General features: G+C 43.2%; 2 long non-coding RNA genes across 3 annotated transcripts; both read right to left on the bottom strand.

Annotated features, from left to right (window-relative positions):
* Positions 1-29822: 29822 nt before the first annotated feature.
* LOC311438740 lies at positions 29823-40309 on the bottom strand. 2 transcript variants are annotated; one of them, XR_014694278.1, is made up of 4 exons: positions 39973-40309; positions 33391-33681; positions 32595-32656; positions 29823-32471 (listed from the first exon to the last, which is right to left on the bottom strand). It is a non-coding gene; the product is annotated as an uncharacterized lncRNA (long non-coding RNA). The 2 variants fall into 2 exon arrangements; XR_014694279.1 differs by lacking the exons at positions 33391-33681; positions 39973-40309 and adding an exon at positions 33100-33205.
* A 1045-nt stretch (positions 40310-41354) lies between these two features.
* On the bottom strand, positions 41355-44137 carry LOC311438745. Its single transcript, XR_014694282.1, has 2 exons — positions 42261-44137; positions 41355-41403 (listed from the first exon to the last, which is right to left on the bottom strand). It is a non-coding gene; the product is annotated as an uncharacterized lncRNA (long non-coding RNA).
* Between the last annotated feature and the right edge of the window lie 27952 nt (positions 44138-72089).

A 72089-nucleotide genomic window follows, 5' to 3' on the forward strand; every position in this document is an offset into this window, starting at 1 on the left:
CTGCTCTCACCGCATTACAGCCCCCAAAAGGCACAGCCTGCAATAATCAACCCAAAATAACCTGGGGACTGGCTTCCTGACCTCGCACCCTTCCTGCGAGCATCCCTTGCCCGCTCCTGCGTGGGCAGCAGCTGGTGCCCACTGGCCCTGCCTGCACCAGCATCCCGCATCGCTGCCACACCAGCAGGGGGGAAGAGAGGCCATGGCATGCAGGGGGCTGCCGGCCAAGCCTGGGTATCCTCAAAGGCTGGGACACTGTCTCGCTGCCCGTGGGCACAGCCCCAGCCCACAGACTTCCCTGCATCAGCTGTACGTCCGCGTGGGCAGGGAAGGGTTTCTATTCCTGCCTGGTGGAGCCACTGGCGCTTGCCCATACTGTAAACAAAGGCAGCGCTCTGAAAGCCAGCAGACACGAAAGATGTAATTTAGTTTCTTAATAGCCTCACTGAGGCTATTTTGGCATACGTGCTGGGATGGCAGCATGGCCATGCTCACCAGCCCAGCTGGCAACCAGCTCACTCCCAGGACACACTCGTGTCTGGAGACCTTCGCAGCCTTCATCTACCTCGGTCACAGTTACCTCGCCCAGACAATCCGCAGCAGCATGTCGTGGCCCTCAGACAGCCTCACAAGAGGCAATTGGAGGGACTGTGGAGGTGATGAAAAATATTTTGCAGCTTCCAGTACAAGAGATCTTGTGCTTCTTGGATATGCATGCAAGGTCTTGGCCTCTCCTAGCTGCTCCAAGCACTGTGTACGGGCCAGTGATGCTCTGAATAGGAAAACGTACATCTGGGAAGTTTGGAGGACTTTGGTCCTCACATGGCTAACCATTTTTTTTTAACCATTCACCTTGTGGCTCCAAAACTAAGCCTGGAAAGCTGAAGCTGAGCTGTAGCATAGCCTGCAGAAAGCTATCCTACCTGGGGTATGGCCCAGTCAGCAGGACAGCAAGGAGACAGCAGTGATACCATTGGTGCTCTCTAGGCCTGTTGTGTCATTTCCTAGAGGGTTTGGTTTTGGGTTCCCAGGTGCTGCAAGGTCACAGCACCAAGCACAGCCAGTATGTGCTGGTGTTTAATTTCCTCCCAAAGTGCCGCAGCAGCACCGGTGGGTGAATGGGCTGCACAGCTTGCAGTCTGCAGAGGAGGATGGGGCAACTGGGACTCAAAAAGCAGACCAGATATTAATTGCTGCCTCTAATCTTTTATGGAAAGAAAAGATTCTCTTTATGACCACCTGGCTGTTCTTAAAAGGTAGCCAAAAGGGAAATATTTCTGACTGCGCCTTCTGCCCCAACATGCTAGAACGAGTGCATTGCACTGTAGACCAAAGCCAAGCTAACACAAACATCTCCAGAAATGCGGCACTTTGCTTTGCCCCTGTAAATGCTGATGTCTGTGCCCTGTCCTGGGGTGCAGCAGAGTATGGGGCATGTCCCCATCACCACTGCGCCTAGGCATGTGCCCCATGCCCCTTGGCAGGCTGAGGAGCCAAGAAGTGTCCCCAGAGGAGCCCAACCCACACCTGCAAGCACTTAGGTCCTTGCATAGGAAGCCTATGGAGATTCAAACCTAAGGTGAAAACCTGCTGTCATTGCACCTTTTAAGCTTCAGGTCTCCGAAGCACTTTTTTAGATGACACAAAGCCATTTCCCTGGCACATACAGCTGCCTGTGCACGCGCAGACTCATTCAAAACCCAAAGCCCTACTCTGAATTAAATTGTCATCCTCCCACTTGCAGAGATGCGTTAGCACTGACTGTATAACATCAGCTTGGATCCCTGTATAGCATATGAATATGCCTTTCAAATTGTGTATTCTGCCCTGCAGCATTTATCTCATATTTTGATCATGATTTTTTTCAGCTAAGATGCTCACTATTCTATTCAACTGGCTTGATGCTTTCTGCACTTCTAATTTAGGGTTCATTTGTGACTTTCCAGCTCTGCGTTCATTTGGTAACAGTTTGTTCACTTGCTAATATGTTCTCAAACCATACGTTATAATGGATTTTTGCAATGGTTAAAGATAGTGACAAAAGGGATTTTTTTCCTGTTCCATAACATGTAGATTTAGCAGTTTATATTTCTGAAGGAGATCTTAATCACCCTTTTAATTCTCCTTTTGAACAAAAAACCTGCTATTTATCTTCAGAAGTGAAGACAAGGTTCTGGGGCAATTCTGAGAGTAGGGTATAATAAGGCACTTTGATTAATTAAAATAAAATATCATGTTGGCCAGAAAAATTTGCCTCAATAAAACACTCCAAAATTAGCAGAGAATTGATGCCTGCCACGGAGCAGTAGGCTGAGGCACGGTGGTTAAAAATACTGCCTCATTTTCTGTAATTCACCCAATGTTGCCTTCAAGTTTCTCATGGGCTGAGTTCACAGCAAACCTTAGCAATGAAGAAATAACCTCTCTGAGGCCAGGAGGGGATAGGGGCGAGAGGAAGAGGCCAGGAGGACGCAGTGGATCGCACTGCTGCTCTGGAGTTTGACACTGGGAAGGCGAGTGCTCAGCCCTTTCTGGCAGCAGGCAGATCTCTCCCTAGATTCAAACAAATGGCAAGCCTCCCATTGAGTTCGAGTGAGAAAAATATTGCATCCTTTCATGTGCAGTAGGAGTAATCATTAAAAGAAGCATATGGTTTTTAGGTGGTGTACAGTCACATAGAACTACCCATGGTGTCTTTCTCCTTGGCTGGGGCAAACCCCACAGGTTGAGTCGCCAATCGAAGGGCACCAAATCTCAGGAAAAAATAAAGCTCCCCTTCCATTGTGTGCTTACAATGGCAGCGCTACCTTTTTATTTTCTCATAAAGAAAACTCAGACCGCCCTGCAATTAGCAGCGAAACCATGAATACTTTCTTCGTTAACCACAAATGGTTCTTTTCGCAAGGAGCGGGCTCACATATGTTCTAAATATGTTCAGTTTCATTAGGCGGAGACGCGCTGCGGATCTGCTGTTTTATTCAGGAAGGAAAACAAGCGCTGCATATGTGCAGCAGAAGTTTTCGGGGACGAGAAGGACTCGAGGCGCTCGTGGAGCCCTGGTAATTCTGGGGTTTGCCCAGACCAGGTGCGAGAGTCCCAGCTCGTGGCTCCCTGGTCACTGGGGTTGGACACACACGGCACGGTGGCAGTGCCACCAGAAAGGTGCCCACGGAAAGATGCCCTCAGAAAGGTGCCCGTGGAAAGGTGCCCACCGCAGCACTGCTGCAAGTGGATGGGGCAGAGAAGCACCAGCAAAGAGCGCCCTGCTCCCCGAGCCCCCCACAGTGCTGTAGGAAAGCAGTCTGCTATTCCTTGTGGATGGTATCAAGCCAGCATGGAGAGGTTTGGTTTTAATGCCCGATATTTAGCTGAGGAGCCCTTGTAAAGCACCAAATCAAATCAACCAGCATGAGCTGCCTGGGCTGGAACAACCAGCAATCAATACCTATCACACTGTCTGCAGCGATGCCATTCATTTTTCCTCCAAAAAAAATGGTTGTGATATTAATAACGTCTTTAGATGTGCATGGCTTGCTCCGTAATCCCTGCGCCATGCTGCGGTGCAATCTTCACCTTGCTCCGTGGAGCCCGGGACACCCAGAGACCACAGCGGGGGCTCAGGAAGCATGGAGTTAAATAAGTTTGTGTTTCTCTCCATCTGAACAATTGGAATCAGCAGTTTGCATTATTTTAAAAATGAATGCCTGGAATCAGCAATTTTCTGTTTCCTCTTTTTTTTTTTTTTCTTTTTTTTTTAAGATCTTGAGGGGTTTTTTTATTTAAAGTGGAAAACTACATTAAGTGCAAGGCACTCAACAAAGAAGCAGTCATAAAGCCTAAGTATTCTTAGAGTTATAAAATATGTCCGTTGTGGCAATTCTACTGCCAACAATGAAGTTTTAAGCATTAATATGCCTTCATTGCAGTTTTAATGCCTTAATATTGACTCTATAGCTCTTTTGGGTAATTTTGCTTTCTCTGGTACTTGAAAGGTGATGATGTCAGCGTTCTTTGCACTGATTCATATGCAGGTTGATGAAGCTGAGTTATTTATTGAGTTCCATTATATTTTCTATAAACATTAGTTCTCAATAAACAGAGACATTTAGCCGAGGGTTTATTTATTAAATAGGTACTGTACAGATGGTTTTGCCACACATGATGTGCTGCAGAGGATATTACTCAGGAATAATCAGCTGTGTTATAGCTTGGCTAAATTAATAAGATGATAATGATGAAATTGATGCTTTTGAGCTAGGCTTGGTAAATGGTTTTTGCATAAACAAACTGATAAATTTGAGAAGCAATTACTTGCTTGTCAAAGATAAAAACACAACAGGGCCCATTTATAGTTAGGTCCTATTTATTTTTAAAGATTGTACCAGATTTTATGTTTAATACGCTGCAATTAAAAAAATAATACTTAAATGAAGAATAATAAAAAACTAACTTTCTGAGCTCTCCTTCAAATTTGAAGATGCAGCATTGCTTGGTTAGACATCAAGTAAACTTTTTTCAAGGCTTTCACTACATCCAGAAAAAAATATAATTGTTTTATGAAAGATGCTGCCCAGAGTGGTGCGAGGCAGACTCTGGCAGCCTTTTCTGCGGCAGTACTTGCTCTAAAATTAAGCTGTGTTTCACACAGAGGAACACAGCCTCCAGTTCGCTGCTTGATGTGGGTTTCACCACAGCGATTGCACGCAAGAGCAGGGATGCACGCGGCTGCTCCCCACGCACACCAGCTCCATGCAGCTCCCCACTCAGATAAGCTGCATGTCTGAGCGTGTGTGTTCGTATACATACACACAATCGTTTGACTTGTCTCCTAACAAGCACAAGTGTGTTGTGTAGTTTTATATACTGGCCCGAGCAGTCTGTTGGTGTTTATTTAGAGTAGGTTTATTTAGAAAAGCCAGCGGCCAACTCACACATGCCCTCACGAGCTGCTGACACCAGCCATGTTCTCAGGCTGATTGCAGCACTTCTTGGGGATGATGGCCAGGGCTTTCACCCCAGGGCCTGCGAGCAGGGGTCTGGGAGCACAAGGTCATTTGAACATGCATTTGGACTTGTGACGTACCTGCAAGGTGGGTGCTGTCACCCTTGGTTTCCAGAGGAGGGGGCAACATGAGCCCAAAAAGGATGCTGGCTAGCCCGAGGCTCTGCACCAGAGCCCTGCCCCAAGTGCTGCCACTACTGATTTATTTTGCGTTACTGGGTAATAATCCCTGCAGTCATCAGCTCTGGTGACTTTAGTTCCTTCTGCCCCTGGAAATCACTGTGCCACCGTAATGGGCTCAACGGCCTGTCCTTTTCACCAGCTCCATCTTCTGCAAGTGCATATCCTTGCAGGGCTGCTCAAAGTGGACTATACCTCAACAGAGGCGTGGTATGACCAAATGTGGCTGTCCATGTCCTAACTTACAAGCTCGTGATTTCCACCCTGATACTAAGGCTTTTACTTGTAGCCTTATAGGGACCTTTTGCTTAAGTATTCTTCTCCATGAGACATGGGAGGAGCACAGCCCCTGCTGAGACGACGTCAGGAGGTCCTGCACCCTGGGAGGATGTCCTGGATGTCCTGCCACAAGCAAGAGCAAATTTCTGACTGTCTTTCTTGGCCATAACTTTTTTTTTTTTTTTTTTTTTTTAAGAATATTTGGTACTGGTGTATTAGTGTAATGTATTCCCTGAGTTTATGCTAGGGAAGCATTTTTCTTGGAGCTATTCAGAAAGAATTTAATGTATTACATTGACCTCCAGCTCTGAGCAGAGGAAATAGCAGAGCTGTTCTCTCAGAGACGGAGATGTGACAACAGCAATGACCACACAAAGGAAAAGCCCTAACATGTTGTGATGTCAGGAATGCGCATGATGTACTCTGTCACCAGACACAGTTTTAGCTATTTTAATTTTATTTTATTTTAGCTAGTTTTAGCCTTAAGAACCTGCGATGTAGCTGTCTGCAGTGCCTGTGTTAAAGGAATGAAACAGAAGTTTGGCAGCAAATTCAATGCTGTGGGGAGGTGCAAGGACAGAGGCTGCAGTTTCCCATTGGCTTCAGGGGGACATCAGAGCTGCTGGGATATAACAGGCAGAGCTTTTGGACAGGGGAGAGCCAGCCCCTGCCGGCCTCCTTTGTGAGAGGAGCTGCCTTGAGATGCTGCCAGGATGAGAGACATTCAAAACGTGCTTTCAAGATACAATGATTTTTTAAATATTACTGGGAACTTCAGGGGGAAAAAAAAATAATAAATAAAAGTGAATGTTTTTGAAAAAGTGCACCGTTCAAACAAAACAGTCAATTTTAAATAGAGAAGGATTTCTGCCAGTCATGATTTTCTTCTCATGAACAGCTTTACAATACCCAATGATATTGTTAACTATCAAAACCTGAGAATTATCCAAAAAAGGTTGCTGAAGGTTTTACTTGCTTTAGACAGTAGCAGTGCTGAACTTTGTTTTTGATGGAGGAGTCAGCTCCAAGCTGCTGTCATGAAAAGAGAATTAATCAGAATGGATCCAAATCTGGAGCAGTCACTGTGCAACCCCACCCAGCTATCGGGGTGCTCTGCTACAGCCTGGCCAGCCCTCTAAAAGCTTCCTTAAAATCCGGGGCACAGCACTGCTTCAAGGCAGAGCCATTCATTATTAATGAGGTCATGCTAAAAATCCTATGGACGGGCCTGTGACGCTCAATGAGCCGACCCCAGATAATGCCACAGTAATGAATTCCAGAGGAATAAATAATGATTGGGCCATTAGCATAATGTGCCAGCCACCGCCAGCCTGGCACGGCCACCGCCACCTTGCTGGCGGGCACCATCCCCACGTCCCCAGGCTCCGGAGGTGCCCGCCCTGCTGCACAGCCCCTCTGTGCAGGCAAGCAGCAGGGTGGGTGTTTGTGCACCTTTCGCTCTAATATGTAATCAGAGCTTTTGTTCCATGGGTTGCACAAGCAAATTAATTAGAAATTTATATGACCAGAAGTTCAGTTCAGCATGCGTTTGAGGCACAGGCTATTACTGTGCACGTATTTACTCTCTTCGTCATGGAACAATTATCTGCCCACTTAGAAAATGCAAAATTTGTTTCTATTTTGATAGACGATTCTGGCCATAAAAATACCAGATTGCTGTCAATTGTAGCATGCTGAAAAACCTCCTAGAGGAAACCCCAGTTTGTGCCCCCCCAACACCAAGCTTCACCCTGCAGGTCCCTGGGAGGCTGCGTGGCTATGCCAGCACACACCAGTCCAACACCATGGGAGATTTGTGTAAAAAAAAATAAAAAAAGCTGTTTCCCTGCACTGACACCGGTTCACCAGCCTCTCCTGAGCACCCTGGGAAATCAAACCAATGGTAGGATGGCTGAGGGATGGCAGTGGGGACGGCTCTGCCAGCGTCCCCATCCCTGCCGGCAGCCGAGCAGACCGGCATGTCAGGTGCTCCTGCCCCTCTCATGTCTGCTGCTAGCAAACCCAGCCAGGGAATGTCATTAGAAGCAGCCACGCCATCTGCGTTCTCCTCCCCTCCCCTTTAAATAAGGAAACACCTTGTCAAACACATCCCTCTGAATATCCCTCCTGCGCTTCGTGGGATCGTGCACCATCTGGGCCCCGCGCAGCGCCGTGGTGCCTTGGACACACTGCAGATGCCCCCGATGCCTGTGGGGCACTGGGGCTGCTGCTGTGGGGTGGCTGGGCATCCCAGATAGGGCGGGCATGGATGGGGCCTCTGGTCCCACTGGGAACACCCACAACAAGCAGCAGACCCATGTAGAAGGAAGGGCAAGGTGGCCAACGCCAACAGCGGCCACCTTGGTGCTGCAGAATGACAGGGCTAAGCAAGGGCTGTGAGATGTAGGAGGAAAAAAGCCCAGCAACTCTGTGTTGTAAAACCTAGAGAATTACCCAAGAAAGACCTCAAATACAGGCATTTATTAACATGCAAATGGACTGAGTCAGCAATTAGTCAACACTCCGCATATTTGAATAGAATGTAGTAATTAAGTTGCCATTTAATTATTCCCATTTTGATAAAGGTAAATATTTACCACAACCATGTTTTTTTCCATTGTCTCCTGCATGAAAATAAGGTATCTGCGCAGAGGGCCTGCCTCAAAGTTTCCCAAAAACTTGAACACTGCAGGTTGTCCCCTGTGCAGCCGGGCCCCTCCGAATCATCTCCCTGTGCTGGGGACGGGGTCTCTGTGAATGCTGGTGGCCACAACCTTCAGGGCCCAGGCCACATAAGGTGGCATCTAGCTGGGGTTTGAGGCTTGCCGTGGCTCTGCAGACCCGTTCCCCTAGGCACACACATGCACAAGTGTGCACACAAGCAGGTCCACGCATGCCCCTGTGCTTGGTGGCCATATAGATGAGTCTTTGTTCTTGGTGATTACTGTGCAGACAACACACTCACCCGGCTGTGCCGAGACACTGCGTACAAGTGATGTGCTGAAACGTGAGATATCGTTGAGCAGAGCCTTAGGAGACAGAAGAACATTATTTTAAATTATCTTGAACATAAAAACAAAGTGAGGATTTGGCAACCTTGCAGCAAAAACCTCAAAACCGGTTATTCCTTTTAAATAAAAACAAAAATGAGAAACAGTAACTATTAGAAATCCCACCTGGTGCTTTCACTGTGTTAATGATGCTTCTTAAATTGCATGTGGGTAAATGGTAATTTTGTCTCACACCATTAAAAACTAATGGAACCCTTGATGATAAGAAATGCCATAGCTAGCTTGTTGGAAAACGTTTAATTAATAAAGTAATAAAATTATTGTAAACTAGTGCAGTTTCACAGAGGATTCAATGAGATATAAAACAGATAAAACATCCTTGAGAGTTGGTACAAGAAATGAATGCTACTCTATAAAAAGAAGTGCTATAAAGTTAAGCTGGCCACTGTTATACAAAGTTAAGAGGAGATATTGAAATAATATGGATATTCTGTCCAGGAGAAGCACTGGGAAAACCTCGTGAAGGGCGTAGTATATACTTTTTTACGGGACTAGAAGAAAAGAGTGGCAAGGACAGCAGGGATGGGCATTGCATCTCTTATTTTTCCCATATGTCGCGAGCGTGTCATGAGACGATGACAAAATAATAACAAGTTGGTGGCTGTTTGAAACTTTTTTTTTTTTAGCAGCTGTTTTTAGAATATTCTAATTAACTATCCACCTCCCTTAATCACTTTAAGCTTGCTGAAATAACTGGGAGCTTGCTGCACCTTCTCGCAACACCAAGTTTCCACATTTGGGGACCATGACTATTTTTAGGAAGGGAGGGCAGAAGCAGCAGGGCCAAACTGGAAATACACAGTTGGGTTTATCATTGGCAGAAATTATGACAGGAACTACTGGCACCATCATGCAGTGATTTTAACTCGCAGCCATTGTCATACAAGCAGGAATAGAGGTGACATTGTCTTTCATCTGCACAATGACTGAATCATTTCGCCTGGGCTCAGTTTTGCAAAATTTAAATGAAGTAAGTGTGGTATTTGTCAGAAGAATGAAAGGGTGAACAGTGAGTAAAGGGAAAAATATTCGTCATCTTGCCAGGGAGAAGCAAGATGAAAAGCTGACTGTTAATAAAGCATGTGGATGACACGGCTGTCTTGCCACTCAGTGCCATCGCCCGAATCAGGTAGAAGCAGAGGGCTTTTCTCCAGAACACACTCCTGTCTGTCAACGTTAGTGTTGTTTGTTTTGTTTTGTTTTTTGGTTTCTGTTTTTTTCTTAAATGACATGTTCTCTTCTGGCAGATGGGAACAAGCCTTGAAGAATAATTTTTTTTTGGAGGCAGACAAATTGGCTGCCTGGAAATGTATGTGTTTGGGAGCCCGGTGGCGATCTGCACTGGCTGGGAGTGCCCCAGCCCACCTCGCCCTGCTGGCCTCCAGCCTCCCCACCAGCCTCCATGGGCCGAGCCTATCCCCAGCCCGCCCTGTGCTCTGGATACTGCTGGTGTTGCTTTGCGCCTGCTGTGTAAAACTTCCCCACCAGGTGATTTTTACCAAGATGAATGTGCTCACCTCTCCACTGCCAGCTGCTAAAATCCAACTTATCTGTAAGCAGCAATAAGGCCATGGGCCCTGGTTAATCAGAGCTGCAGCACTCGGTATGAGAGGAGGCCAAGAAAATCCGTTCCCCTCATTAACAGCTGCAAGAACTGGTATGCAGGGTTAAGTGACCTGACATGGAGGATGTGGAGGATGTGTCCGGCCTCTTTCCCAGAGCATCACCTCCAACCTCCAGGCCAACCACGTCAGCTGTCCCCAGACCAGGTGTGAGCAAAGTTTCTCCAGAAAAAAAAAAAAAAATGTATTCCTCAAAAAATCCTCCCCTAAATGAGGTACCAACAATGGGTGTTGTGTTTTGTGAGCCAGCATCAGGAGCAGGCAGCAGCTGGACAGGCTTTTGAAGATCACAGCGGTGCCTGAATGCTGGAGATTGATAGAGCCAAACTCCAGGCTCCCTGAAGCCCACAGCAGTGCATGTGGCATGGCAGAAGGCAGGCTCAGGCACAGGCAGCATCGCTGCCCAGCTCCACAAGGGCAGTGACACTTGTGGCAGCTCCTCGCCGTGCCGTCCCCTCCCCGCTGACAGCATGCGTTAGCACCTTCCCTTGCGCGGAGCTGGAGCACTGAGCCCAGCACACACAAACAAATCTGTCATCCTCCTTCCGTGGGTGCCTTCAGCTTCCTCGGAAATCCCTCATGAGGAAAGAGCCTCCCTTGGCCTGGGCAAGGGGGGTTAAAACTTTACGCACAAACAGGCACATGCCTCCACGGAAACATACATGTGCAATCAGATGCATGAAGCTCCCTCTTTCTCCCTCTCTATAAAAATACACACACATATGTACATCCACAGATATACAGGCATGAGTGCGTATGTGTGTGTGCAAAGAGAGGAGAAAAAAAAAACTCTCAGAAAATGAAAGACAAATGTTCGAAAATAATATTCCCAAGCCCTCAAATCCCTAATCATGAGCTTGATGCAATATTTGCCCTAATGGGAAATGATAACTGGCAATAGTCCAAAGCAAACCTCTAAGAAAGGAGCAATAAAAAAGGAAAATGCTAGCTTGGCAGTTAAAGAAAGAGGAGCCGAAGCGAGAACTGCTGTCGGAGATAATAAAGAATCAACCACAAACCCCTTTTCTATTAAGCACAAAAAAGGATATTAAAATAACGTGCCCCCTCCCTAAATGTCTAAGGGGTTGTGTCACGCTTTGCTCTGCAGCCTCCCTGGGACTGGTGGAGATGTGGGCCTGCATCCTGCGCCCCTCCTCAAGCCCGCTCCTGCCGGGGAGGCTGCCGCATGCCTGTGCTGTGCTGAGCATGCTTCTCGCCTGCAGGTTCACACCCGGTGGCCACAAAGCTGCCCTTTCCATCGAGAGGGGGTGTGAACACAGCCAGGGGGGTGGCGAGGGACCTGACCTCAGACCAGCAGATGTGAGGTCCCCGCTGCCCTTGTGACACCCTTGCAATATCCATGCAATGCTCTTGCAGTGCTCTTGCAGCACCCTTGGTGTACCAGCGCTGGTGGCAGCCAGGTCCTGGGTACAACTGCAGGGGCAAAACAACATCTCTCACACATGGTGTCTCTGTGGGGAACCACTGATAAACTTAGCTATGAAATTTGGTGTTATGAATTATATATAAAGGGTGTCATCCGTTTAACAGAACTCTTCCTATGTGTGTGCAAAGCACGCTAGCTCAGCAATAACAGCTGGGTCCTCTCTTGCTCCAAGGGAGTTGCCCATAGCTTACTTGTGAGGCTCTGATTTCATTTACGAGTTGACCTGTTTGGTCTTGCCACCTCCCACCGCACCCGTTGCTTACTAGGGCAACTGCATGGTGGCCTCCTGCCAGCACCCTCAAAGCACTTTCTCATGGATTTCATCAGTGCCAAAGGTGATGACAGGGAAAATTCTGCATCACCTGGTGAAACACTATCCTTTACATTTTTACCTGGTTTTCCTTTGTGGTCTCTGTGGAGACCTTGAACATATGGCTGTGATGGACCAGGTCTCATGGGCTCCCATGCCCCTTCACTCCCCTCGTAACCCTACGCATCACAGAGCACTCTGTACAATGTGGTATTGTTATGTTATCTGTACAGTCCACAGACACAATGACATCTGTTTTTGAGTCCCAATGCTCTGTTTTCTGGTTATAGTCCCAAACATCAGTGCTTTTACTTTCATATTTATTCTTGTGGGGCATTTTCTCACTTTAAAGACAGCATGTGATGAATTAGGAAGTGCCATGGATGTGGTACTTTTGCAGGGCAGCAGAGCTCCCTCACCTGCAGCAGGCTCTAGCACAGAGGTGGCTGGTTTCCAGCCACAGAGACATCCCACAATGCTACCAAAAAGCAGTGGTACAGCCTGCTGAAGGAGGTTTGGCCAAGGCCAGGAGGAGTCACAGGAGTCACAGGGCTGGCTCCTGGTGCAGGCGCATTTCCAGGCCATGGTTCCAAGCCATGGATGCACCATGGGGCCATGGGCCAGCATGGTTTCCGTCTGGCCTCACAATGGGCAGGGCTTCAGTAACTGATTTTGTGCATTTTGTGACCACACAACCCATTTTATAGCATGCTCCAACATAAACACCTTTGAAATTTCCACCTCAGATAAACAGCAGGTTTTACTATGGCAATTCTGAATGTGCAAGAGACAGGGTGCTCAATGCATCACAGACCTGACAGACTGAAGTTTCTCCTTTATATCAAATCAAAGAAATCCTAAATAATTTTATCTTTAAAAGCAATTATGACCTAACTTTGGTTCATTAGCACACAAGGAGGCATTGATCACACAGAGTAATGAAATGTAACAATTCCTTTGGTACTTTCTTATTGTCAGGATCTCTAGTGTGCAGTTTGACAAGTGCTAGATGGTAGTAGCTCAAACAGGAGCTGCTACCAAAAATTTTTGTTATTGCTCACATGCACTGGGACTGCCCTGAGCCCAACAAGCCAAGAAGACAGCAATGCTGTAAGGAGTCACTAAGAATTTATTGTAAATGTTACATGAAGTACATCTGCCAGTAACAGCTTAATTAAAATCACGATGTGTATATTGCATTGGTCATATCCAATAGGAGTCTAAAGCTTTGGAAGAAAAATAAAAGCCCACCTGTACAAGGCATTTTTTTTTAACCTAAACCTGTTATTCTCCTAGACTTTTTAAATTCTGTGAGTAGGAAATGCCATTGCCAACTCAGTAAACTACTAATGTAGCCTAACTTTCATAGAAAAAAAATCAAACTCCTTCGTGAACTATGTCAGTGCAGAAAAGCAGAGCTAAATGTCAGCTGCTTTTATCTGAGTTCCTAAATTTGAAAATAACCCAAATTATACCAATTATTACATAGTTTAAAAACTAAGCATTTGTATGCCAGTACCAGTCCAGGCTAATTTCTAAGCTGAGCTTAAAAAATAAAATCAATGAAGGTGTGGGCAGACAGGTTTAAAAAAAAAAAACAAAAAAAAACTCCTGGAAACTGTGAGTCAAGCTCTTTAGAACAAGTTGTATCTGCCTGAGGTACGAGCAAGCTAGCTCTCAGATCAGGCACCTAAAGCTGTGGTGTCATAAAGTGGAAAAATACCACCGAGAGTCATTTTTAGCAAAGAACACCAGCGGCGCCTCTTGCATCCACATCCAGTGAAACTCCATCCCGGTTAGATACATTGCCAAATTATAAATTCTTATTTGATTTATCAATCACAATTTTATATTGTTAATTCATATGTTCATTAGACAAATCTGTCCCTCTAAGGTAATCACTTAAGGTACTGTTGGCATGCACAATGAAACATGCACAAATGGATAATTCTTAATGACCTTCCAAGCTGACATATTTTTGGCATCGGTTTTCTGTATCCTAATTTCAAGCTGCCTCTCTGGTGTTGTGTAGGGCTTACTTCACTCAGCAAGGAGGTCGCTGCCGAGAGTGTTCCCATCAGATAACAGCAGAACAGGGAACAATTAGAATTACCTTCTCAGATAAAACTTCTTTGGATGCATTTCACTCTTTCAGCAGTCTTGTAGAGAGGATAAAATGTTCGCATCGGACAGCTTGACCAGTTTCCTGACTTCTTCAGTATTGCCACGGGAATTATTACTGTGGTGGGCATAGTGTGATCAGGCTCCTGCTCTGCTGGCTGATAGGCATGCTGCCTGCCCATGCGGCCAGGCCAACCTCACAGATCTGATATCCTGGGTTACTGTAAGGAGGGGGAGTAACAGACCAACACACAACATGGCACAGCCGTTTCTCAAATGTCAGATATGACACAAACGCCAAAGGGAGGAGCTGAAACCCTTTGACCGTGTAGGGGGCTCCATCACTGTTTGTAGGCACCAGGTTCATCACAGCAAGATGGGCTCTGCCACCACTGTGACTGCTCCCCCAGCTCTGCAAAGTGGCAGAAAAGAGGTCAGAGCCCTAGCACGAGTGCTATAGGGCTGCCAGCCTTCTCGCAGAGCTTCCCCAAGCAGATCTGGGCAGGGAAGAGTGGTCGCTGGCATTGCCCACTGGCTGGCCAGGCTGCAGGGCTGGCAGGAGGCGATGTGTGGGGCAGACGAAGTGCCCCCATCCACTGAGCTTTGGCAGGTGGTTTCTGTAGGTTTGGAGGCTGCCTGTGAAGAAAGCGAGATGGGACCAGGGAGAGAGGTGCCAGAAAAGCACGTCCCACACATGCCCCAGCCCACAGGCAGCCCCACTGCTGGCTGCCTGGGACACTCCAGGAGAAGAGTTTGCATCCCTTCCTCAAAAGCACAGCTCCGGCTGAAAAAAAACGAATGTATGGACAAAATGTAAATGCATTGTGACAAGCTGTACGAGGAATCAAAACAAGGAACAAGGAGCGTATGTTTCTTTTAGAGAAATGTCCTTTATCTCGCAGGCAGAATGAAGTGTGTGGCATTCAAATGTTAAGATTTTTACACACTTTCATGAAATACTAAAGAGAAACCAAAAAAAAAAAAAGAAAAAGAAAAAAGAAAAAAGGAAAAAAAAAAAAAAAAAAGAAAATAACCCAAGTCCATGTCACTTCTCAGCTAGTTTGGTTATTGCTGCTCCTGAGTACTGTAACATATGCACTTTCCCTTTTGAAAATGTATCAAAGTTGTTATTTTGGGGGTGGGATAAACTCTTACCCATGCATATCTTATGTTTCGAAGCCAAGAATGCTTGAGAACCAGCTCTGGATCCGCACATCAGATGCATAAGTGATTAGTGACAAGTGACACAGAAACAGAGAATGTGCCGTGTTACAATGAATAATAAACACGCGCAATTTATGCAGGCAGAGTGAGTGGGGAGATGGCATCCTGCGCCTTTTTCATATAAATAATGTGAATCTCAGTGAGCTAAGGCTGGGCACTGCCATCAGAGGAGCGGGGCTGGGACAGGCATGGAGGGGTCGTGGGCAGGCAGGAGGCCCATGGGTCTTCCTACAATTTTGTTACAGATCAGGCTGGCAGTGCCCAATTTTGTCCAAGTGAGAGCAGAAACAGGTAAAAAATGTACACAGGTTTTACAGGTCAAACATTTTCACTCTCTGAAAAGAACTGATAGATAAATGAAAAAAGTTCCTCAAAAAATAGCGGTATCATTTTATGGATTTCCAGACAGCATCCCTGAAGTGTCCGCCGTAAAGACACTGCCTTGCAAAGTGGTTGGTGATGCCTATCTGAAAAAGCCATTACTAATTAATTTTTGATTGTGCAAGCTCTGTTTCCAGATTAAGTTTCACAAGCATGTACCTGAGCAGATACCCTTGGCATGCCACCACCTCAGAGAGGGGCAGTGCATCCATCACATCTGCATGGGATGGGGGCACAGGGCCAGGCTCCTACAGTCCCCTGCTCCCCGCCTGGCCACATACTGTCCTCTGCCCCTTGCTGCCCTTCCAGGAAAGAGCCCTGCCACTGTGAAAAAATTAAAGCAACAACAAAACTTTTTTTAAATTAAAAAAAATCCTCAAAGCACCTGCTTCTTAACTCCACACTTTTTTTTTTCCTGGCTGTCCTGGCCTGCCAACTCCGAGCGAGCATTTCTCTCTCATTTTTACACTCTCTCTACACTTCCAGAAATGTATGCACTTGGATAAAAGTAGAGCTGAGAGGGGAAAATGCATATTCTGTTATAAAAAAAAAAAAAAGTTGAAAAAAGTGTCTAAAAGATGGATGCGTAAAGAAATCATACCCGCACTTCAACTCCAGGTCTGAGTTATATAAACTGATCTGTGGTAATTACCAAGCTCCTCCAGATTAATAAACAATTACCATAGTAACTACACCGTCGTATGAAACCTATGCTCATGAATTTTTAAAGCATAAATGGAAATACATGCCAGCCGAGAAAGTCTCCCATTTATTTTGCTCCTGGAAGACAAGGGAGCTGGGTCCATTAAGGGAGCCCAGCGAGCCGCCCTGGCCCCATGTATTATGTACTGGTGGGGAGAGGCCAGTACAGGGGCAGACAGCACCTACCACTCACTCCCCCAGCACTGGGGCTCGAGGCGAGGCAACGCAATGAGCTTCTGTGCTGAAACTTAAGGGCTTGGCTCACCAGTGAACTGTCCTCAGTCACCCAATGGGCTCTTCTTTTTGGTTTTTGTAGTGGTGAGGTGTGGGGGAAGTCTTCAGGCTGGTGTTGTGCGACCGTGCATGGGGAAGGCATTTCCATTCAGTCCCATACTGGGTGAGCAAACTGCCACAAGAGCATGCCCACGTCCAAGTACTAAAATAACAACATGGCTTTCTCCTCTGCCAGTATCAGCTCACATCTTAATTCTGTTGGTGAGCATTCGCTTCGAGGGCTGCACCCTTATCACAAAGCTTTGCCTTGGCTGAGCCCAGCGTTAGGGCATCTCGCAACTCGTTTGTAACAGTTAACAGGAAAGGTATCAAAACTCCAAATAACAATATTATATGTCAACCTGTTGATAATTCTGACAGGAAAGCTGCAAAGCACCACTAAGTTAAAAAATAATGATGTGCAGCATTTGCAGTTATATTCTAAAACGAGAGGTGAGCCCTCCGTAAGTTTGCGCCACTTACTTCTGATAATTGTGATGAGCTGGAATAATACCGCGCTTTTGCAAGAAAGTATTTCTTAAAACACTTTCAGAGTAAGGAAAGCCATTAAATCCTTGTGAATTGAAGGTAGAAAAATAAATTGTATGTATTTTAGACTTTGAATGATCTTCCTATAGCAATTTTAGAGGGGAAAAAAAACTAGGAAGAATTCTGCAATTTTAATCTCCTCAGTAGCTTCCCATTACTAAACAAGCAGAATGCCACGGTACAAATGTGGATGTTACATGTCATCTTGATCTGCTGCTTTTTTCTTTCATTAAAGCTTTAATGCAGCAATTATGGCTACGTTGCCCTATAAAAAAAGGAAAAGGCAGTTTACTTTAAAAAGTGAAATTGCATAGCCTACTATTTAATTATACACAAATGTAAATGGCCTATTTTTCCATAACTGGTTATTACAGCACTGTTTTACTTTCTGAGTTTTCACAATCTCTAAAACCTACAACGCTTCCTGCTATATAATTGTTTTGCTACATTATTGTTTTCATCTTATTTTTTCTTTTAATGCGAGTGCAGCGGGATAAATCTTGGTTTTAAGCCAGCCAGTACTTCATCTACTTAAGCTTTTATAGATGAAGATTGCTGTAATTATCAGAATACCCGCTTATTTCTGAAGTATTATCTTGGCAACCTGCTGGCATTTACAACCAATTAACAAGCTTTGCCCATTAGTTGCATAAGGGGTATCACAGAGTAAAGCCATTGTGTGCTAATTTTCTATTTTAGATAATCAGTTTGGCCATCCAAAATGGAAAGGGGAAGAAAAGAAAGGTTTGACACGCAGTGGCAGACATGTAAAAATGACTACATGCCTCCCCGAGACAAAGGTATCCAGCGACTGCATGATTGCTTCACTGTCGTCACCACTGGGTTTTAAGTATTTATTCCCTTTGTCTCTTTTGGAAGATAAAATATAAAGTACAGCTTCGGCAAAGTAATCATGTCCTCTTTTTATTTTTTAAACAGACTGGCTTCTCCCTCTGTCCTCTCGGGCTTGTAATTTCACCAAATTGTGCAAGTGTTAAACACGATGTCCAAAAAAAAAAAAGACGGAGAAGGAGAGGAGGAGAAGGAGCCAGAGAGAAAGAAACCTGGCCCTGGGAGCAGAGACCTGCTGCTCGCTCACCTTGCCCGCTCTGTGCCTGCTTTAAGCCCTGCGTGTTTTTAACCAGGCTGAGAGAAGCAAGCAGGATCTGGCCCCACCAGTCCTGTGCCACAGGGCCTTTGTCCCTGCCCAGCAGGGATCGGGGCAGGGGCCCCCAGCCACTGGGGGAGGCATTTTGGGACCCCCGGCAGGAGGCTGGTGGGGCAATCTTGCTTGGCACTTCTTGTCAATGGGGTGCAAAGCTGTCTGAGTTTGTTGTTTGTTTTTTTTGTTTGTTTGTTTGTTTTGTTTGTTTGTTTATTTTATTTTATTTTATTTATTTATTTTTACTTCTTTGTTTGCTTGTTTGTTTGTTGTTTCTGCATTACATTTATTCATTGCCTCTTCTGTGGAAGTGTCTGGGGTGTTCTGGGCAAGCAGAGGGGAGCTTCAGAAATGGCAAAAAAAATAATATGTAAATTTGACCTTTTCCTTGTGCATAGGAAATTACATCTATCTTGTCTCAGTGAAAGTGCTACATTTCAGACTCACCTTTTTTGTGGTGCAGTTTTGCAGGGGAAGGCAGGCACCTCACACAGGGCAGGTCTGGCCTCCCCACAGCGCAGTGGGAGCAGCAGCGACCTGTACTGGTCAGGCCCTGACCAGGTACCGGCCACCCAAATTCAGCCCTGGGTTAAGGTGCTGGCTCCTTTCCCACTGCCTGGTGCCAAAGGGAATGCATCCCCAGCTGGGTGCAGGGAGCAGGAGGATGCCCCTCTCCCTGCCATAGCACCACGTCCCTAGGGCATCCCCTTTGGGCAGATCCTGCCTGCAGCCCAGGCATCCTACTCCAAGCCAGCAAGGTAAATAATGACAAGGCAATGACTGTGCTGGAGGCAGCAGGGCTCGCCTGTTTAATTGTATATAAAATGAGATGTTAGACCCAGTCTGTGCTTTGTAATAAGGGTAGAAACTAATCAGTTTAAAGATGAGCGCGGTCCTTAAAGCGTGGTTAGATCCCATTTATTCCATTGAACAGAACGGGTGGATGGCTCCCGTTGTAAAATGGTTTTATAAAATGTAGCGAACTGTACAATGACGTGTTTTTATTTGCCTCCTGTGGTTTAGATTCATATTTTGCTTTAGCATAAGTTAAACAAAATTAAGACTATGATTACGCTAAGAGGGTGCAGCCAGTCAAGTAAAGACAGAAAATGTTGAACTCCTCTAAGTCATAAAGAATTATCAACTGTGCAATTAGTAAAGACTGAACATATACACTGATGTCTATTAAGTCATAAATGAATGAGAAAAATGTTGTGCTTGGCAATTGGATGTGTATATTTGCCTTAATTATGTTAAATTAATTGTTATTGGCTACAATCATTAGAAAACTTCAGATTTAAGTAAGGTACGGCAATAAACCCCCTCCTAGAAAATGGATCCAGTTAGAGAGCCAAGCTGCTTGGGCATCTGGGCTGCTCAGAGGGAGGAAGTGAGGACAGAGAAGCTGTGAACTGGGGACGGCCCCAAGCTGCTGGCAACCCTCCTACCATGGTACTACCCCAGAGTCCCTCCAGCCCCCAAGGCAGCTCCCAAGGTTGTGGCTGTCCCCTGGTGGGGCACCCCTGGATGTTCCCGTAGCAGCAGTGGCTGGGCTCCTTCCTGCAGCAGGCTGTTGACATTGCTCCTCTGCATGGTGGTAAGAAGATTATTGTTGAAATGTAAAATAAAAGTGGATTTCTCCCTGTACTTCACTCCTGAAGGACCCTTGAGAGATGAAGCTTATCCCCAGCTAAAGGAAAACATTTTTGTGAAGGGCCCTTGTATGATACAAGTGCTGCAGTGGTTTAGCTGTTAGCCTGGAGCTCTGCATGCCTGATCCCCCCCCCCAAGGTGCACTCATGTCCCACAGCACAGTCTCTGGCCACCTCCATCCATGGGACATCCTTCTAGTGGCACTACAATGGGGATTGTAGGAGACAACAGGCACTGTCCAAAAATGAGAGTTTTGGGAAAGGCACTGCACTTTTGTTGGGATGTTTTCTTGATGAGAAGTTTCAATTTCCTGTCACAAAACATGATTTTGAGATTACTTGAAGTTGCATTCAATTTTCCTTCCAAATAGAGATAGTTAAGGCTATAGGACAGGTGTCAGAAGGTATGACTGCTTCCCTAGGTTTTCATTTCACTAACCAGAAAATAAGGAAACGTATTTTAGTTGAGTTTCTTTCTGAGGCTCAATCAGGCCACCAGCCTGAATGAGCAGTCCTTCGCCCAGCACTAACCAAGACATTCCCAGTCTCGTCCAGTATTTCCCAATAACCCCTTCAAGAAGACAAGAGTGACAACTGGAAAATGGGAGCAAAGAAACTCATCCCACGGCAGTGAAAGAGCACAAGCCCCCCATTATATGTTCTGCCTCTTGCAAGGGAGGAAACATGTTCCTCCAGTACTCTAATCCCCATTGCTAATATTATTATTAAATATTTATGCACCACCATAATTTTGCATGACACTTCACGGAGATAAAAGATGCGATCTCTGTGCTGAAGATCTGAGACTACACAAAGCAAACAAACGAAGAAAGCAAAGTTTGCAGAAAGAAGACATGAAGATTAAGAAACCAATCTAATGCTGGTGACCCAGAAGCATTTTTAAATTGCAAGAGAGCATGGGACTAGGGCTGAGGAAAGCGAGCACCATTGGGGCTCATTTTGCTTTTCAAGAAAAAGGATATTTCTTTCTTTCTTTCTTTCTTTCTTTTTTAAATTTTAAAAGTAGTCCCAGTCTAATCAGTAATGATGGGAGATTATCCCAGGTTTTACAGAAGAAATCAATTTATGGATGGAACTGAAAGATCACACAGAGAGATTCAGCAGTACTCACAGTATCACCCGAGACAGCAATGGACAGAATATACGGGGCAGATGAAATGTAGGATGAGGCATACAACAATATATACATATATAAATCTGCAGACATATACACATGCATGCACATACATATATATATAAGCATACATACACTGCTAGCAATTCAGTTAGATTAATTTGCTTTGGATATTCCATTATTTTACTGTAGTCCTTGTATAGTACTTAAAGAATCAGGTTAAGCATTCTGCATTAGATGTACAAACAATGCTGCTTTACCTCCACATGGGTGTTGTGAGACTTTAATTAATGTTTGTAAAGTGCTTTCAGATCCCCAGAAGAAAGGCACTATAGAAGTGTGAAGTCTGATTATTTCATGGCATACAAAAGTAGAGGTGAAAAGAAATATTCTCCTCCTTACACATAAAACTACTGATCTCAAGTCCTGCATTTAAAAAAACAAGATGTTAAGAAAGAAAAGAATTCTGACCATGAACCTACTTCAGGCTTCCCCTTTGCCTTTTTCATCTGATTTCTGGTTGAGTGAAATAATAAACTATTGTATTGCTGTAAACTCTTTGTAAGTAGATTTGACTAAGACAACAGAGTTCAGTGCCAGCAGCTACTCTGATCATTCTTTTAAATGGAAATTTACCGTCTGCTGCATCACATGGAAAAAATATAGAACTATTTTTCACAGCTTGTTCACTGAACAGATTATTGGAGGGAAGAAAAAATAAAAAGGCTTCATTTTCTACAGATCCCAAATCTCCGTGTAGAAAGTCTTGGCAATTTCCTTTTGAGAGGAGACAGATTTCACTTTCACATTGATTTAACAATGATAAGAGCTTCCAAAATGAGGGCCTGATTCTGAAAATTTAAATGGTTAGCCATGCTTGATTCAATAGCTTATCTATGGGAGCAAAATAACTCACATGCATAAGTCTTTGTAGGATCTGGTCCTAATATAGAACCAGTTCTTGATGTCATAAAATCTTTTTTAACAGCATCTTGTGTTACATTTAATTTATTTCACATGGCCTCATAAAATAAGATAAAAGCTTGTAAGTCTATAAGTCATATAAAGAAGATGGGGAAAAAAAAAAAAAAAAAAAAAAAAGCCCTACCATGTATTCATGTTTATTAAGTATTATCTTTGTGCAACTTAAAGAGATTTAACTCCAGAATTTCCAAATATTTTTTCCCCTAATCCTAACAGCAGTCAGCAAGGGCTTCCAGTGCTTGGTATAAACACATTACAGCGCACAGGCTCTTCTGGGGGAAGAAAGGCTTTTCTGAGGCTCTTTCCCAAACGGGCCCTCTGCTGCCCTTGCCGCAGCAGGGGAGGCAAGTGACAGGGGCAGCGATGCCTGGGCATGGAGGGAGATCTGTTCCGAGCACAAACCAGCATCACTGATCACAGAACCATGGAATGGTTCGGGTTGGAAGGGACCTGAAAGATCACCCAGTCCCAACCTGTGGGGTGGTCAGGCAGCAAGTAAGCACCCGGCCGACTCTCACTATGCACTAAGCTGCACCTTGTTCTGGCTCCTGTGTTAATACAGAAGATACAGTATTTCAGAAGGGCTGCTTTTTATTTTATTTTATTTTATTTTATTTTATTTTATTTTATTTTATTTTATTTTAGTATAGAAAACATGAGCTTGTGTGTGCCTAGGGAATACTGAATGAGTGAAAAACATATAGACTGCAAGAAGAACCTTGTGTCTAACCTCTGAATTTAGCCCCTGGCAATGGCACCAGGAAGCAGAAAATGTGCAGATAAATTGAAGGCAAAGGCAGTCATGTCAGAGAGGAAAACTGGGTGCAGTGTGGCTAACTGCAGGACAATGCTTGACAAAAACATATCAAAACTACTGGTGGTTACATTAGGGAGCCCTGGGGAAAACCACCATGAAGCAATGCCCATCATATCTGAAAAAAAAGAGTGAAAAGTGGGCTGCTACGGCCAAACCAGTATGATTTCAGCAACTTTCACGATTTGACCCAAAAATGTAAAATGCCAAAACAGGGCAGCTTCTTATTCCCAATATGGGTCCTTTACTCATGCAAGTCTATAAAGAAAATTATTACAAAAGTGCCTTCAGCATCTCAGAGCATGTCAATGACTTCAGAAGTCTACTGATATGAGACCTTGCTTGCCAACAAGAAAAAGACTTGTAAAAATAAAAAACAGTACACTGGTTGTGATGCCATGTGTAAGGAGCAATATTAACAAGCTAAGGGAAAGCTACATTAGGAAAAAAAAAAAAAAAAAAAAAAAGCAGTTGCATTTTTTTCCTTTTTTTTTTTCCCCTTTTTTTGTTTGTTTGTTTGTTTATCAGTGATAGCCATTGCTGTAAAAAAACAATGAGGTCTTACCTGATGCTGCCACCAATACAATGGTTTTCCTGCCAGCAGGGCATTGATTTAGGAGGCAGCAGGAAGCAGCAGAACCACTGCCTCTCCTCCGGGAAGCACAAGCAAGAGGCAACCCCAAGGCAATGTGGTGGGCAAACACTGCACCTCCAGCCTAAGGCCTGGAAAAGAAAAGTTGCTTCCGATGAAGTAAAAGAATTCCTGAGGACAACTTTCAGTAAAGACAAACTCCAACCACAATCTGACACAAAAGTCAATAAATAGCTTTGGGATTATCACACATACCTCTTTGGTAGGCAGTGGTCTAACCCAGGCAGAGATGCTTTTAGAACATGGCTTTTCTCACCAGCCCTTGATATTTTTCTTGCAATCAAGGCAACATCCACACTGAAAAACCTACGCCACAGCTGTCAGGGCTTCTCTCCAGCAGATAATTAAATTCCACTCAATTGCCATTGTGACAAGTGAGCTCAAGTTTGGTGGTGCCATCCCTGCCAGCCGAACACAAACGAGAGCCATCAGCTGCACACTCAATCGCTTTGCTGGAAGAAGAGGTGCCACATTACTTAGCGGCATCCTCCCAGGGTAGGTGTTCAGCCTCCAGGAGGTACCTGACAATAAGACGAGTACATCTCAAGGGATGATTGTGTTTGGATCAGTGTGCTTACGTGGGAAGGCCTGGCAAAAGTGGAGTGAGTCAACAAGTTTAAAGGACTTTCAAGATCTCTTGCAAACCAGAGAACGGCAGTTTAGCTTGGGCTGTTGCGTGGTAGGGTTTGCTAAATGCAAAAGCCGAAGTTGTCAGAGTTCTCTACTTTGGTTTGCACTCTAAAGTTGCTCTTTTAGATGTAGAGTTTATTTTTTCCTCTCTACCTGATTACAACAAGCACATCACATATTTTTGCAAACATGTCTTTTTTTCCTTAAAATTGAACTTCTAAACTGAGTTTATCCCTCAAAAAATCAGCCTGCACATTAGCTGGGACCTATCCAGCTCCCTAATAACTGCTTCATAGGTAAATCTGCCATGTATTTCTAGGCTAGTTATTGAACTATCCAATTTTAAGCACAGCTGGAAGAAAACTGTAATTTGTTCTCATACAGGAGGAATACAGCTTCACTGCTGGCATCCCAGAGAGACTCCTCCAGCTGATGAAGGGTGACCAGGTCTCACATTGAAAAACCATGTGGTCGTTACCTGTCCCTTCACTTTGCATGTTGCTGGAAGGATTACAGCTCATTTTCCACCACTGTAGCTCCGAGCAGGCCGTGGTGGAGCTGGCTGTTGTGGAGGCATGTGTCTGCCCCAACCCTTTCTGCTAGCCAAAGGCCCCATGGCCTCCAAAGTTCTCACCTGGTGCACAGGAAGAGGTCCACATGGAGTCTCCTGGAAGGCTCTCTAAGACTGAATCACATAGGATGCCCATCAGGTGCAGGAGGAGTCAGGTAGAGATATTTTCCACTTGTATGGTGACAGCCACGTTGCATACAATGTGACACACATAGCTTGGACCTTGGTTGTGCCTGTGTTAGGGCCAGCCAGCACATACACTTTTGAGGATGCATCCTGGCTACGCTGGCATGGAGTAAGGCTTTGGAGCAGCTGGGCATCATCTAATCCAGCAGCTCCAGTCTGTGGGACACCAGCACCAGCAGCACTGGGTGGCAGCTGGGAGGAGAGGTCTGGGGCTTGACAGCACCTAAATGCTGGGTGTAGAGACTGCCATCTGTGGCTAAATAGGTTGGCCCCTTTCTCAATCTCATCCTAGGCTCCTAAAGGCTGAGTTTATTCATCACCCTGTGTGCTTTTCTTGCAGCATTGGCTTCCCTGCTTGTCAACACGCCGATTTCTGAATTCTCAGTGCAAAGGAAGCCTTTCATGGTTTGGCATCCTCTTATATGTTTATGCTTCTCGAGATATATTCTCTAGCCAAGTCTTTAAGTTCTTACATTAGTCCCCAAGCCCAGACATCAATCTGTTGCTGATCAGGTCTTTTCACATCATGCTGCTTTTATCTGGAATGCTGTTTTTGATACTTCCAGGGAAGCTCTGGCTGATGTTTTCAAGAATGTGGTTAATATTTTTTTCCTTTTTGTTTAAAACGACACTTGAGTACAGCTATTTCTTTTAACCTTTTGCTTTTACTGTAAGACTTTAAAAAGTAATTTGCCTTCTAAATGCTATTATACCGGGGAGGTCCTGATTTGCATCTTTGTCCTTGGGTAGTGTAGAAGCAGCACAGGGGTCCACAAACAGACAGATATTGATTTTTTTCCCCCTTTTATAGTCTACAATAAAAAGTTTCTTTAAAGGGGAAGAAAAGAGAGGCACATGCTTAATATTGCAGAAAAGCCTTCTTGTGCTTGATACACTGGAGAAACAGTTCAAGAACACTTCATCCTCCTGCAACTATTTCCCGCACTTCTGCCAAGGTTAGGGAAACCTTGGGTTAGCTGCCGTCTGAATACCGCAAGCTGGTATCAGTCTGAACAAGTTCAGCTGACTGCTTAGAAGATTTTCTTTATTCTTTCTCCTGTTGTCTCTCCACTTTGACAAATAGAAATCGCCTTCGTCTTTTCAGGCCTCGGCCTGAAAGCACCCAACAAAGAGCGGCTGGCTAGGGGGTCAAGGTCCTTCCATTGAGTCCCCCAGTTCTCCATCAGATTGTGCTGGTGATCAGCCAGCTGTCAGGAAAACAAGGCTCTCTAGATCAGCATGGCATGGGACCAGGTGGGTCATAAAACAAGATAGCATTAATAAATGACTGAAAATTTAAAACAAATTAAAAAAAGAAAAAGAAAAAAAAAAAAAAAGAAAAAAAAAAAAAAAAGGAAAAAAGGAAAAAAAAGAAAGAAAAGTGCAATCCCTTCCCTCATAAATAGATGCCTGCTTTTCACACCAGTGAAGAAAGAAACACAGTAGTGGAAAGCAAAAGTATCGGGCAAGTATGGTGAACTTACCCTATTTGTTCATTTGGCTTTAAATGAAAGCCTGGCCAGCATGACTGCAAGAGGAGGAGGATGTCCTGCCCCCCTTGTTCGCTTTGAATCGCCCTTATACTACAAGCCAGCCCATTCATTTCCCCTGGGTGTGCTTTCACCGTAAGGTACAGGTCAACGTTTGGACTGAAAATAGTATTTTTTCTCTCATGTATTTATTGGGTGAATAGCCAGAGCCAAAAATGGAAGTGTTAATTTACATTTAAACTTTTTAAATTCAATAACTTAAAAAGCAGAAAACTAAAAAATAAGCATGGAGTGCCTTGTGCAGAAATGGTTTGGATTAGATCATTACATTACAGACTGTAAGCTGGAATCAGCTTTGACAGAGTTATAACTGCTTCTATCACCATGGAGCTGCCCCAGCATTTGTGTAGAGACAGCAGTGTTCCTGGGCTTGTTCTGTGTATTTTGTAGTGAGAGCCACCTGGGTAAACCTGACCTGTTGTTTCATGGAAATAAGACAAAATACATCAAATTTCTCCTCTAATGGCCGTCGTCTTTGTGATAAGAGTCACTCTAATCACCTCTTTCTCTAACAGGACCATGGTCTGGGCCTAATTGTAAGAGCTACTGTCATTTAATGATGGGAATTGCAGAACGTGGGGATGGGGAAAGACATGAAGGCTTCAGCTGATAAAGAGTAAGACCTTTTTCTGTGATCTCATACTGAAACTGCTCGAGACGAATTACCATGGCTACCCACCTAGGCAGGCAACTCTTTTCCAGGTATTTTATGGCAGCAGAAGGGACCCAGGGAAGGCTTTCTTCAGGTGGGGATGGATCACTCCCATGAGGAGATGCTAGTGGCTGTTCCCCACAGCCAGCCCTCCTCCTGCCACACTGCCCACACCTTCTGTGCCAGCACCAGCCCCTCTGAAATCCTATGTGGGCCTGGGGCTGCCCGTGAATGGCACCGGACACATCTGCTTTCCCTCTGCTCTGTGATAGCTGCTCTGCACTGCACAGGTCAAACCTCATGATGATGAGCAATGGGAGGCAAGGTGTCATTAGCTCAGCTCCATGTTAAAGTCCAGTGATGGCAGCATGTGCAGGACCACAATTCCCCTCATAAATAAGGTAGGACGCATCTGGAGCCTCTCTAGGCTTGCAAGTCATGAGTTTCAAACCTCTTTTTTTCTTTTCTTTTCTTTTCTTTTCTTTTCTTTTCTTTTCTTTTCTTTTCTTTTCTTTTCTTTTCTTTTCTTTTCTTTTCTTTTCTTTTCTTTTCTCTTCTCTTCTCTTCTCTTCTCTTCTCTTCTCTTCTCTTCTCTTCTCTTCTCTTCTTTTCTCTTCTTTTCTCTTCTTTTCTTCTTTTTGAAAAACTATGGGCAGAAATGCCCTAGCTGGCAGTAATGAAGTTAATGATTGGTAGCTTGCAGCTACACAGACGGCAGAACAGGGGGCATGGAAAACAGAATAGCAATGCTGCTGCTGTGCAAGTTTTTTCCTGGCGTTCCCCTGGTGCAGGAGGTCTCTGTCGGGGAAATGCAGGAGGTGAGGGCATGGTGATGCTCCTGGTGATGCCATGTTGTGGATGGCCTTGCTCAAATAAACCCCTGCTGGATGGCAGCAGGGACAAAAGGGGGACTGGCTCCCAGCAGCTGCAGACATCCTTCAGCTCCATCCTGGGACTACTCGCCTGTCAGCAGCAGTGCCGTTTCCTTCCAATACTGCATAATGCCTTTGCACACAGCATTCGTAAATCCACCCCCCCACACACACATTCCCCCAAACACAGAGCTTTGGGATTCAGGAAAAGATGTGCCCTGTGAGACTGATCACAGCTGCCCCATGGCCTGGGCACTGCCTTCGTCACACTCCCACCCCACTAGCCAAGCTGTCTTTGGTAAAGTACATACTCATTTAAGGATTACTCTAACGTTGCTCATTTCTAAGTCAATTATTGACTTGAATTGTGTTAAACTTTAACATAAATATCACCTGTACATATATTACAATAATTATATGGTTACAAAATTCTTTTAAAATAGCAATTTCCCCTTTGGAAACTAGGGAAACTATCTACTACTGGAAAATACGGGCTCACAGACTGCTTGGAAAGCCCATGCAAAGAAATATGAAGATTCCCATCACCTTTGCATCAGCTTCTCAAAGAACAATCTATTTAGATCATTAAACACATCTACAAATTAATTCCTCTTCAGTTAAAATGTTTGCGTTCTAAAAATATTTTGTGTAACCTTATCAGAGAGAAAAGAAGGGGCGTAGAAGGTGAGCAGCGAAATTAAAGGCATGATATCATGTGCAGCTTCTAAAGCTACCGACAACATCAGATAATTCTTTTCTAAAAAAAAAAAAAAAAAAAAAAAAAAAAAAAAAAAAAGTACCACTAAGTTTTTCTCATTTTAGCAAACTTTTCAATTAGGATTTCTTCCTGGCTATTTAAATATGCTTAAAGTAATGATTTTCTGTAATTTGTCTTTTTCCTTTGGAAACATACCGTGCTATTGTCAGCTTTAAAAAAGAAGCAATTTTCTGACTTTTGAGATTGAGCAGGTCACGGAAAAATTACTACTGTGGGAACCTATAATTAAATAGAAAATGCAGCTGCACTTATGAAAAACTAAAATTAAGTTTATTCTATTAATACTTGATCCTAGGATGGCATTTGACTCCTCAGATACAGATCTTAGCTGAAACAGGACCTTACCTGCAGAACATTACTAGCTGCACAGCTACGTGCAAAAGCAGACATGGTATAATACATACAAACATATTGCTAATTATTTGCTGTCCAATTAAATTAGATTCAGTTAAGCAGGATAGTCATTTACACATGTAGCCTTTTTCTTTCTTCTTTTCCCGATATTGGCACTGTATCTTTGGCTATGTTTTTTTTAATGAACTTAATTAAAATAAATCTACATAAAATCACTAATGCTTATTATAAATTTTAATAGAAAAAATTACAGAAAGGGGCTTTTCAACAAAACTTTGTAGCACATCTGAAGTGGATAAAGATCTCCTCCCAGTTTTTGCCTAGTCGTGAGATCGAGACAAGATTCTATACAATACTATAATACAAAACAAGGCTTTGGGGAAACAGGAATTATCAGAGTTCCCAACTGAGTGTTTTCAGTATATGAAATACAGATTTAAAATTAAATTCTAAATGAGAATCTCCAAAAAATATTTCTGTGACCCACAATAGATTTTAAAATACTGAAAATACACAAGATCAAGAAAAACTTCACCGAGAAAATAAGGTACAGACAAACTGACTAAGAATCCATTAGACATCTTCCGATGTCTTATGATAAAAATTAATTGCACAGAAATATTAAAAGAACTATATAAAATTAGAAATAATATAAGAAGACCAGGTCTGTTTAAAAGAACAATATTAATTTTATTTAATAATCATTTTAAAATATAGCTTTTTTATCATTAGCATTTCAGATGATCACCTCTCATGTTTTTCTAGGGTAATAGTAGGTAACATTCAACAATCTGTCCTTATTGTAAGCTATTTCAGAAATCACCAAATAGAATTTTTTTGTACTGTATCATAATCTGTAAAACTATATTTCCTTTAAACCTCCACTAAATTGCTAAGTTTGGGGGGGTTTGTTTCTTTTAATAAACAGGAAGGAAATTTTCCATTTTCTTTTCATCAATCACTTTTACATATCCAGTTTTCTGTGCTATTACAAAGAACATAACTAAATCCATACTGTTTATATAAATGTCTCTACACTATTTATAACATATAAACTGTAATCATTTTTTCATATGCAAGCTCAGCTTCACTATTTTTAATATACTTACATATTAAATCTAATACAGATAGTTCTCCATAACTACTGCGAGAATGAAAATGGCATGTCAGAAATGGTAAAAAAATTATTTGTGAAGAAGCAATCATGCACACACAACCCAGGAAAGATTTTTTCATCTTTCAGCAACGACTTGTGAACGATAGTGTAGTCACAGAGAAAGCCCACAAAAACCGTATTATCGCAAACACTGCTTGACTTAAGACACCCAGAAGTGATCCTAGGAACCAGCAGTCCAATTATTCTGATTTCACGTGTACCGCTTGCTTTCTCTCGGTCGGCTGCCTGTTTGGTCAGTGGCTTTTCTTTCTTTTTTTTCTTTTTTTTTTTTTTTTTTTCCTTCATGCCGTGGAGCTGGATTTCTATTTTCCAGCTGCATAAATTCCATGGAGGAAAGGAAAACTGATCCATGAAGTTCCTATTTGCATAAAGCATAGAAACATCTGTCACAAGCTTCTTGTTGGTGGAGTGAAGCATCAGGAGACAGATACTGCAGTTGATCATCTGCCCTTAATAATATTGAATACTTTTCCTGTCAATAGGAGCTTAGAGTGAGAGCATTTAAAAATGCAGAGAAGAGAGAGAATTTGATCAGAGAAAATATTATTATTTGAAACAAGTGATAAGTTATGTGACAGTCTCACAGATAAATGCACACAAACAAGCTCTGCCCCAGGATCGGCAGATGCCCCATTCCATTCGGCATTGACTCTTTGCAGATACAGTCCTTATAACGGTATATGATGATTTAATCAGCATCCTACAGATGCTTACAATGTACACCAGCTTTTTTGTGTTAAACTTTATGCAATGAAAGATCCATGATAGCAGGTCTATAACATTAGAAGGCACTCAGTCTGCAGTGCTGGTTTGAGTTTTGATTTCAGTTTAGGGAATAAAAAAAAAAAAAATCTCAAGGAAGACTTATCTGTATCTCAGATCAGGAAAATTTTCATTCTGTTTCTGTATGTATGTATAATGCACGTCCACAGTCATAAATATCAGGTGGAGCAGCCAATTCGTTCATACAGAACACATACATAGAACAGAAACATGGGGAAATATAATAGCAGCTATTCAAAAAACAGAACGACTGTGTTATTGTTAGGTCAAGTGTTATTTCCAGAATCACGACAAGTACTTTGGTTAACATACAAGATTCATATTTCTGCGTTACATTTTATTCCTTTTTATCACAGACTACTTTTTAAATTAGCTAGCTTTGTTGATACATTGTGCAAATGGACTATAGGCTGGCCTCCCTTCTCATGCTGCCGAAAGTCAGAAATCAATCAAACCTACAGGATGCAGTGAAAACAAAGTGCTTTTCTCAGCTCATATGTTTCACGGAGTTTAACAGCCAAACTGAGAGGAAAATAGTTTCTTTGCATTTGCTACCTACTTATATCAGAAGTAGCATGAAGGTGATCGATATTCTCTCTCTTTTCTACCAACAGCTCCAAGATAACAGGCTTCATACACTAAGGCAGCAAAGATTAATATCACATTAGAAACATCTCATTCATCATTGTCATTGTAAAACAAAAAGGCTTCAAACATTTCTTATTCGTAGCTGATTGCTGCAACAATGCATGCGTGCTTTTCTTTTTTTTTCCTTTGTTTTTCCTCCTTGCTCCTTCACACATCCATGAATGCCTTGATTTGACTGTAAATGTCTGGATGCAGGAAATACCTGCTTGGGAATGCAACACAATAGGGCCACGAGTCCAGTCAGGGTTGCAGAATACTGTGAAATGAACAATTGTAAGAGTAAAACAACAACAACAAAAAAAGCAGCAGCCAGAGCAATCTTTGCTCTCATACACATATTTGTATAATAAGTTTCTCTGGCAGTGGTTCACCAGCAGGCAGTAATCAGCTAGGGTACTTCTTTGTAATTTTTCTGTTTCATAAATAATACAGGAGTTTACTAACAGGAAGTTTGTGGGAAGCAACAGTAAACAGTCTAGCAATCCATCTGTTATTGTGGAATGCAAGAAAGCTGAATCAGGTTCTTTGCAAGTGGACTATTTTAGTTGTTTGTGCTAGCAAAGATGTGTGGGAAATGGGCATTTAAGTCATTATTAACGTGAACTCTTGCAGACCTCCTTTCTCCCTCGCCTTGTGGAAAGAAACGGCTGGGTGCGATTTCAGCAAGAAGCTCAAGTTCTTTCGTGGCTACGGGGCAGCTTACAATTACTCTGAGCAAGAAAGAGAAGGCAGCTGAATCAGACGTGAAATGTTCAGGTGACAGTTGCAGAGACTTTTGCTTCTTCAAAATCGAGCTCAGAAAGAATGGCTTCTAAATAAAAACACACACAAACCTGTTAGCGCCTTTCTCGGTGTCAAGACATTTATCAGGAACAAACTGAAGGGTTGAAGGGACCTGGAGAGGGAGGAAAGTCAATGAGGAAAAATAAGGTAACGATGGAGGTTGTACTGACAGGCTTTCTGTGCCAGCACAAGTAGAGAGTCAAGCAAGGGTGAAAAAAAAAAAAGCTAAAAAAGCTAGTATCTTTCCCGAAGACAGGCTGTTCTGCTGGCATGCGTCCACCCTTGATGTGTTGCTTATGAATAGAAGGCTAGAAAGAGAGCGGAGGCAGGCGTGTAAATTAGTCACTACTACTACAAAAGGACGGCTCCTTTGCCAGCGGCAATGCAGCGTCTCCCCTGGTAGATTAATTTGCACCACCGAAAGTGTCTGTCCGAGGCTGAAAGTTGTGCTGCCCAATAATAGAGAGTCGGGAGCCCAAGCCCCGGACCATCCCCTGCCCTGCGGCCGGATGGGTTCACGGTGCCACGCTGACAAACCCTGCCCGTTCCCCACACCTCCGAGCGCGACCCGCCGCGGCCCCGTCCCGCCGGGCACCGCTGCCACCTGCCGGCCCTCCGCGGGAAGCGCCGCCGAGCTCCGGGACGGCGCCGGGGAAGCGGGGCCGAGCGAGGGCCCCGGGTACCGGCCACGAGCCGCCGCCACCCCCCGGCCGGGCCCAGGGCGAGCTCCGAGCCGCGGCCCCGGCCGCCGGCCCCCGGGCCTGCCCCGCTCCACTCCGGGGCTCGGCGGGCCCGCAGCGCAGCGCTCCCGCAGGGCTTTGCTGCCCCCTGGCGGCCGCTCGTTACCGCTCCTCAGGCGACGCGCAGCCCCTCGGGGTTAACGTGAGCGCCCGCCGGGCCCCCGGTGCCCGGACGCCTCCGATGAAGGCAGCAGAGCGGCCTTCGGGCAGGAGCTGACCCCTCCGTCTCGCCAGATTTACCTCAGACGTGGACGAGAAAAATCAAGACAGAAAGTCACACTTGCAAGGTTTCCACGGCTCTGTAATCTGTTGGAGCACGCACACTGGAAAACTTCTTTTACAAGGCAACGTCGCACCATCGGCACCGCAGCAGACACCGGCAAGTTCATCATTGTTCCTTGAAGTAGTAAAAGACGTTACCTAATAACCATGCTGTATGGTTAAAAATTCAGCATCAGCGATACAGGTCACACATAGACAATCAGCAGGATTGAAAAAAAAAAAAAAAAAAAAAAAAAAAAAAAAAAAAGACTAAGGTTTTGGTGATTTTCTATCAAGCTGGTAGAAAAAAAGAACAAAGAACAAAGAACAAAGAACAAAGAAAAAAAGCCTGGAAATCCTTTCTCTGAAACATCAGTACCTGAAACTATAACATCCGTGACTGCACAAGGCCTGTCCTTCTCTCACATAAATGCCCCATAAGTGAATCAAAGAGCACTGCAACTCTGCTGCAGGTTTCCCGTACGGGTACACAATGGGGGTGAACCACTTTGCACAGACCGCAGAAGTGAAAAGGTCAAAATGCAGTCAGATATGTCTGTGGTTATTAACTGTTATGACTGTCCTCAGCTGTAGCCTGGCCTTGGAAACATTCAGACTTTCTAGTCAATTCACCGCCTTTTTTTTTTTTTTTTTTTGTGCTAAAATCTGCTAATTTGCTACTGATCCTGACCGATCTCATGCCTGCTCTTATCCTGTGAACATTCACCTCCCAGTAACAAAACACAGTTGTATGACTTTGTTGCCCTAAAGACAGCTTATTTCTTAGCATCTAAATCTTATCCATTTCTGCACAGTTCAAGAGATGTGCCTCCACACCAAGTCTACTGCAAGAAACGTTCCATGGTAAGAATTGGTCCTTTTTCATTACAGTTTCTTGTCCTATGTGCATTTCACTTATTTGGTCAGAATAGAGTTTGGGGGCATTATGCTTATTTCTGTGTCATGATATGGTTACTTTCAACACCTACCAGTGTACCAGCAAAGCCCAGGCACTAAGTACCAAGGTAGCAAACGCCCCAACAAAAGCTCTCTGAGGTGTAATCCCCATCACATCTGAGGTACGGCCATTGTCTCCTTTGCACAACTTACCACACCTGGAGGGAACTCAGCTGTTGTAGCCTCACCACTGATGGCAGTTTGAAGGTAAGTTCTCTTTCATTCCCTTGCTCTAGACCAGCCTTGCCAGACATCTAGGCTCCAGTCTGCCAACAGAAGGGTCCTGGCACTGGGTATAACCTATGCCATTACACATCCAGGTTTCCTGGCTGAGGGTCACCAGAAGTGTTGTCCAGTGGATCCAACGGCGCAAAACAGATTCAGCAGATCTCATCTCTTTCCCAGTGTTCTAAGAGAGATTGTGACATCTCCACAAGTATGCCTGGCCTTCATCTGTAAACACTCTGTCCCTGCTGTTTTGGCATTAAATGAAGAGATGATGAGCTCCCACTTTACAGTGACTGCACTGAGGTGTAACCACACAAATTCTCACACTACAGTTGGTAGGGAACTTAGATTCTGACCACTTTTGGGGAGCTTACCTTCATAACCCTGTTGGTCTTTCCCTAGGACTCACCTCCAAGTAGCACCTCCTTGCCCCAGCTGAATGATTCAATCTGTATTTTATGCCACTCCAGTGGCTGCTGTTTTTTGCGTGTTTCAAGGTGAACTCAAGCTGAAAACCACCGGCACCATTATGTTAGGCCATCAATTGAAAATCATATAGACAGGGACCTCAGAAATTGATCTCAGACAGGAACCTTTGCCCAGGTTTATTGAGTCACGATGCTAATTTATTTCCTCTGTACCTGGGGAAATCCTGTCTCTATAGTTACCTTTTCTCATCACTCCAATTTTGTGGCCAGCTCAGTTACCTGATTCTTATTGTTTTCTCCTGTTCATGGCAACCAAAACCACTTTATCCATGGAAAAGTATAGCTAGCTCACTAGCTCTAAAGCTAGTGAGGCCAATTTAAAACACACACGCGCGCACACACACACACACACACTTACAATTCAGTCCAGGAAAACAGCTCAATGAGCTGGAAAACACAAGTGTTGCTCATTGCTAGGAGTCATGACACTGTGCAGCAGGTAGCATAGCAAAGCCTTGCTATAAACACCAGGGAAAACAGATGTCAAAAGGGTGTGAGCTGAAGGCAGGGAATTACACGGTTTCCATTTACCTCACCTAACGTAATTCTAACCAACACTGGACAAAACTGGCCTTAGAAAGTCATGACATGGGGAGAAGCAGCAAAAACCACCATGGCCTACCCCGCAGGCTCACTGTTAACTTTTCCCAGGCAGGGAGTGTCTACCATTGTCTTGGAAATTTGAATTAAATTGTAAGTAAATGATAAAGGAAGATTATCTTCCTGGTCATGTCCATAGAAAAAAAATGCAGTAGGTCTTACTGACACAAACCCTTGAAAAACACGTGCTGCGAGAAACTTGGCTCTCATAGGCTCTCTTCAAACGAGGATTTGTATCTGATAGCCTGCAACTCTCAGAAACACCAAAACCGAAGGTGCTCGGCATCTATCAGAGGTGCACAGAACCCTACAGCGCCAGTTTGGAAGACAACTGTATGTTGCTTGACACGAGAGTCTCTTGCACTGAGCAGAGAGCAAGCAAAGTAAAGGAATCACAAAGGTCTTTTTGTCTAAAAAGAAAGGCCTGGAGAGGAGTGTCAGTGCTGTGCAGGGTTAGGAGTGGAGAAGTCTTGGTGAATTGTTTCAGGACCTTGGACTCTTGCACCACCTTCCCATGTCAGGGTGCCCTGTGGGGTGGAGCTGCTCTCTGGAGCCTTACACACTCCAGGAGGCTGCTCATGCCTATCTACATCATCAGTTCTTCTCTGGAAGCTACAAGTAGTACAACACAGCACAAATGATCCCAAGATGCACTTGCTCAAGCACAGTCCTGCTTCTGCTCTCTGTCTCTTTTGCCACGATATCTGAGAGGAACCCAGGCAGTTTAGATTTTCTGTCTGATAATCTGTCCTCTTAGGGAAACCATGAATTCAAAGAATTGGAATGGTTAAAAACAAACAGAAAATGTAAGAAAGCTGGTTAGCATAGGTTAGATCCAAGATAAGTATCTGGTTGGTTATTCACAAAAAGGGCTGCTAGAAATACATACCTACACATTCTTTACTCTCAAACAATGACATACAATTAGCACTAGAGATGCTGAGCACTGAAGTTTATTTTCTCCTGCTGGTGGTATAGCTCTAAAATAAGAAAAATGGTGTTGAAAATCTGCATCACCAGTACTATTGAAGTGTATGCGTAGAGCTCAGTACGTAAAGATGTGTTTTATTAGTGACAAACTAAGGCATGTTCCTAAAAATTAAGCTTAGATCCCAAAAATTGCGCGCCGCCGCCGCCAGAGGGCAGGGCCCCGCCGCCCGGCCCCGCATCCCTGCTGCACCGAGAGGTTAGCAGCGAGCAGGGGACTACAGGGTGAAGCTCCCTCCTCAAAATAAGCACTTCGGGACATGCAGGAAAAGAATGAACATATAAAAAGGAATCAGCGTGCAAATTTAAAAAAGGGAATCACTGTGCAAATTAACTAAAGGAAGAATCCTTGAGCCCCTTACCAAGGTCAGTCTCTTAATAAGAGTGTGAGCCTATCTTAAGAAACTGGTAGCAACTGGTCCTGCGTATGGACAAGATCCAAGAAGCAACTGAGTCTGTGCTGAGTCTCTCTATTCGTTTAATAAATTGTAAACTTTGATTAGAATCCTATTTGGGACTCGGTCACTTATTACACTCCCGAGCCACTTAGCCTACTTGCAGATAGTCCCGCTCGATATTCAGTGCCACTCAGTCACATGCTGACACGCATACACTTGCTCACTGCAGTTGGTGGCACCACACATGCATGGACACCTGACTCCAGTTTGTGGCACATAGATCTCCGTCCATACACATGCACAAAAATAAGGAGTCCCTCACCAGAAAAATAATTACAAATTGAGTTTATTTAGACAGGACAGTCTGCTGATAATGCATAGCATATAGCCAGGCAAGTGTGCTGACCAGCAACCTGTTCACAAGCAACCAGACCCTTTTATTCCCTTATCACTCTGTTCTCCTATGCTTGTTCCTCCCTGAACAGCCCTGAGTCGTCCATTTCCCTGCCAGTTGTTTGTCCCCTACAAGTCCCATCATAAGTTTTTTACAATCTCCAGATTCTTTTCCCTGTATTCTACAAGATAGAGCTCTCTAAATTAAAAATAATAATATTAATAATAATAATAAATGAATAAATAAAAAGGAAAGAAAGGGAAGTTTAAAAGATTCAGAGATCTTTTGAAAGATTCAAGCGTGGCCCAATACAGAGCACAGGCCACAGACCTTCATTCAGTAACTTACTCAGAGCTCTGCTGCCCTCCCCCTTCTTCCCCTTCACCAAAGACAGTGACTGGGGCCAGTAGGTCGCGACCAGCTGCAGCCAGGCAAACCACCCTGACTGAACTGCCACCTGCTAGCCCCAGGGGCACTGCTACAGAGAGCTGCACCTGGGATTTGCTGACATTTCTGCAGACCAGAAAGGTAACATCCAGCATGAGGGAGGCTGAAATGAGCAAAGCTCACATATGTGTCTCAGGATTTAAAGCAAATGTACATTTAACAAGATGCCATTCTTCGTGTTCATCCCATGAAAACCTTGAAAATTCCTGAGTTTTCCAGGGACTGAAAGAAAATTTTTCTCTTAAGAGGACTGAAAGTTTTAAACAACTCAGCTTCATTACTTGCAACCCAAAGACCCTCTTTTTTGGTATCTAAATGAAATCTAAGTATATATTTCCTCATTGCTTCAACATAAAAAATGTACAAAAAAAAAATTGTTCCTGATTCAACATTAAAACTTGATTCATTCCAGGACTTGGCAATAATGTATAAACCTCAAGTCAATAGCTGTAAGTGAACTGCACATTTTTTCTCACAGTACATTTAATTAAGCTCTCAAAGGTTTTAATTTTAAAATACTTTTTTTTTTTCTTTTTTAATTTTAAATTCTTCTGGTTTCTTTCATAATATAAATGGGAAGAGTTATTTGCATGTTCCAATGGGAATATCTAAAAGAAAGCATTAAAACTGCATTTCCAAGCTCTTTTCCTTCCCAGCTCAGTTACCAAACAAATATCCACCATCACTGCTCAGGCAGCTGCAAAACCTGAGAATGGTATAACCATTTCCAGCATTAAGAGTATCACCTATATGGATTTAAATGGGGTGTTGTGTAAAATAATGAAGTTTTTTGATAATTGGAGGTAAACTAGACACAGTAAACTAAACAAGGAAGAATTTGGCAGCTCATCAAGCCCCCCAATGACGCCATTGAGCAACTGTTCTCAAGGCTCAGCCATGGCCCTGGGAACACAGGAAAATGGTATACATGGCATATCAGTACACACCTCAAGTCTGTTTAGCCATGTAATAAGACAGACAATTAAGCAGTGGTTTCAGCATTTTTTTAATTTATTTTTTGTATGCATAACATATTTTCCTTCCCCAGGGAGCTCGTCACTAGAGGGGACTGAGGTTGCCCCTGCTCCCTTTATAGCCTTCAGGACCCAGGCCGAAGACAAGGGCAGGCAAGAGAACCCTACCATAGGATGTAACACAACAACACTGTTCCTCAATAGCAAACTGCTCAACTCAGGAGATTTCAAAACACTCACAAACATCCACTACTTTCTTTAGAATGTATTTTCCCAAGGTCATCATAATCAGTGTTTTACCTATTAAACTTAATTTTCTTGAGAAAATATATGCTTTACAAAAGTCAGCCAGGTCAGTGACATAAAGTGCCATTTAAAAGCTCTAATTATTTTGGAATAAATCTTCTGTCAGTGAAAAGCAGACAGAATGCATGGAATTTGACTCCACTAATAAAATTAGCGAACATTTGCTTTATATTCCCCTTTCTGGAAAAAAAAAAAAAAAAAAAAAAAAAAAGTGCTCATTTCACAAAGATCAGAATTTACAGTGGGAAAAGGCAGGCTTAAATCCTTAAAATGCAGCAGGTTTAGCTCTGTCCCTTTTCACTGGACTATAGGATCTTGTCTGACAACAAAATAAAGAAAATTAAAGCCAGATGGTATAGTTGCAAAAGTTTTCTATTCTAATCTTTTAAAGCAGCATTGACACACTTGGAGAGAGGTAAAAAGTACTTGTGCAAGGAAAGCACCAACACTGCCTGTAAGTGGGAAGATTCTAAGCATTAAGACTTCTGTTGGCTGCATGATAATAGTAACTGGCAAACATTGCTCAGTGAAAACACGTTTCTCTATTAAATAATCCTTATACTTTCTTCTCTCTCTTCTCTTCCCCTTTCCACCACCAGGAGTCCCACAGACATTACGGCATGGTAAGAACTGATAAAAGACTTACACATGCATGGTAGGTTGTTTTTCTAATGAAAAGTCTTCCATTGCAAGACATCATAAGGCCATTTGAGAGATACTCCTCTATCAATAGCAAGTTGGCCCTATTTAGTGGAAGTTTAGAAAGTACACTGCCAACTTAAATTTGTACCCACATTTACAAAAACAGTTTAGAAATCCATAAAACTAGTAGGAATGTTTACATGATTTAAAAACATTCCAGGAAAGACTGTAGCTCTTAAAAAAAAATCAGCATGTCTCAATGTGCTTGAAGCCCAAACACTGAAGCATCAGGCACCCAGCAGTATAACTTGCCTTCAAACGCTTTTTTAAAAAGATGCTCTTAATTGCTTTAAAAAAAAAAAAATCTAGCAAAAACAAGTAAGAATAAATTAATCTCATGAATGACTAATGAATGAGATATACACAGAGTTGCAGGTGTGCAAGGCTAGATACTAAGTAGGTGTGGTGCTGGTTGCCATAGAAACAGGGAGCTGTGGCTATGATTTTTGAATTTGCAGTAGCCCGTTATGGGCACTTCAGGCCTCCACGATATGGATCTAGTGAAGTATAGCCAGAATATGTTCTAATATGTGATAAATTCCTGGGAGTATTGGTTGATAGTCGGCTGAATATGAGCCAGTGTGCTCAGGTGTGGCCAGCAGGGCTAGGGAAGTGATTGTCCCCCTGTACTCGGCTCTGGTGAGGCTGCACCTCAAGTACTGTGCTCAGTTTTGGGCCCCTCGCTACAAGAAGGACATGGAGGTGCTCGAGAGAGTCCAGAGAAGGGCAACGAAGCTGGTGAGGGGTCTGGGGAACAAGTCTTATGAGGAGCGGCTGAGGGAGCTGGGCTTGTTCAGCCTGGAGAAAAGGAGGCTCAGGGGCGACCTTATTGCTCTCTACAGGTACCTTAAAGGAGGCTGTAATGAGGTGAGGGTTGGTCTAGTTGCACCAGGGGAGGTTTAGTTTGGATATTAGGAAGAACCTCTTTACCGAAATGGTTGTTAGACATTGGAATGGGCTGCCCAGGGAAGTGGTGGAGTCACCATCCCTGGAGGTCTTTAACAGATGTTTAGATGTAGAGCTTAGGGATATGGTTTAGTGGAGGACTTGTTAGTGTTAGGTCAGAGGTTGGACTGGGTGGTCTTGGAGGTCTCTTCCAACCTAGATGATACTGTGATTCTGTGAAGTTCTTCTCTTTTCTTGGCAAAGTCCTTTTCAAGGAGCATAGCAACTCAAAACTTGCCTGTGTCAGCTAGCAGCCAGTGAATCCCCTTTCTGAATGACACCATGGCTTAATGATCCCCAGCTGTAAGCCATCAACTCCACAACACAGGGCTAAAGATGAGACTCTGCTTTGAAAAACAGCTCTCGCACAGTGTCCCCTTCCTAAGGAAGGCAGCAGGAAGGCTTCATTCCTAATGGTCAGCCCAATGGAGCCTTTAAGTCAGCCCAGATCCTTTTCTTGGTCCCTGCAGGATTAGTTACTTTACAAGGAAAATGTGATACCAGTTTCATTAATGATACACTAGTCAGAAGAGAATATACATCATCTTCTCTTAGTTTTGTTGCTAGTTTTATGAATTGCGGCCTTTAAAAACTTATCTGTTTTGCCACTTTAGTCAGCAACCAAGACTTGACACAAAACTAGAGGGTCAGGAAAGGAAACAAGAAAGGGCTGTCTTTAAAGGGGCTTTCATCTATTACAATCAGAATTTGCCTATCAGATATCAGGCACTTTTAATCATCTATCCCATCACAGTGCAATCCAGAAGGAAGGGAGAGAATTGCACTGTGTTGATGTTACCAGCCTGTATCAATGCTGTTACCAGATGTAATGATCTATTTTCTGGCTCTTCACAAGTGTTTTCTTCAAGGGATGGGGTTCCATGCAGTTGAATTCAATAAATACATGTGTAGTTTGAATGACTCTCAGGTTTAGCTGTGTGTTTGCCTCCGGAGGAAAAGGAGGATGAAAACATGAGAAAGACAATTAGTTTATTCTCTAAGGATACTCTGCACCGCATTCCTTTCACCCCCCTTTCTCTAAGTCGAGGAGTCAATATGTTGATACTGAAGATGGCAAGATAGAGCAGTCTTTGTCCCTGTATGCCCTATTAAGCTGCCCTTTCAGTTTTACTTTATCAAATATAAGGAAGAGCATCAGCACAGACATGAAGGTGCCCAGTAATAATTTAGATTTATAAGTGGAAGTGTATACTATATAAGAAATAAGAAAAACATATGTTTGTCAGCTTAATGGCTTAATATGATACTTGTCGTATTCATTTATTTACCTAAAGGTTTGTGTGGGAATCAGACAGTGTCACAGTACTTTCCCCTAATCCCTTGTGAGTATGCTTAAGAGTAGCTCCAGATTAGCCAGAATTTGGAGAGCATATCTGGGATGGACACGGGCCACAGGAGTGCACCTCACTCTGAAACCATGGCAGAGATCACCAGAACCAGGAATTTACCACCCAAAACAAAATGTTCTCTCCTCCATGGGAATTCCAGAGCATACCTCCAGCCTGAAAGTCTCTGTGGGGCGCCCATCCTGGCTGTATGTGAATTTTTCCAAGAAGTAAAATCCTTCCTCTTCCGAAGCATCTTTCATACCCCCAAAATTAATAAATAAATAAATAGATAAAGGAGAAAAAAGGGAAAAGGATGACACTTCAACTATTCCAGAGAGAAAAAACATGACAATAGTCCCGGTAAGCTGGATGTGCAAGAAAAAGTAACCAGCAGTCTAACTAAAGAGGACCAAAAAGGGAGCCTTTCAAAGTGACTCACTATAAAGCATAAAAAAGGAACATGCATAGATAACAAAGTTCTTCAGGGCAGTCATGAGCTGTTCTGTCTGCAACTCTGTTTTGGAAATGCGAGCCAGCACCACAGTGTGTGGACAGATGACTCCAGGCATCTTTCTCATGACATATTCCTACAATCCATCCATGGCTCAGCAGCTTCCTTGGTCATTATCCCACTGAAACAAGGCATAACAGGGAACACTGAGACATATTCCAGATAACAAGAGCTTGACCATATTCAAACTGCTCTTGTGGAATAGAAATCCCAGGAACCAAGCCGCCGCCTAAATAAGAGAACAGACTGGTTGTTTGGTGAGCAGGTCTTGTTTACTTTTTTATATGGAGGACATTAATCAGATTAACCATGTTCCTGTGCTTGTCTGAGACAGTTATGGAACAGTGCTAGAAATGCTGCTCAATGTCCACATAAGAACTGCCATCATGGATATACTTGACACCAGATTATCAACAAGATTTTTTTTTTTTTTCCAGATGATTCTGATCCTTAGTGGAGACAGACAAATAAAATGAGTCCACAGGTCTTTCATACTCTGTACAGGTTTAGTCAGATCTCCCTCACACCTGGTGAGCATTAACAACATCTACCTTTCTGACATGGGACCTCCAGGTGGAAGCACAGCCACACACAGCCCACAGCCTTGCAGGTGCACATGGAGACAAAGCAGCTGTTAAGATTCCAGAGCTGAGGTCAGCTCTTGCTCCACCTGCCTTTGCAGCAAGGGTGCATGCATCTGTAGGCAACTCAAGTACATACCATACTCGTACATCTTTTGCAATGTCAGTGAAATCAAACGAGCCTGTGTAAGAGCTCATATTAGCTGGCCCTCAACTATTCAATAATTTAATTTAATAAACATCCATTTAAAAAGCAGTGTTTTCATTTAGCTGTGCAACATAAGTAAAATGTCAGCTAACGTTAGTAAAAGACAAAAATGTTATTACCATAATTTCAAAAATCTCAAGCACTTAAAATCCATAAAATTCATGTTTAAAGACACCAGTTCTCACCAAATAAAAAAAAAATAAATAAAAGGCTATAAAAAGCACATGTCACAACAGTAATGGTATTTGCACACAATTTTATCAGAACTCAACACCACATACTTTCTTTGCTGTGAAACACAAGCAAACTCTTTCTCAAGAAGCAGCAATTATTAGCACTTCCTGAAAATCATTGGTCGGTGGATATCTCATCTGTAAAAGCAGCTCTTTATATCTGCTGGTAAGAGCTGAAGTTATAAGTCAATAGCAATGGTCTTATGTCTGAGGGATATGGTCAAGATGCATGAAGTTAGGGGTTCTGCAATTGATCTCCCACGTTTGCTTTTTATGAAGGACATAGTAGGGACCACACTGGCACTTTAACAGCTACAATTGTTTGTTTTGGAATTATTAACCTCTCCATACCTTAGCCCAATTCAAAGACATTCTGAAAATTTGTTTCAGCTTTCCTTTTTGACCCCCTAAAGAGGAAGATACTTCATCCTTACATCTTGCTGCCAAGATCCAAATTTGTAGTTTCTGGATTTCCATGGTAACAGGTGGTGATGTCATGAAGTCACTAAATGGTACAGGGAGACACTATGCTCTGTGTAGCCATGGAAGTCTGGAAGAGAACAGCTAGCTAGTTCTCTGCCCGGCTGCCAATACCATTCACCTCCTCTGCCTTCCCAGCTCTGTACAGACTATCTGCATCATTTTGGAGAGATCCCCAGAAGGTGTGAATCCTTTGGAAAGAGAGTAGAGGGTGTAGACACATCTGCTCTTATTTCTAATGTCTTAGTCATGAGCCTCTTGCGAAATTAGTATGCTGAGAAGTGTTTTCTAGTGAGGTTTGGATCTGAAATGATATTCTCAGCCTTTTGTTTGTCACCGATTTAGCTGTCAACCTGCTCAGAACGGGCAGCAAGCTCTGCTTCCACACCTAGCTGTGGCTAACAGAGACTGATGAACTCCTCTGTATGTCAGTGCCCATGGCAGAGCTGGGTGTCTCACTCCTGATCACCCTGCATTGTGGTGCCATTGTACGAATACTTTAGTAAACAGGGGAACAAAGAGGGAGAGCATAACACCCTGATTTCTTACCTGGAGAATGACATCCAGAAACACACATATTGCCAGCAGAATCCACACATGCGCAAGTGTACTGCTCAATTGGATGTTTCATTCTATTTCACAAGGACACCTGCAAACACTATAGTCTGTGCACCATGAAAAAAACCTTTCCTGTCATCAAATACTGTGAAATAAAAGGAACAATCACAGAATTGGGTACATAAAAATTCTAATGTGTGTGTGCTGCAGACAGCCAGTTACTTCCTTCTATATACAGGGAACAAAACTGGGGTTCCAGTCCTAAGGTAAGGCTCACAACCACACTGAAAAAAAAATAGGTCTGCATATTGTTTTTCCAGATTAAGGAAGGAAAAGGAAAAGGAAAAGGAAAAGGAAAAGGAAAAGGAAAAGGAAAAGGAAAAGGAAAAGGAAAAGGAAAAGGAAAAGGAAAAGGAAAAGGAAAAGGAAAAGGAAAAGGAAAAGGAAAAGGAAAAGGAAAAGGAAAAGGAAAAGGAAAAGGAAAAAAAGAAAAAGAAAAAGAAAAAGAAAAAGAAAAAGGAAAAGGAAAAGGAAAAGGAAAAGGAAAAGAAAAAGAAAAAGAAAAAGAAAAAGAAAAAGAAAAAGAAAAAGAAAAAGAAAAAGAAAAAGAAAAAGAAAAAGAAAAAGAAAAAGAAAAAGAAAAAGAAAAAGAAAAAGAAAAAGAAAAAGAAAAAGAGAGAAAAAAAGCTACTTATTCTAATTCAGGGCATTTCTTTTTGAGGAAGAGCACAAAGGAAAAGGAAGATTTAGGCATGTTACACAGCTGTCAGCATGATTTGAATCTGACTTACCTAATGATTTCAGAGCAAGCCTGTCCTTTACACAGTCCCTGTCATGCTTCAGCTGGATACTTTGAAGAAGATAGAAAGTGAGGGAATTCTGTGCAGAAAGAACTCAGAACTCATGTTTGCCAGCTGGACAAACATATTCCACCAGGATTGAGACACAAGAGTTTTCATATTTTTCAAGATCTGTAATCTACTCCTAGTAGACTAAAACTATTTTGTTTCACAGTCCAGTAAAATAAGCACAGTATCCCTCAACCAATGACTCAAATGACTCAAGGGCTCAAACTCAAGGGGTTAGTCTCCCTCAGCCACAGGTTAGAGCACAACACAGCTCCCTTCTCCAGAAGGAGAAGTGCAAAGCTGGGATGGGTTGGCACAGCCAAGCCTCATCCCATAACAGAGCAAGACAGAGTCGAGCATGACCTTGAACTCGAAAGGTTGAAAACAGTTTAAACATAGCCCAAGCCATCATCACAATCAGTGCCACTGGCACTACAGGCCATATTTATGCATCTTAAGTTCACCTACTGGCCTCTTCTCAATTTTTGCTGTTAAGTCAGGCAGTGGGAGTTACAGGAAAAAGGGAGAGACGTAGATGAGCAGCAAGGTTATGAGAGCTTTTCTCTCTCCATCTCATCCTTCAGATGCAGCTGTGACCCCACTCAATGCCATCTGGTGGCAGACTAGTTTCTCACCAGCTCCTGTCATAGGGGACATCTCAGAAAAGTTCTAAGAATTGTGCCTACCAAGAAATACTGTTCTTGTCTACATCGGTTACTTCTCTACGTTCAGTCTAAAGCTTTCTGGGGAAGCTTTCCATCCTACATCTGGTGCCTCTTCTTTACCTGTTCCTTCTTACCCTCAATCCACCAAATAATGAGTTTGCCTGGGATTCCACCCACACCAAAAATTAATAAAGTAAAATTACCTTTGAGAGATAAAACCCCTGTAATTTCCCTTTTTTATTATTTTTTATTTTTAATATGGCTTTAGCCTAGAGCTAAGGTCTTGCGTGAAACTAAAGAAAAAACAAGCAAACAAAAAACCGAAGTCCCTAGACAAATAAGATGAATTCAGAGCACAGCAATGAACTCTATAGCACTCCCTAGAAAAGATGCCTAGGAAGAATATTGCTGCTAGAAAAGCAATCATCTTCAACACTGGTGCAAAGTGCTTCACTAGGGAGGGAAAGAAAGCCCTAGGCAGAAATTGGTATCAAGCTTATTTTATTAATTTCTGTTATTAGATCATAAAATGTTTGAAGTAAACAGGAGGCCAAACTGGGTGGCTGAAAGCAGTTATACAGGAAAACATACTATGGGAAAGGAGACCTCTCCTGAATATTAGCAAGAAACATGAGGAGCTGCCCAATTTTGGTCCCACCAAAGGGAGGATATAGAATTACTGTTGGTGTTTTGACATCTTCAGCAGTAATGGCTAATGGATATCTCTAAACCTAAAGCAGTCAAGGTTTTGAGTGCCCACCTAAGCATTTTGTTAGCTTCTTTAATAAACATAAGAGTACCTGGACCTTAGAACCAAGAGTCAAATAAATATATAACAATGTCATTTACTATAAGAAAGGGTGAATTGTCTCTGGTAATAGAACATTAAGAGCAATAAAACATGCAGTGCATCACCATGCTAGGCTTGGAAATATGTAATGGCATATTTTAACATTAAGTGTCCTTTCAAGAGGTTAATGAAGTCAGGTTGTGTTTTTCAAAATACTTGCCAGGTTAATCTTTAACAGTCTAACACTGGTGACATTGGAATAAAGGGTCATGTAATGTTAAATATCTGACTAAGGCACATTAGTTGTAGCACAAGTGCAAGCAATGCATAAACTACAAAGGCATATGTCTGAGACTTCAAAGATGATAGTAACATCTTAATGCTTATACTTAATGGTTTAGTACTAAGACAAGCTATTTTTCTATGATTTCTATTATAAGTTATTCTTCCTGCTTCCACCAACATATGAGGCTTTGATTATTAGACAGTTAAGAGTGCTATCCTTCAAAAGAAGATGTAGAATATTCACTTTATTTTAGTATAAACTTAAATCCTGTGACTTCTCTTGTGCAAACTACTAAATTTCCAATAATAATTTTAATAATGTCTAATGTCTTGTGGCTCTTTAGAAGGACAAACCTATCTAAAAAAAAAAAAAAAAGAGAGAGAGAGAGAGAGAGATTAAACTCTGCAGTCCTCATCTTTACGAGGCTGACAAAAGGGAGTTCAACTCTTTCTCAGCTGCAACATTTGAGGAACATAGGTGCAGAACACAAATATGTTCTCCAATGGCCACAGAGCTGCCAATGGTATTTTTGTCCTGATGACCACTTACTTACAGATCTGAATGAGAGGGTAGGAAAACACAAATTATACAAGAATAAGTAGAACCTGAGCTCCAAAACAAAGCCAGAGGTTTGATACCTAAATTTGCTGTTCAGGCTGGTTAACTCTTTATTTAGTCACTGTTCTCAAAAGACAAGAAATGCCTCAGAGGACTAAACCAGTCATGCCTCTATTTGGTGTACCTAAGAAAAACTGCTATTTCTAGACTAGATGGTGTTTTAGGACAACACTAGCTACCCAAATTAGGCTACCCTATCTTCTTCCTCCCATTCTGTACCTGAAAACTAGGGATATGTCATCTAAAAGCACAAATGAAAGGAGGTGGTATGTCACTTCAGCACTATGGACCTGACTAATCCTGTAGTACTGAAGATAATAAAAACAAAGATGTCTAATGTGATAAGGAACAGACTGCTAATTGTGGACTCCACTATATACTGCTTGACCTTTCTGGTGTGTTACAATCTGCCTGGATAAAATGCACAATTACACTGTAGACTGACACTTCTTAGGAGCTCCAGATAATATAATAGGAGTTATTCCAGACAAAGTGATCCCACTAGCAGAACCAATGCCAAGATATGAATAGAAATCTGTTCCTGAAGAGCTAGCAGCTGAAGTGACACACCATTCCCATTGTGAGCTTCATATCATCCCAAGAGCTTTACTCCAATGAGTCTTTGCTGCCTCTCCTTCATGTGCTTGTCTCTATACCATCTTTCATCTGCCATGTATAATAATCTTGACACGTGGAAATTATTTTCCAGACATATAATTACCCTCTTGTCTGTTGTCATACACTTAAAGTTCAGCAACTTAAAGAGCTTTAAAGACCTTACCTTGCAAGGAACCCCAGGTCCTGCTGCCACACAGCTCAGTACCCAAGTTCAAACAGGCATGGAGAGTGAGGATGTTTGTCCTTCAGCAATCTAGAAAGAAGAAAGGACCTTTGCTTTAAATCTCACTCATACTCTCACTTAAAATTACTTTAGCCAAGGACAATTCTAAGTACACTGTAATGTTTTCCCTTCATAGGAGACTCACAAATGCAATGCCAATCTAGTCGTGAGCTTATACAGCAACTGAGCAAGTTCTAGTTCATGGTGCAGTGACAGAGATGCCAACTGAAGACAGCATAATTCCTAATGCAAACATTTCTTCTTTACCATACTCCCACAGTGGTATTAACATTCAGCAGAGAAGTTTTCAGAGTCTCTGGTGGCTGGACCTCCACTCATTTCTGTCCAAAATTGTATTTTAGTAAGTCACATTGTATATGCTGCTGAGATCTGAGATCAACACTGTAATCCTCCGCCCCCTCCCCCAAATGAAACTGAGGCAATCATGTTAAAAAACACATCTCATTTATTACACATGTGCCAATGAAAACCACACAACTGCAGGTACCACTGCTCCAAAGCAGTGGATACATACTGAAAACGTTCAGGAGGTCTACAGTAGTTAGCATCAGTGAGCATGTTACAGTGATCTCAGTGATGTTTTACACAAGCTAAGAATGTTTGCTACTTACTAGTGAAGATATTAGTCAGGGAGATTTTTAAATAAACAAAAATCAAAAATAACATCAAACCACTAATTCTCATTCATGTCTGGAAAAGTAATTTTATTGATTTGCAAATGACAAACAAGTTGCAATAGTAGCCTGTATATCCATATATCCAGTCCATATATCTCTGTGTATGTGTATTGATATGCATACTAAGATGCATCCATTTCTTTAAAATTCTGTGCTCTTATCTTAGAAAAGCTCTGTTCTGAAACCTTAAGAGTGGAAGAGGAAACAACTTTTTATGCAGATCAGAAGTTAATTAGTAGTAGGCCGCTGTAGTGTCCTTCAAAGTCCAGAAGAGGCACTTAACAAACCCTAACAGGTAAATATCAGTAAAGACACAGAAAGACACTGCTGCTGCTTGGGGATTGAGTGGCTTTAACCACTATCTGACAAGTACACAACCTCCAGCCTTATGTTTCTTTCCAAGGAGAAGCCAACACTCAAATTTTTAATTTTTAAATGTTGTTATGCATTTTCCCTGACTAATTGGGATCAAAAGCCTGGGGTTCTGGCCCTTCTGTCTTGCCTGCCACCATGAATCAGGATTTCCTCCACTCAAATAGAATCAGGGAGAAGAAACACAGATCACTGAATCACAGAATCACAGAATTTTCTAGGTTGGAAGAGACCTCAAGGTCATCGAGTCCAACCTCCAACCTAACGCTAACAGCCCTCCACTAAACCATATCCCTAAGCTCTACATCTAAACGTCTTTTGAAGACTTCCAAGGATGGTGACTCCACCACTTCCCAGATCTTCTATTAATTTTTCTGAAGAACATTTCCAGTCATACTAGCATTTTGTGATGGTAAAATGATCTCAGAATTTAACTTCATCAGCTCCTTCACCTTCTTCAAATAGTGACATTGACATGAATACCATAAGGAAGTTTTAAAAAGACAACAGCAGCAATAACTGTATTCTGAACTTGCCACTTGTGATTACAGAAAAAGTCTTGTAACTGTCAACAACTATGTACATCATGTAGACTTAACACTTCTCTTACCTGGAGACTTCAAAAGGCCATATATATGACAAAATGAGTCTCACGGGCACTTCTAGTAGTGATAGGCTGAACAGATTGCCAGCAGAACGAGCACCAATATTCTGAGTACAAGAGAGTAACACTCAAGAGTCCACAGCAATATTATGCAACAGAATGTGACAGTGCTGATCGCAGTGCTCAATATCTTGATTGCTGAGATGCAGTCAAGTTCCTAAGGCTGTTTTGAAGCAGACATGGTTTTCTAGAAGCAGCAATGCTAAGAAGTTCTGCTTTCTATTTTATTTTAAACATTATTGATATTACTTTGCCTACAATAATCAAATATTATTGTGGTAAAACTCTAAGAATGACTAAATAGGATAAAAAATCATATATTCATTGTTTAGCCTTGCATAGCAACTTGTTTTATGTTTAGTTTGCTGATAGTATTGTACCAAGACTTTATTTAAAATAAGAAATAAAACTTCTGAGCAAAAATGTATTTATGTCATGGAGGAAAAAAAAAAAAGAAAAAAAAAAAAAGTGAAAGATTGCAAAGCAGTACCTTTGATCAGCTTGTCAGAAAATTGACATGAATATATCCTTAACTATAACATAAAAAATGTATCGCACTTACACCAAAATACCTTATTAGAGATGTCTATTTTTGACAGAGACAGACTTCATCCTTACCTCGCACATACAATGAGAATGAAGTGCAGCAAAAGGAAAAGAAGGAAAACAAGAGAAACAGCAGATAGATTTAGTGTTTCCTTTACCAAAATAAAGCTTAGCTTACTTGTAGCTTTTGGCTTTAAGCCTTTCCTTCTAAGCTGATTGAATTGCTCAGGAAATTATGTAGGAGGGGAGGTTTCCAGCCACTTTTGTTGAAGCTTCCCAGGAGGGTGATGATAAACTGAAATGATGGGTGTGATAGGAGGCATCAGATATTGATAGGAAGAACAAGTCAGCTTCAGCTAAACACATCCAAAATGCACAAGTATGAAAACACATATAGAAACTCACCAGCAGTCTGGAAAGATGCCTCTTTCAACAGAAATGACTCCTCAGGGGCATGCAGCCATGTTAGGACTTTTAATAAGCATTTCCCAACTGCTGCACTGCAGACATCCCTCCTGGCAGCATTATTCATTTGGCTGCCCATATGCCTGGTCGTTATGACTGTCTCTTGGCCATGTTACTGGGCACCATCAGGCTCTGGTTTCATTCTTCTTGGTTACTTAGATTTATAAGGCAATAGTTTACCAGTTGAATGATGTATGTAGCCCATAGGCATATACTGTAACATGTGCTGCATCTTGTCCTTTACACTGTTCCTATTAACCTGACGCAAAATGAGGAGACTGGGGTTGCTCTGTACTCTAAGCAGTTGGTAATACACAAGAAATAAAAGAAAAACTCTCTTTTTTGCAATCCTGGCCTGAAGGATTAGTAACAGTAAGGATTACAGTAAGGATTACTTTACTGGATGCGGGGGGAAACTTAGTTACAAGAGATGAGGAAAAGGCGGAGGTGCTCAATGCCTTCTTTGCCTCAGTCTTTAGCGGCAATACCGGATGTTCTCTGGATACCCAGTACCCTGAGCTGGTGGAAGGGGAGGGGGAGCAGGATGTGGCCCTCATTATCCATGAAGAACTGGTTGGTGACCTACTACGGCACTTAGATGTGCACAAGTCGATGGGGCCAGATGGGATCCACCCAAGGGTACTGAGGGAACTGGCAGAGGAGCTGGCCAAGCCGCTGTCCATCATTTATCAACAGTCCTGGCTATCGGGGGAGGTCCCAATCGACTGGCGGCTAGCAAACGTGACGCCCATCTACAAGAAGGGCCGGAGGGCAGACCCAGGAAACTACAGGCCTGTCAGTTTGACCTCAGTGCCAGGAAAGCTCATGGAGCAGATCCTCCTGAGAGTCATCATGCAGCACTTGAAGGGGAAGCAGGCGATCAGGCCCAGTCAGCATGGCTTTATGAAAGGCAGGTCATGCCTGACGAACCTGATCTCCTTCTATGACAGAGTGACGCGCTGGGTGGATGAGGGAAAGGCTGTGGATGTGGTCTACCTTGACTTCAGCAAGGCTTTTGACACCGTCTCCCACAGCATTCTCCTCAAGAAACTGGCTGCTCTTGGCTTGGACTGGCGCACGCTTCGTTGGGTTAGAAACTGGCTGGATAGCCGGGCCCAAAGAGTCGTGGTGAATGGAGCCAAGTCCAGTTGGAGGCCAGTCACTAGTGGCGTCCCCCAGGGCTCGGTGCTGGGGCCGGTCCTCTTTAATATCTTCATCGATGATCTGGACGAGGGCATCGAGTGCACCCTCAGTAAGTTCGCAGATGACACCAAGTTAGGTGCGTGTGTCGATCTGCTTGAGGGTAGGAAAGCTCTGCAGGAGGATCTGGATAGGCTGGACCGATGGGCTGAGGTCAACTGCATGAAGTTTAACAAGGCCAAGTGCCGGGTCCTGCACCTGGGGCGCAATAACCCCAAGCAGAGCTACAGGCTGGGAGAGGAATGGTTGGAAAGCTGCCAGGCAGAGAAGGACCTGGGAGTGATGGTGGACAGTCGGCTGAATATGAGCCAGCAGTGTGCTCAGGTGGCCAAGAAGGCCAACGGCATCCTGGCTTGTATTAGGAACAGCGTGACCAGCAGGGCTAGGGAGGTGATCGTCCCCCTGTACTCAGCTCTGGTGAGGCCGCACCTCGAGTACTGTGTTCAGTTTTGGGCCCCTCGCTACAAGAAGGACATCGAGGTGCTTGAGCGGGTGCAGAGAAGGGCGACGAAGCTGGTGAGGGGCCTGGAGAACAAGTCCTACGAGGAGCGGCTGAGGGAGCTGGGCTTGTTCAGCCTGGAGAAGAGGAGGCTCAGGGGTGACCTTATCGCTCTTTTTAGGTACCTCAAGGGAGGCTGTAGCGAGGTGGGGGTTGGCCTGTTCTCCCATGTGCCTGGTGACAGGACGAGGGGGAATGGGCTTAAGTTGAGCCAGGGGAGTTTTAGGTTAGATGTTAGGAAGAACTTCTTTACAGAAAGGGTTGTGAGGCATTGGAACAGGCTGCCCAGGGAAGTGGTGGAGTCACCATCCCTGGAAGTCTTCAAAAGACGCTTAGATGTAGAGCTTAGGGATATGGTTTAGTGGAGGGCTGTTAGCGTTAGGTTGGAGGTTGGACTCGATGACCTTGAGGTCTCTTCCAACCTAGAAAATTCTGTGATTCTGTGATTCTGTGATTAAACATTGCTATGTGTCTAACCAGGCCCTCATGCCGATTATTCTTGCCTTGACTTTTCCTTGTAAATTATCTTTCTTTTAACCTGCTTTCTCCTTTCAAATAGAGAAATGTTGCAGAGTACACTTTTAAAACTCATTTTGAATAAATCCTCAATGACACTTTAAATTAGATCACATCACTGTCAAGCCCATGAGACTTACCAGAAGGTGCAGCACAGATGTAAGATTTACATGAGCTATTCCTGATTTATACTCATTTAAGTGACAATTGAACCAGAGGAGCATTTTTACTGGAGACAAAGATAAAGGATTTGCATGTTTTTACCTGTCTAGTTAAAGAAAGTTTTATCATTCCCTTGGTCATTCATAGCTAGTTCCGAATTTGCAATTCAGCTAGAAGACTAGCATTCTGCTCCATACTAGTCACAACCATTTGATTGTGCAAAAACTCCTCACTATTTCTACAGTGGGTTGTGTAGAAAGCTCCTAATCCCACCATCCAGTATTTACTGCATTTTTAGCTTCAGGTTAGGCTACCATAGCCACCTCTAGTTTACAGAAATGAGAAGTACTCATAGTCAGATATTCAACCTTAGCTTTTTCTCACTTACATATACACCACATGCATATGTACCCACGCAACAGAATCTGCTACATTCAAAACACAGATGACCCAGTGAGTCATAAACATGTACTGAAGGAATTAAAACAGAGCTGTCATTCCCGAAACTGTAGGTCACGAAGCATGACTTTGTACTGGGCATTAGATGGGACCTTACCAACCCAACTTTCATGCTACAGCATGCTCCAAAACACTCTGGGCTTATGGAGTTTGTGGTTCTCTGCTCACATTTACTCATAGTCTACACGTGGAAGGAAGCAATATATAAAAGGGGAACCATAGAATCATAGAATATCCCAAGTTGGAAGAGACCCACAAGGATCATCTAGTCCAACTCCTGGGTCCCCAAAGGACCACCAAATAAATAAGACCACATGTCTGAGAGCATTATCCAAACGCTTCTTGAACTCCACCAGACTTGGTACCATGAGTACTTCCCTGGGGCGCCTGCTCCAGTGCCTGACCACCCTCTTGGTGAAGAACATTTTCCTGATATCCAGCCTGAATATCCCGTCATAGCTTCAAACCCGGAATACAGGCTGTTCTAGAGGAAAAAAGAAAAAAGAAAAAAAAAAATCACCTCTAGTAGAAAATAAGAGTTGATATCCGATATCCTATCTCCTCAACTGTTTTCCTCATGAAGGTGTACACTGTGTTTCTCCATTTCATGATAAGCTGCAGAGCTCTATTCCTGATAGAGCAGAGCAGTATGCACAGGCTCAGAGTTACTTACAAGAGTCATTCTTGACAAAAGGGGAGGGAAAGAGGCTTCCTGTAACTGGCAGATTTTTAGCAACTTCTGAAGTGGCTGGAACAAAAGACAGTTGTACAATTTTAAAACTGGAAAGCAGTATATGAAAGTCTGCTCACATCAGGAGCTCTGAATCTCCTCTTCAAGGGCTGAAGTCCTCTGAGTACTTGTTACAAGAAACTCTTGTTCCTTTTTCAATGTCTCTTGGCACTCTTTGTTTCCTATTTCAACCTGGGATTAATGCCAGTCTGTTCCTGAAGCTGTTTCAAACCTACAGACCATTTGTCAAACCTCTAAACCAGTATGTCTACAGTGCAGGGAAGTAGGGTAAAGTTAGCTCATGCTGAGTTCCATGGCTGGACTGCTCTGTGATATCCGAAGCACTGCATTTAACACTAGCTCAAGTACTTCTGTACTCCGCTGCAACACATGCACACTCCCCATGCTTTGCAAAATCCGAAGACACAAAGCCTCTTTAAAAGGGAGTCTTGTGCTCTCCATGAAAAATCATAAAGGAGGAATCATGGAAGTCCTTCATGTTCCCTTTAACCTAAGACTTCTGTGGATTAAGCTTTCATAATAGCTGAAAGCATGACAGGGTGTTGTCTGGAAGACTGGACACAACATGCATCAGGGCACTTCGAAGGCCAGGAGCAGCGGGGTCACCCCTGGGGCTGGGTCTCACAGCCACAGCCCATCCCACCACCCCAGCCAGAAAGCAGGGAAGCCAAGAGGCAGCCCCAGTTCCCTGGGGATGGGAATAGGGATGGTGTAGGGAAGGCCTGGCTGGGACTCCCACTGAGTAACTCCCTGTGAGTGGGAGTTACGTTTAGGCTTGGTGAGGGCAACCAGAGGCAAGATCTTAGGGGTGGAAATAGGCTGAGGCTGAGTCAGGATGTCAGCCCACGGATCAGATCAGGCTCAGTGACCTGGTGGCCAGGCAGGGCAGGGCTGTGCCTGGAGCCCAGAAGTAACTCCGTATGCTTCTGGGGCTGTCACAGAGGCAGGACTGTGCAGCTTCCCAACACTAGACTGGATCCACATTTGAAAGTTTTAAAACACAATGGAGAAAAAATTATATATAAAGGACCAGCAGGAAATGAAGAGGCTTTTTTTTTTTTTTTTTTTGGCAGGCAGAGGGCATACTCAGCCTAGACCTAAATATAGCCTTTCTGTCTGCTTAGGGACTATTTATTCTTTCTGTCTCCTGACACCGGTACACACAAAATCTATTTAACATTCAGCAGATGCAGTCCTCATACAAAAACATACACTCTGTTCCTGAGAAATCAGTAGTTGAGAAATCAGTAGTAATTTTAAGAATCCATCATTGTGCTGGGGGTGGAGAACCAGCCAGCAACACCATGACAGAGTCATCCATGTCCCAGCAAGGAACCACACTTCTCCCCCAAGCACCTGAAACTGGCACTGGGAGCTGGGAAATAAGGTGGTCAGACTCAGTTGAGACACTGCTAGGGTAAAACTAATCAGCAGTTTTCTACCTGAGGACTTTCTCAATAAAACATCGGACTATGCTCCCCTCCAAATCACTTTTTCTGTCAGCAAAGTCAGACCCACGGCTCCCTGCCCAGCTGCCTCTAAAGCTTTTTTAGTTTTCTTTCTGCCTCCAGGAAAATGGCCTTTTTTGGATCTTTGCAAGTATAATAACCACATGGAAAAATTAGCAGAAATGAACGTTTCAATGCTAAAGGGTTATTTTCCATACACAGAGACTCTGCTGTCAGTGGTTAAATTAGCAGCCTTAATCTCAGCTCATATATTTATTAAAAGAGTTTCATTATATATTAAATAGTGCAGTGCATATATCCTCAATTTAATAACTATTCATGTGGTAAAAGTCTGACAGATCCTGAGCTGTTAGAAGTGAACTATTTCACACAGAAGGTTTTGCCTATTTGCTGGCAAAACTTGTTACTGAGTGTGATGAGTTAATTTAAACATACTGCTTGTAGCACAAAGAAACATTGTTCAACTTAATATTTACTAATATCCCTTATTTCTTTGCAATATCAAGTTTTTCTATAAAAAGGGGTCCCCACAGGTCAGTGGGTCTCCTAGATGCCTGAGGCCCTGTGGGTAGGTGTCCCCAGAGCCTCAGTCCCCATGAGTCAGCATTACTCCAGTTGGCGGGGTCTTGCTGGACATGAGGGTCCCTGCCCCTGGGACATGCTGGTGGTGCTGGAAGTGCTGACCCAGCTGTGCCTGCAGTCACTGCTGTGGGATGAGCCCAACTTTGATATCACCTGTGCATGGCCAAGGGGGCTACATGGACATGGTGGGGCTGGGGCACACAGCAGGGGCTGGAGCATGTTAGGAAGGAACTGTAGGTGGGATGCAGGATGGACTGGGACAGAGGGAAGACAGGAGGATACGGGAGGACACTGGGGGATGGAAAGGGGCAGGGTTACATGGCATCTCTAGGACCCCTGGGTGCTTTACTCTTTCCCAAAGCATCCCAATTCTAGATGTAGTGGTGTTTCAGGTTGGGCTACTGAGTGAGCACCCAGAGGTTTCATGGCCCTGACAAATATCCATGGTAATGGAACAGGAGAAGAAAGATCAGTATGAGCACAGATGCAGGAGAATGTACCAGGGACAACTTCTCTAATGGATAATTGTCTTTTGCAATGCTTGGTGCCAAAGGAGGCATCGTTCCAAATTACAACAAAAAAAATCTGCCAGGTTCATCTAAAAGCAGGGGCCAGACTCACAGTCAACACCCTCCAAAGCAAGGAGCCATCATCAGCACTTGTGGTATCTCAGAGGTGAAATGGTACTCACTCACCAAAAAACAGATTTCAGCAAGAAACAGCAAGGTATTTCAAGGTGGACTTTCCAGACCAAGAATCCACAACTTTAAGGGCTGTACTGAGAAGCTGGACCAGTCTATTAAGAAGAGCCTGCCAGTTGTCACAGGATATTGGGCCATTCCAGCCAGGCCTCACTGCTCATCCACAGGAGTCCAGAGACAGATGGAAGAGGCACAACTGCCATGACATGAAGTTATTTTTCTACAGGAAAAGGAAAAAAAGTCTACAAAGAAGATAGACATATAAACCTGAAACCTGAAAAGTGGTAGCAAGAGCTTGGGCAAGTCAGAATTATACAACATGCTTACCAAGCTATCATCTAAAAATCCCAACACAGCAGGGGTAAACCCCACTGCCCTTGAAGACTGGAAGCCTATCACTGATGTTAGCAAAGCCAGAATATCTCACAGGGCATCAAACAGTATTGAAAGAAAAGAAAAAACAACTGCAAATCCTATGTATATTTCACTCTTCAAAGCAGAAGATAAAACACGAGAAGTAAGTGCTTCATTTAATGCTTGTGAAGAAAAAAAAAATAAAAAGCCCTTAATCTCTTATTTTTGAGAACACAGATGTGAGCCTAATTCTCATGAAACACCTAGATCAATAAATTCATCTGTATAAGCCTGGTTTTCTTGCAGAGTTGTGTTCCCAATTCAGAGCACAAAGAGAATAGGCAAGCCAGGTGCATGGATAAAAAATAATAATAATACCACAACACACAGATCAAGAGATATGAATGCATTCCATGGAGAAAACAGGGAAACTCTTAAACTCCTAGCACACTAATACACCTGTTGAGAAAAGAATCATAGCTACTTACTGAAGCACTTGTCCAGTGCCTGAAAATGTATCTAAAGATGTACAGGTCTACATCTTCAAAGAAAACTTTTCATTCTAAGAATAACAACTATAAACCTGGTTACAAAAGTGCACTACACATTGAAAAATCTAACTGAGAAAGCTATAACAATGCATACACCTCTGATGTCTACTTAGTCTACATAAACCTGCTTTCAGTTATTTCTACAAGCCCTTCTTCAAGAGCTTTAACTATCTAAGCTGTTCCTCAGATAGCCATATTTTGCCAACCAAAAATTAAATTCCCAGGCATTTTTAGTTCAAATCTACTTCCCGCATCAGCATTTAAATCTGCAGATGGTTTGGAAAGTGCATGTGCACTTCTCTTATTCTGCTGAGTTTGGGTTTAACTGGCTACAACAGTCTGATAGGACTGCTGTCTAAATGCCCAGACTAAACCATGGCACGTCTTCTCATCCACTTCCCCTTCCATTCAAGATCACAACATATATCGATGGCAACTGCAGCTCCTTCCTAAAAGAAAAGAGAGACAGGAACGTCTAGAATCTCATACCACAGTTTGGCACTGAAACAGAGAATGTAGATCTAACACCTCTCAGTTCCCTGGGAATCACCAGCACCACCTTCCATGGTCTCCTCCAGAGACTCCAGACCACTAGACCACTACAGTTATAGAAAATACAAAGCAGCAATCAAGCACAGCACGGCACTTGACTTGGAGACCTATTTCCTGCTTGAAGGATCACCATAATGTAGAAAAGATGTGACAGTAGAAGGAAGACAGTGTAAGAAAAGAATTAGTCCATTATACAGGAGCAGGATACAAAATAGCAAACAGCTTGTGTTTCATATGGGCAGAAAGGTGAGGTCTAGGAGAAAAAGCCTGACGTGTTGGAACAGTCTGTTCCATCAAAATCCAAAGCTAAATGTGGCACAGAGACATGCTACTCACCCACAATCTCTAAACCTACAGAGGAAGTGTATGCTTGTCAACATTTTGACTTACAGTAAAATTAGCCTCAAATTACAGCAAAACCAAAAAAGGCTTGAAAATAGGGCCCTAAAATGTATGAGAAAAATGAAGGTAATGGAAGGGGTTGTTACACTGTGCTGATCCTGGCTGATGAGTGCTAAGAACAAAGAGGCTAGAGGGTCTGTATATTGAGAGAGTTGGCCACTCCCTGATATTTTTGTACATTTATGGACAGAACTAGCTTTGGAGTGACATCAGAGTGAGGTTAAAGCAATACACAGCTGGCAAGAGAGACAGACTCTTTGGATTTGCTTTTTGAATATAGCCATCAGAATACTCACTGTGCCTTAAATTATTTTTCCTTTTGAAGTATTGTTCCATATACTCCAGCAGTGATTGGTTTGTAAATGAAGGTCAGGCTTCTTCCTTCACTGAGATACTGCATGTAAAGGAACGGGAAACTCTAGTTCTGGAAGGAATGCAAGAAGGGATATTCCAAGAATTCCTAGCAAAACGTATATCTTGTCTGCAAGGTTGCAGTGATTATATCTAAGACAGATTATAAGAAGTTATGCCTTTTACTAAACTAGCTGATATAATGGGAATAAACAGAAGTTTCCCAGCCTTCTTGAGTACTTGACAGCCTCTGTTTTGTTTTGTTTTTAATCCAAGACTATACCATTTTGTCTTTTTATTTTTTTAATTACATCTCCCTACAAGTCTAATTAGATCATGCTAGTTATTAGAATGCCACGAAATCATTGCAATTTCTCTGTGAGAAGACATCACAGACATTAAAATCAAGAAAAACTTTTCTACAGAGATTTTATCTATTTTTGCTGGTTTGGGATCAAGCTCAGCACAGTTCAGCTGTAAGTTCAGCTGAGAAAAAGAAGCCAACAACATAAACATAATTGTTAGGTGTGTGAGTTCAGGTAGAAGACAAAAACAAGTATCAATTACATCCTACGAAGCTATAAAATGGTGTCATTTTTCTTCCAACACTGAAATATTCAAGCTTTGGTATCCAAAGGATGAAATCATCACCCTTGTCAGATCTCAGCCTTTTGCTTCTGGCTAACCAGAATGAACAATAGCCCATGAGCTGGCAAGCTTCAAATTGTATTCTCCACATTGCTGGGACTTAGTTATTACAGAAAGTCTTGTTTTCTTGAGCACATTTAGTTAGATGTTCAACTGTTACTGTCATCCAGTGGATGTTACATGTGCATAACCATCAAAAAACAATTTATGAATTCCATTTTGGGCAACATAAAAAGGCTCCAGACAGTATGGCCAAATAACAGCCTCAAAAATGGCTTTAAAACACAAGATATTTGATTGTTTTGTTCTGAGAATTCAAAAGACTGTGAACTTGCTGCCTTCTAGAAGATAGGAAAAAGATTCATTCAGTATAATACTGATTACCTTCTATTCCTTTATTCTTTCTTCACTAGGATGCACTGAGTTAGCTTCATTCCGTATCAAAAGTTGGACTGGTAACACATCAGCAATATAATAACTCAGGTTGTTTGTTAGTTTCTTTCTACCCAGATTTTATCATCATCATCGAAAAAAAAAAAAAAAAAAGGCCATTAACACTCCCCACTCCCACAAAGGCTTTTGTTCTGGATTGCAGGTTCTGCATCTGTCTTTACCATAAATCTGCTTGCAGACCCTACTCAGTCAGTGTCTGTCTCCCTCAGTGAAGGCAACGCTGATGCATCTCTAGCAATAATTTTCTACTGACAGTATTTCCAAGGACACAACCAGACATCTGGCTGGAGTATCATACTACGCTCTTCTCTTACAGTTTTGATACTAGTTATCAATATCGCATCAGTATCAGTCATATGAAATACCAACTGCAGCATGCATTTCTCAGCTGCTGAAATATTTTCCCTTCACAGAATATGAAAGCAGTATGCTCTGTTTGGTGGTGGCTCTAAAATTTTTTATTGATGGGGAGTAAAAACTGCTGTACAAAGGAGTTAAAACTTCACTGTGTTATGCTATTGCTGCATGTTGCTATTTAGAGGGAACAATATAGAAAACCACCAGCAAGGTATACCAAATTCTAGTGGGAAACTCCACTATAACTCCCCATTAAGTGAGACAAGATCCCAGCATTAATTATCAGAAGCACGCACAGTACCAAGTAATCAATGCACCATACCTTGCCAACACATTTCAAGATAGTGAGCAGTGAACTTTCTTGGAGTCTATATAAGAGAATCTCCAGTGACTAATCTCAAATAACGCAGCAGTAGGTTAGGATTTATGCTCATGTAGACCCTAGCAACAAATTTAGTGGAATATGTGAAAGCAATCATGGATTTTGGCAAGACAATCCCACTTCACCAAACAAATTTGAAACCTTCAGTTCAACTGTGGTTTCCAGTGAAAACAATTAAAGCTATCACAGTAGCATTCATGGGTCTATGATACCTTTGTGTTTGCTGAGGCATATGCAGAAAAAAAAAACATTCCTGCCTGACAGTGCTTGCAATTTCAATGGCAAATACAAGACAATAGGCAGAGGGAGACAAATGAGCAAGCAAAAGGAAACTGTAGTGTGCCTACAGAGAAATGGCAGTGCTATGGAGAGAGGATTGGACTAGCTTGCAATAAACTAGCTATAGTACCCAAACGAGGTCAGTCACTTGGGGTGATCAGCCCCAAGCTGCAGCTTCTAATGCTCAACTTCTTTTCCTCAGAGCTAGGCCAGACACCTCCATTGCAACCTGCAGGCATAACAAACAAGTACTAGTCAGTATGATGAGTAATACTGGTCAGCAGAACTTGTCTAATCATCATGAGGTTTATTTGAGTCTTCTTCCTTGCTCTTCCACTACATGTTCAAAACCCAAGCACACAATGAAATGGCAGGAGGGATCTATGCCAGGGGGGTTAATTCTTTTTTAATTTACAAAGGGGTCAGCAGAGTTAAGAGCAGAACTAATAGAGTTTTAGTAATTAAATAGTTGTGGTTTTTTCCCCACACAAAACCACACACTATTGTTATTAGAGAGAGAAATGATATAGTGGACTATAAGCATGTGCGTCTGTGTGTTTCTCAATCTGTTGTTGGGCAGTGGGTGTAAGGAGAAAAAAGCTGTTCTTCCTGGATAAGATAAAATAATATGCTGAAATTGAACTTCTTCATTTTAAAGCATGCATAAAAAGTAATTAGAGAAATGGCATATCACACATCTGCCTAGAGAAAATTGATCTGCTTGAACATCACATTTCCAAACGGTTCAAAGATGCACAGGATTAAATTCCTTTCAGGCAAAGTGAATAGTCTTGTGTGAATAGTCAAAGTGAATAATTTTTCTCTTCTGGTAAGAAATCTCCAGGGAAGACATTAAGAGAGTCATTGTTCAGTTGTACAAGGTGCTTACACTTGCATTCACTACCACATGTTGAAAGTGTTCAACTGGTCACAGACTCAAAGCTTCCTACCATAATAAATTGGGCTTTATCAGCTTGGCCCAAACAGCAGCTCCCCGCGCTGCATGCCATGCAGTGCAGAGAGCTCTGCCATGCCAGTGAACAGTTGCCAGCGGGGCACATTTACCCAGCTAAGCCCAAAGCACCAGCAGAGCAGCAGCCCAACACAGTGCACAGCTCTATTCCCACCGCACGCATCCCCTTCACTAAATGCTGGTTTCCTTCTAGTTGGGAATAGGCAAATATTTGATAGGCTGAGAACCAGTTCCTGTGCAAATTCCTCATGTGGTGTCTCCTCTCAGGCTGATACAATGAAAGCAAGAATGCTTCCTAAAGTGAATTTTGAGAGCGTGTACATCACAGAACAGAGATTTTTATCAAGGCTTCATCCACACAACTCAATGGTGATGCATTGCAACATCACAGCTCATCTTTATCTCCAACCACATGACTCTTTATTAATGAAACTATAATAATCAGGCAACAGCTGGCATAGCACAGAAATTGTGACAACCACAGGAATCAACTATTTTGCTAAAGCTTTGAGGGAAATGCAGTTCATAAACCCTTGGTATTAACCTTCAGATTGTGATTAAAGACCCTGGCATGTAATTTTACTTACAGTTCTTTTTGCAGAAATGAGAAACAGCAGGTAAGGGAGGCCTAGACATGGCTGCTTTTCCAAGTTCTATATCGCTTTTGGAACATTAAGAACAAAATTTCTGCTTATGAAAAATGTATTACAGTACAAGACAGAAAAGCATCTGGGATCAGTCCTTCACTAAATTTATACATCCACTGTTTATTAGATTGGCACAAAAGATTGTTTGAAAACAGCTGATGGAAGAACCAAGAGCCAGGTTTAGGAATCCAAATGCAAAACAGGATGCACAAGGCCTCCCAGCAGCAGACTGTAAGAGCACACAGATAGGACGGAAGGAAAATAAAAAGTGCTTGAAAGGTAGAAGAGGTACTGAAGAGTTTTTCCACAACACCATATTGGCACAGGCTATTTGTAATGAACAGCTCCCCAGCTGCAGTGCTGCTATAGCTACGCCATCATTTCTGGGCCTGTTTTTCGTTACCAAGTGAGGCAGCAGGTCTCTAGCAGTCAGTAAGACTCAGACACTGTAATTGCTATTGGAGAAGTGAGATACATTCTTCTTCCAATTGACCCCCATTCTTTTGTACCTCTCTCTGCCTCTCTGAAAACATTTACATCTAGCAAAGGTTGGCATTTTCTCATTTTTGTAGATAATCATAAAGAACTGGGGGTCACTGTATAGTAATGTATCCTCACTGAGGTGCACCAGGGACATTTCCATTGCACCTCAGCATTCAAAAGCCAACTGAGGCTGTCAGGGAAAAGTGCCTTTTGCAGTGATGTCCAAGCCACATTGGCAACATGTTCCCTGGGGATGAGACTCTGAAGAGACTGGGCCCTGGACAATGTGCAGGCCAGACACAGGAAGCAAGGAGGGAGAAATGCCAATGATCCTCCAGGGCTCCTATACCTTCTGCTGCTACTGAGCACTACGAGAGATGATTTTGCTCCTTCACACAAATTTGTGGCAGGATCTCTGTTTAACTTTGAATTCCTTCATGTGTGCTAATACTATACAAATTCAAGGTAGTCTGGCTTTTTGCCAATGACATTTGCCCATCAGATGTCCCCTGTGGGTGCACCCTAGCATTGTGAAAGATATAAAAATACAAATTGCTGTTGTATACCTAGATTTAACTAGGCTTACAGAAAAGGAGGTGTATCTGAGCAATGGCAATTTACCTGTTACACTAAATTCTGAAGAAGCAAGAAAGCAGAACACACATGAATGAGCAATAATACGTGAACAATAATATAAGATGGGGCTATACCTTTCCTGTGATGGGAAAACACTTCAGAACTGCACAAACAATGCAAGAGCTTCAGCATGTGCATTGTTCCATTATTTCAGGCCAACCAGGGACAATATTTGGCATTCTTAGCTGGTTTCTGAGCACTCTGGAAATCAAATGCTGCACTGTTCTTCCATATGGCATTTATTAGGCTAGTAGTCATGGGAGTACTACTTGTTAGGAATTTTTAAGGATTTTTCTTTCTTAAGAAATTTTATAATTTCCAAGGAGTAACTTCAATGATTTAGAATCAGTTGCTGTCACGGTGTATCTGCTTGGTACAGAATTTGCAAAGTTGACTAGACCCTGGAAAGCTGGCAAGCCTATGGAGGTCTTTACATGTGTTTCAATGGGAATGAGCTTAGATCCTACACAGACTATCAGCCTTAACACAAGACAATGAAGATTGGATTGAAAAACAAAAATGGAAGAAAAAGCATTTAAATGAAAATAATGAGCTGTTTGTAACGTGTGGAAGAAAACTGGATTTACCTCTATTCTGCCATTACCCCTTTAAACTCTTAAATCACAACTGAAACTACCATCTTCTTCTCTGTAACTCTTCCATGTGTCATTTGGGTTCATTCTCTCAGCTCTATTTATTTAATCTTACTTTTGTGTGTCTATTCCCCTGACACCATTTTCACAGAGCAAACAGCATACTCGGAATTTTGCACTCTTTCTGCAAGTTATGTAACTCCTCCCCCTCTGACAAGAATTTGGGACACAGGCACAAAGCACCACAGATCTGCTTCATCAAGTGACATCTTAATTCCCTATAGAAAGGTGAAAAAAAAAAAATCTTACTGAAGATAAAACATTGCAGATAGTTCAATTCTTCTGAGAATACTTGGCTGGCTTACTTAGAGCCCCCTTATTTCACAACATAAAATTAAAATAGACTGGAGGGGAGAAAGTTTCTTTCCAACCCACTCTCTTTCACCACCTCTCCTGATTTGTGGTTAGACTTTCAATTTTACCTAGAGTATTTGCACAAAGCTATGAGATAACAGCTACGAAAAGATATTGCCTCTGAACAACAAGCCTCATACTCAAATTCCAACAGCTTCAAAACTCAAACTCCTCAGATCTGTGCTGAGTGTGGAGTCAGGTGCTACACGTCCCCTTTGCAAGGTGTGGAGCGATGCCTTGAATACACACCAGGATGAAGAGCAGCCTCAACAGCATATTTGAGCTCACCAAGCCTTAGGGCCTGCCTACTTTCTGCTCACACCAACACCTGGTACACCAGTTGCCACGTGGCCATGAGGGCACACTGCATTTCACAGGTGCTGAGCAGAGGGTATTTGCTGGCAGACTGGGCTGCCCAGGCCACGTCTTTGCCCAGTCCAGCCACATACAAAAAACAAACCCAGCTGAGGTCAAATGCACTCAGGTCTCCAGAGAGGTCTAGATCTAGGACAAGGCAGATCTTAGAAAACAGTGAGCAAGCCTGTCTGAGAAAGCAAACTTAGAAGCTGGTGACCAAACAACAGCATGGCAATGCCCAATGCCAACATAAAAGATTTGATAGATCAGTGCTGAGCCTCACACTCCTGGTCACACAAACTGTCCTGCTCACCAGATAACCCCTCTGAATGTTGTGGGGCCCCTCAGGAAACAGAACCACCACAACCTTTGTGCACAAGAGCCGCCCAACTCAAGTTACTGCTCAGAGTGTGGCCCAACTTTTATTACATTTCTATAGAGTTATTGCAAAGCAGTCTTTTGCCATATAGCTTGTATATGAAGCCCATGAGATCTGGCAGCAAGTTCAGAGGAAGTGAAGCATCCAAGTTCTTTTCCGGTTTGTCTGCAAAACATGATACACGACATGTTTTGCTTTTGACAATCTGCTTTATTTGGCAGGCAAGACAAAAGGATTCAGTCATTGTCCAGTAGGACTTTCAAGCAGGAATAGCCAGGAAATTAGTGCAAGAACATTAAAAACAGAACAAAAAACAGGATTTGCCAACCCTGAATGAAGGCAGAGTTTGTGCTCAAAATACAACTTCCTTTTATTTTTTCCTAGCAAGAAGAAATAGAAATTCAGGGGCACCTTTTACTTCACTCAAATGATTCCTACTGATTCCACGATGTTCTTCCTTGGTATACTTAGTTTCTGATGATGTGTCACCATGGGACATACTGATCACGTTAGCTTTCTGAACTGTCTCTAGAAGAAACAGCGCATACCCATCTAGACAGGGCAATGGCACCACTGACAGCTGGGCTGGGCAATATCCACAAGCACCACAAGACAGGGGCAAAGAAGACACCCCAGGCATGAATGACCATGCACCTGCAAAGGCAGGGTCACCAGTTTCCCCAGATGAGCTGGCAGCAAGCTGGCACTCCAGCTGCCCTGGAGGCCTGAGTACTCACGGTGAGCTAAGCAAGCAGGCAGCCTCTGGCCCAGTGGCATGAGAAAGAAGAGAGAATTTCAGTGCCTGCTTCAGACAGATTCACACAGAGACACGCCTTAGGGCTGGGCTGTGTTGGAGCCACTGGCCACCTGTGTCCCTTGCTGCTTCCCTACAGCATTTTTCAAAGTACTCAGGGAGAAGAAATGCAGATATCTTTCTGTAAAGCACTGTGGTCAGTACAGCTGGAACAGCCTCCAGCCAGCCAGCAGAGCCACTGACTTCATCTGCTGCAGCTTTATTTCAGCACCAGTGACATCACTGAGCAAAGCCGTGACAGCGTTAAATCTGTCACTCCCAGGCCCAGCGCTGCTACAGCAGCCAGCACACCCAGTGCCAAATAGGCTGCTCGAGCCTTCAGCTGCTTCCACTGGACAACAGGTTCGCCTGTGCCGGAGGGGATGCACACATAGAGCTGTTGCGACCGTAAACACATGCAAGACTTCAATTTCTGGGGAAACATCCACATCTGGGTTATTTCAAAGCTGTTATCAGTCTGATCTATGTTCTCAAGTCAACATGGGGAGAAAATAGTGACCTTTTTTTTTTTTTTAATACTTCATAGTTATAATCCCAGTGGCTCAGAAGCACTGCTGGGACAGTTTTGAGGCATAAATCATTCATTCACCAGACATAGGACAAGCAACAATCTTCAAAAGCAGTAAGAACCTAAAACCTAGAGACTGTGTCACTTGGCACGTTACTGAATAACCTTGGCCAATAATCCAGTGTACTGGAGTGTAATCTGGTTACTCTCCGGTTGTTTTCATACGAACTAGTTTTGTACTTACAACATCCTGCATTCTGATTTTTATAGCTATACTTTAGTTGGAGCAAAAAGTCTGCAGACAAGATCAGGATCCTGTGGTGGCAGGACACTGAGCATACAGTACTGTCACTGTCAGGAATGACTCGTGACAGAAACTGCCCAGGCCGGCTAGTGAAGTATCAATCATGTTTTAAAGGGGTGCACAAAGATTAGGCACTTTTCCCAAAACAACTCAGTACATCTCAAACTCAGCTTTAAGCTACAGAGGGCCAAGTCACTGCCTTCTCCACAGGGCAATTCTTCCTATCATGAATGATTGAGGCAGATTTTGCAAAGTTGCAATAAAAATGTATTTTGCTTCTGACTGATTGGTAAAATTGCCTTGCTAGTGGTCATTTGGCAGGAAAGCAAACACTACAAGTAGGCTGTTTTTCCATCCCTTCAGATCTTTTAACATTTTTCATAATGGTTTCAGTAGAGAACAGGAAATCTCAGAATTTCTAAAAATAATAATAAAAAAACCCTACAACACCTTTATTGCAATACACAACTCTGAGTCATTAGCTCAGCTTGCCCTCAGCTAAGAGTTATCCCATTAAAATAAACCCACTGAAACCGGCTGTGATCAGAAGGCTTTTGTCCTGCATCTAATTTACCCTGACAGTGTCTCTTCTGTTTGAACCTCTGCAGGGAAGACAGATTCATCTCCCTGTGATTTCAGCTCTAGTCAAATCCCACATCACCAAAGGTGACAAAGGTAGTATTTTCTGCAATGTCCAACTATTACCTGGTACTCCTCCACACTAGGCTCAGTTCATATCTTCCTCATTTATTCTGATTTAGACGCAAGCAGGGCAGTTTTCATCCGCTAGTGCTTGAGAAACTCCATTCAAATACACTCTCTTTTCTGAACAAAGTTCACTGCCGTTCTGTTCATTTTTGCCATATAAAGCCACAACCTTTCCTAAGTGCCTGTGAACATGGGAGGAAAATACAGAATCTTCAGGTAACTCTATCTACAACTGATCAAATGGAGTCTGAATGGTTGTGTCATTGCTTCTAGTGCACTTCAGAAGAACGAAGCTTCTCTTCCATCAGAAATTCTTCTTAGAAATGTATGAAGTAAAATTAATATTTTGCATGCTGCATTCCCAACAGTCAAGCTTTTGAACAGTAAAAAGTTCTGAACAGCTCAACTGCTCAAATGACTTCTATTAATAATTTGTCAAAAGTATTCAGGACAACCTTCTTGAAGGCTTATTGATTGCTTTGAATCAACGTACAAGATAATAGTGCTGGAACAGCATGTACAAAGCTGCCAAGTGAAAGTTTCAGATAATCATATTCATGAGGCCAGCAGAGGACACTAACTCCCCACCCTTTGGTTAGTTTCCACATGATCCCCTGGGTGTAAGATTAGCCAGAGAGAAAAGCAGTTACCTCTCATCCCTCAGCCAGCCATCAGCACTGAATCTTGTACCACCACTGCCGAGTCAGCTACAGATTGCAGCAACCTAAAGTTATGACCAGGGCACAAAGGGAAAGAAGCAAAAGGACAGGCCATGGTGAAGTCCCTTACCCCTTCTCTGTCCATCTGCCTCTCTCCTGCATGTCAGCCCAGGCAAGCGGGGGGGTTCATGGCGCCCTGGCATTCATAGGCACTGGCACTCTTGCTGCTCTGATCTTTGCACATGAGGAGCACCACGGTACCCAGCAGGTGGAAGGCAGAAGGTGGATTGAAATTTAAGGGCATGGAGCTGGGAAGGGGCTGTCTTGCCATGGGGCTACTTAGCAATTCATTGTCCTCCACTACTGTGAGCAGATCAGGAATGCTTACTGGGAGCCTGGAGTGCAATACAATGGCATAGCCATGCATCCCAGGACAGAGGTAAGCAGCCTGTCAGCCTACAGGACAGTCAGGTCACACGGTGTGGGGCAGGGAAAGATGACACATTTGGGATGAGGCAGCTGGCTCAGCCAGCCAAGCTACACAGGGATAGCAGTGCCTTTCGCAGAGGCAGAGAGAAGTGCTGTGATCTCTATGGCAACTGCCAGGGAGAAGCACCCTGCACGCCGAGAAGAAGAGAAGAAAGAGAAGGGAGCATAAAACCCAGAAAGCACAGCCAAGAAAACACTTAGGGAGAAACCCACAACAAAGGGAGAAACAAAGGTGGGAGAGGAGAGGCGCGGCCCACAGCTGCTGAAGGGGGAAAGCAAAGGGCTCAGGGGTGGTGTCCAAGGAGACTGAGGCTCTAAAGCCTCCCCTTATATGCCCTGCAGCCCGCGGCAGCCAGGCACCGCTCTCCAGCAGGCCAGCAAAAGTTCCCTGACAGTTTCAGGAGACACCAAAAAACAGATGAGATGCAAAAACTGCACAAAGGTCTTTAAGTCTGATATGCCAGCAGTGCTGCAGTACATACATAATTTAAGGCTTGAAATATTCATTTTACTCAAGCCACAGATGAATATTAAGCTCAGATAAAGATGCCAAATAGAAGGTGAATAAATGATAGTCACTGAAATCCATCTGAAACAATGTAAAATAAATACTGAAAAACAGCAGGCCGAGGAGCATGCCAAACCTGTCTGACTTTTGCTTTATGTTTGCATCAGAGTGCAATGAAATGGTAGTTTTGATTCAAAGTAGACACATTCGTTCAGCTTTCTCTCGTCCAGAAAGGCTTCATTCTGTACTGTCTAGAAGTCAAGGTGAAAAATTCACTCCTTGCTTCCTGCACAGTCACAGCACAAGAATTTATGCTCCTCAAAATGGAAACAAATCTTTGCTTGGCCCAAGTCACCTGGAGACTCCTTCTATGATGTCCCTATTTGTCTCCCCTCTGTTAGTGAGCAGACATACATATGCCCTAATGATTTGAGAGAACGAGTGGAAGAGGATGCCTGCAGACTTCTTTTTATATATAAAAGAGAAAAAAAAAATCATTTAAAAATCTCACTGTGTGTATGTGGTGTGGGCTCTCCAGTTGCCTGAACGAGTTACAGCAACAGGGTGGTTTGCACCATTGACCTTTGTGATTCAGAAGAAAACACAAGTGCAGAAGCCTTGCCAAGCAGAGGAATTAACAGCACAACCTCTTCCAAGCTGGGAGGACATTCACTTAACACAGAAAATCTCTCTGTTGCTCATGCAAACAGATGGCAGGCTGCCAGCTGAGCAGTGGGTCAGAGACTTACTCAGGCTGAAAGAGGTCCGTCTCCAACCTGCTTCTCAGCATTTGCTAGTGAATGTGAGGACTCACAGGACAAGCTCTTTCCGTGTAGTACCAGCAAAACCTAGAGCAAGGCTTTCCAGGCTGGGGTGTATCTGTGTTTCCTTCAAGGTGAAGGCAAGAAGAGCTTTTTCCCAGAGACGATAGGAAGCAGGCAGGCCCACCTGGCACAGACACGGAGCTACTGCCCCACCTTGGGGCCAGAGGAGAGGGAAGGCCTGAGGCAGTCACTTCCCTCGCTATGGCCACAGGCTGGCTCAGGCTCCCCAAGCGGTGGCCTTGCAGCTGCAACCTCCTCGGCAGTTGCCTTTCTGCGAGGGACCTGCCCTGGGCCTCAGGCACTTCGATGAAGACCAGCCTTGGGCAGGGTCCCCTCCACAGCTCATGAGGCTGGGGTCCCAGGCCTGGTTAAAGGAGCTGCTGCAACAGTGCTGCAATGCCCCATGTACAAGGAGGCAGCTTTGCACCATGCTCATACACC

This window comes from Aythya ferina (genome assembly GCF_964211825.1).
Source record: "Aythya ferina genome assembly, chromosome: 6".
NCBI classification, from domain to species: domain Eukaryota; kingdom Metazoa; phylum Chordata; class Aves; order Anseriformes; family Anatidae; genus Aythya; species Aythya ferina.